General features: G+C 33.5%; 1 protein-coding gene across 1 annotated transcript; it reads left to right on the plus strand.

The window, feature by feature from the left end:
- The first annotated feature begins 1,696 nt into the window (after positions 1–1,696).
- On the plus strand, positions 1,697–58,256 carry ROBO3_2 (Roundabout, axon guidance receptor). Its single transcript, XM_012939452.2, has 2 exons — positions 1,697–2,029; positions 50,897–58,256. The coding sequence occupies exon 2, from the start codon at positions 50,984–50,986 to the stop codon at positions 56,408–56,410; it is 5,427 nt and encodes a 1,808-aa protein (XP_012794906.1). The 5' UTR covers positions 1,697–2,029; positions 50,897–50,983; the 3' UTR covers positions 56,411–58,256.
- Positions 58,257–72,089: the final 13,833 nt, after the last annotated feature.

The raw sequence follows: 72,089 nt of genomic DNA on the forward strand, positions 1-72,089 counted from the left end.
ATTACATTTTACATTTCAATATTAAAAAGTTAACATCTAAGTTTTCTTCAATAAATCTAATAAAAACATTGTAACCATCATGGACTAGCTCATCGTGAAATGAAAATGTTTTCATTTCTAGAAAAGAGATCAAAATTAATAGTTGAATTCATGACATCGATGTAAGTTAAACCATCATTGAAAACCTGGAAACACTGGATAGCTGAATAATTGTACAAGATCATGAATCGATTGAAGCTCAACATTAACACCATTGAATAATGGATGAATGGTCTAGAAGTTAAGCGTACGCACGTGAGACCTAAGGTCCTGGTTTCAAGTCTCAAATGCGGTATCGTGAATGAGCACTGATGAAGAGTCCCATATTAAAACGAAATGACTATTCACTGTTTCTAGGTTTTCCCTGGTTATCTAGCTTTAATCAACTCATGAATTCAACTAGTAAAATTACCACAATTTCCACAAACCTCCATTCCAAAAATAACAATTACTTGACCTTCGCAAAATCAAAATAATTAGGTCTGTATTTGCATTTCATCCATGTTACAAAGTGAATTAATTAATTTCGTTTTGATTTCAATGATTATAAATTTTCTGTGAACAAAAAAATGTTCAATCCCAAAAAGAACTTTAAGAGAAATTCACTTGGTGTTGTTTGCTTGAATCTTCCCATTGTTATTTAGGACTGTAATTAATGTCTCTTATTGGGATATGTGCATCCTGTGTGTTTTGCATCGATATTGCCTGAATTCATAAGCATTATAAGCAAAGATGGATAATGGCTAATAGTAGAATCCAGGACGTGCATGTTCGTCCTATTCGGGACTAGTCAGCTGGATGTACTTGTATCTCAAATTGGATGTTCATTCTTGGACTCAAATTCAGCACCGGTTATTTCAAACGTCATCACGTCTCAGAGTAAACACGAACTCTGAGATGTGGACACATCCAACTGACCAGTTTCAAATAGGATGAAAAGCGCGTCCTTGATTCCACTACTACTCATTATCCATCTTTTATTATTATTATTATTATTATTATTACTATTATTAGCTTTATTCAATATTATATTTTTGGTACAATATAGAATTCTCAGCGCAAAGTATTTCAACAAGTTTCCGTCTCTTTCTTCTTGGTCGGTCCTGGCGATAAATATTGAGTGATTGCCAGTTAGATGCTAACAGTCCAGTAAATGAACATCTGAATAATGTACATTCTTTTCGCTGTATATTGCCAGCAACCACATTCTCTCTTATTGAGTTTTTTGTAACTTTGACAACGAAAGTTTGTACACTTTTCAGAAACGCAGCAGAATAGGTTATGCGATTAATAAACATAGTGATATATTAAAACAAACAAAAATAGATAACTTGTTGAAATATCTAGATGGCAGGAGCAGGTAGCCCAGATGATCAAGCAGGCCGCCGTCTTTCAAAAGAAATACTTTAATTATGTTTGATAAAACTGTTCACTTTAAAATATAATGTGTTTTATTCATGCTTCATTTAACATTCAGACACTTTTTTGGGGGGGACATAACAAACTTGTTTGTAATGTTATACTTCATAAATATAAAAAAACCTGATTGGTTAATGAACATCTAAAAGCTCACATCTGATTGGTCAATGTTCTGAAACCAAGTTATCCGCCTAATTTAAATCTATCATATGATTGGTCAATTAAAATTGCCTATAATCAAATATTACAATCGTTTAATTGGTATTCTATGAATCAGATAAATACTTGCCAACATTTAAGATGATGTTACTCAAAAAGAAGAAAAACAAAACAAAACCAAGAAAAAAACTTGAATAAAATCTCCTGAAGAAAAGGTTTTAACATACAAACAAACATTTTCATTATCAATTAAATCAATGAATTGGATAGTTTATTTGAACCAAACTTTTTTACTAACCAAAGATAATCTCGTTTAATGGAACTTTGTCATTACATATATAGTGAATAAGAATGTCTTTAGTTTATTTATTATTTCAAAGGACAGTACCAAAAATAATATTTGATTGAATAAGTAAGTTAATGTTTGTATTATATGTTTGCTTTTATTCAGTTTTATATAAAAAATATTATATAATATTACTTACTTACAAATTTTACGCCTCATGAAGGAGCATAGACCGCTCACTAGCATTCTCCATTCATAATATAAATTGATCAAAATCATATATATTGAGGTTGGATTATGTACGATCCCGCGAGGCGGGGTTGTGGATGCGCACTGCTGCGGAGTCCCACAATAGGACGAAACGGCCGTTCAATGCTTCCAGGTTTTCCATGGTGGTCTAGTTTTAATTAACTCATGATCTCAACTGTTTAAATTACTACAATCTCCACAAAGCCCCTTCAGATAATAATTGAATTGCTACATAGTTTTGTTATGTAACAAGATTAATTGTTTTAGTTATATATTGAGTAATACTCGAACTAAACGAAGTGATATATTGACAGTTCCTTATTTTAATATGTCGATTGATCATGGAGAATATTGGTTACTTACTTACTTACTCCTGTTATTCACAACCGACCAGTATTCTCCAATCCACTCTGTCCCAGGCCTTCCTTATTATTTCTATCCAATTGTTATTCATTCTTCACATGTCTTTCACCATTTGACTAGCGTCTAAATAAATATTTGTAAATAGTTGTCATTTCTTTTATAGCACACAAATATTCTACGGTGTTGGAAAGAGGGTTACATTTTTTACACATAACACATTGAATTAACACAAAACTATGAATCAGATAAATAAATGTATTGAATCGTATAAATAAATTGTTTTTTTATTTTTAGCTTATAATGTTACAAACATAGTTCACCTTTCATCACATAAAGTAACATATAAAATGAGGTAGATAGTGATAGGAACAACATTCAAGTACACTAAGCTGGATGATTTGGTTTTGAAGCTTTCATCATTCTTCGGGATAACATTATCAGCACAAACGATGAAAGTTTCATGATCAAACTATCCAGCTTAGAGGACAAAACTTCATCAAAATCATCCACTTGAGTTACAAATCTTCTCAACCTTCTCACATCCATGTACATTTTATTTGAACGTTCACATTCATAAGTATACTAACGACATATTTTTGTGATTTTCCTTCGAATGAACCAATTTCATAATCGTCATGAGCATTGTTCAACAAAATTATGTATGACTTGAATAATAGACGATTTTAAAAATATTAGACAGGCAAGTTTTTTTCCAGTCAGAGCCTACATACATAATTAATGATACAGTAATTAATAATATCAAATGTGATAGCTGACACCTTATGTCATGCGAAACATGATTTAAATATTCAACCATTTAGTAACCTTTAGACATTCGTACCGAAAACAACGAAATCTTTATCCTTTTTAATTACTTAATCATTTATTCAAGAAAGATTTTTATAGAACCTTTTATTTGTTCCATCCTATCAATTACTTATGACTGTTACTCCCAATGGAGCATAGGACGTCGACTACCATTCCCCAAGTCACACTGTCCTAAGCCTTCCTTTCTAGTTCTATCCAATTGTTGTTTATTCTTCTCATGTTTGTTTCCATTTGTCGGTGTAGTGTTTTCTTTCGTCTTTTATTTCTTCTTTGGCGTTGAGGAATCCATGTGAGCGTTTGCCTTGTGACACAGTCGAGTGCTTTCCTCAATGTGTGTCTTATCCATTTCTAGCGCTTATTCCTGATTTCTTACCCCACTGGGATCTGGTTTGCTAGATCAAATTAATCATGCTATGATAGCCTGGTTATTGTTCTAACCATTTGGATTCATGTTCTGAGTAGATGTGTAGTGTCAGTTATTATGCCAAGCCCATATACCTTATTCTAGCTTTCGGATATCCCATTTTATTCATTCTACTTGAGTCATATGTTGACCTTGTTATTTATTCGCTTATCAATCTTGGCTGTTTTTATATGAGCGTATTTATGTGTGCCCTTCTTATCCCATTAATCACATGTCTGTAGCTTTACTTTGTCTGGCTATAAATATTGAGTAACGCTTGAATAAAAGGGGAGTTGGCATGAGTACAATGTATCGAGAAGATAATACGACTTTTCATATAATTTTTTAGCTGTGACGGGGTTCTATCTCCAATTTGTACTTGGCTAAGGAGTTGTTCGACGGCTTGTTGGTCACTGAGAGAGAGAGTTTTAATTACTGCCTCTTTTAGCACGTCGCATGGTTTTTCTGTGTCTGGTTTTGCTAGTGCCTCTTGAACGCTGTCAGCTACTTCGTCTGGGAGTAGTGTGCTTGTCAGGCCGAACTTATCCTTTTGCAAAAGAATGCGGTTAGCGAGAAAATAATTTTCAAGTCTTATAAACCAAAGTTTTGGGTCTGTGATTTTAAAAGAAGGGGCAGGGAGGTTAAGAGACCTCACGGACGAGGCTTGCTGTACGCTTGAAACTGAGTTTTCATAAGACATGCTTATAAGAATTAAGTAGCACACGAAAATAACTTAACAGTCACAAGGAAGAACAGACGGGCAAAAACAATGATAATAAAAAAAATGGCACAATTTATAAAATGGAACAGACTTACTAAATTGCACCAATATATCAATTGTTTATGGATGATTGTTGCTTATTATGATTATAATTGTCACGTTTAATAATGTTTGCGAAATAATGTAAGTGTAATTAAAATAATAATATAAATCCACAGTTGTAATTATAGTTCATTTGATAATCCAAATTGAGAACCAATTTTTTTTCCAAGAAACGTCCTGTATATTATACATAATATTCACAATAATTATAAGCTATTGGTTTAAAAGAACCTTTATAGATAACAAACAAACATTCAATGTACTTAGCATATTACACTTCTGCTACCATACAGTCAAATAATAAGTAAACAGTTAACACTGAGATAACTGAAACGTTTTGTTTATTTGTGTGGTTGTCTTCAGTGATTTTTCTCAATAGTAAACTAACTCAATAAGACATGTGTTTTGACATTGAAAATAGCATAAAATCCAATACAAGTGAATTGTAAGTACTTTCAAACTGTTTAGTGTTATTCATATTGCTCACATGGTTACAATCAGTAACTCATTACCTATCGAATCACCAAAAGAAATGAAAAAAAACTTGTTGCTTAATATATGCATGATCTCATATAAGAATTGTATTTATCAAAGACATCAACTTTACAAGCAATGATGACCAAAGAGCAGTAAAAAGTTTGTTTTCTATTTGTAGCATTGTATATCCTGATAGTGTAAAGGTAACGTACTCACTACGAAACTTCTGATCTTGTACTTAGTCGTTCTGTGTAAGTTAAACTATCTTTTTAAAAAAGTAACGGGTCAGTGGTCTAGTGGTTAAGTGCTCACGCGCGAGACTGATAGGTCCTGGGTTCGAATCTAGCGAGGTGGGATGATGGATGCGCACTGTTGAGAAGTTCGACAATAGGACGAGTTAGCCATTCAGGGCTTCTAGGTTTTTTATGTTGGTCTAAATTCAATTGACTCATGATCTCAACTATTGAAATGACTACAATCTCCTTAAAACCCTTTCTGATACTAGAATCTGATAAGTCTTGAAAAAGGTACCAATTAATTTTAATTACTTTACTCAAAGTGAAATATCCCCAAAACGATATCAATAATCTGTAAATAATCGAAAAAAATAGTTAATGTGTCCATCTAAATGATCTAAAAAACAATTTTATTTCACTAAAAGCATTTCTATTTACTCACTTATCAGATACAACTTTCCGTGTACTTAATTATGAATCATACTTGAAGTCCAAAGAAACTAGTGACATTAACCAAAATTATATAAATGGACATTAGATCGAAACTGGTTATCGTTTTGTTTTAGTGAGTTAGTTTTCTACAGGATGGGGTCGCTAACCTCGTATCCGACTCTCCTCAATTATCAGAGCATGGAACTGGCAATAGCCTAAGAAGTGCTCCAGGAGGAGAATGTTGGTTGGTAGCCTATGCTACATTGGGAGTAACAGGCGTAATTAAGTAAGATTGAAACTGTAACTTGATAACTGAAACTTAAATAACTTATTCATTAAACCATCACTCCTCATCTAAGAAATGCATCAAATCCATATTCTTTATTTGTATGCTGTGACAGTAAATAAAACACAAACAAACATGTAGCGAATACATTTTGATATGTCACTACTCAAACAATGATTGATGTTAACTAGTCATTAAATTTACCTGTTAAACTACACTATTACATTCATTCATCTTTTAGTATTAAACTTTTCTATCCAGAAAATAAACATTTGCTTCGAATATTTGAATGAAATACATAAGATGATGGTTGAAAGTATTCAACAGGAAACCATGGATCCGGGTTTCGTGCTATTTCGGCACTCGTGATCAAGGTATACCTGTAATCTTGAAGGAACTGATACTCCCTGAAGGATTCAATCCTGTGTCACTCAAATCCACAGTCAGAAATGTTAACTCTGAGCTATCCGTCTCACGAATGATTTCCTGTAGAACTGACATATATTTACAATTAATTGATTATTAGGTGGTAATCAATCTCTGATCCTTCATAGTGCAGATCAAATCCTATTGTTCAAGTTGTAATATGAGCACTAGTTTGAGTGATTTGACTGACCTTCCATAGGAATACCTCCAAACACCATCTTAACTCAATATAATGCACTCAATATTGAGTCACTTAGACTAGTGGCTACAAGTGCAAACTTGATCGATAACATTCAATCTTCACTAAGAAGTACCTGAAATATATCACCACTCATTGAAATGAAATACATACACAAACTTATCATTATTATTTGTAAACATTCTGAACAAAGTTCAATAATTAAAAATTCTATTATTAATGTAGCCTACATCAATGTATTGTACTTAATATATATTACTTATAATATATATATATACAAATTCATTAGACAACAAGTGTTTCTAATGGTATGTATCAATTAAGGATACATGATAGAATAGAAGAAGCATGGATTCTTTCTCTTTTTTTTTATATTTTCAACACGACGACTAACAATGGTTAAATATATCTCATACACGTTACACACATATACATTTCACTAATTTAATACATTTCAATTAAGCTTATGATATATATATACATACATAGATTTAAGTGAAGTCAGTTGTTTCGCCTGTGTTTACTCCATGACTCATATGTTAACAGTGCACAATTCTTTTATAGTTTTTTTTGTTTCTAAAAAGAAAATATGGGAACTAATGATGAAAGATTGGAGTCAAATATATGAAATCATGTTTGGTTGTGTTTGTTTTTGGTAGTAAATTTGACGCCTTTTTCGACAAATTTGCATAGTCACATATAACATAGTTGAATAGTCTCAACAACAACAACAAAAACAAAAAAAAAAGTTGTTTTTTTCTCTGAAAAAATTGTTAAATTAGTTTTTATTCAGAAAATTGAATAATTGTAGTGAATTGAAACTTCACTCGATTTCACAAGCAGATGGCTATTAGGACTCAGTAACTAAGTGGATAACACGATGGCGTTTCCAGCGAACGGTACTCTGGGTTTGAGTCTCATAGTGAACATCAACTATGAGACACAGGTACATCCAAATGACGAATCACAAATAGGACGTGCGTCCTGGATTCTGTTGTTAGCCACTATCTATCTTTGCTTATAAAGGTTGTGAATTAAGGTAATATCTACACAATACGCACAGGATGCATATATCCCAATAAGAGGCTGATGATCATTTGCAGTCTTTAACATCAATGGGAAGATTCAAGCAAAACAAGGCCGAGTAATTGTAGTTTCTTTTTTCATAAAAATTCTATACTTGATCATAGTTATTTAGATAAGTTTTTGAAAGAAATAAAGCAATTACTTAACATTAAGAAATAAATTTGATTGTTAAAAGAATGAGGTTTTTGTGAAGATTGCAGTAATTTTGAATAGTTGAATTTATGAGACAATCTAAGATAGACCATCATTGGAAATCTGACTGTTTCGTTTTAATATGGGATTCTTCAGAAGTGCTCATGTAGAACTCGAGTTGGTGACTTTCGGTTTTTGGCATGAACTCTTATCCTCTAAACCATTGAGCTGTCGTCTAATGGTGTTCACGTCTAAGTTTAACAAATACACGATATTGGGCAACCATCCACCATTGTCTTTACTGAGTGACTGCCTCTCTCGTGTTCGAGTGTCGTGTGCGTGAGAGATCGTGATGCTTACTACTGAGGAGTTCCATACTAAGACGAAACAGCCATTTAGTGCTTCTAGGTTTTCAATGTTAGTCTAGCTTAGATTGAATCATAAATTCAACTATTAAAAATTTGATTATATTTTATATTCTAACTATAATTTGAAAGAGTCCATTTATGGTTCAATACCTTATAATTATGAAATCGTTTTTTGTTTGTTTTATTTAATATAGCAGTAAAAATTATGATACAAAATGCACACTTTTGATGCAATTTCATTCACTGAGCTGGACGATTTGATCTTGGAGCTTTCACTTCTACCTGAACTTTGTGTTGATAATGTCATTCAGAAGAACAATGAAAGCTCTATGACTACACCATCCAGCTCAGAGAAAAAAACTCCATCGAAATCATCCATCTGAGCTACAAATCATTTCCATCATCCTTAAAGTATACACTTTTAGTTTTCCATTTAAATTCGGTAGTTAAGTTTATTTTGATGATTTTGTAGTATCTATGATTGTTCAACACATTATTCAAATCAGTTTAGTGATTATTAAGATATCTCATTTACATTTATATGATTTTTTAGTTGTATAATTTATTCCGTTGTCTAATCATAATGATTTCACATTATGTAATATGTGAATAATACTTTATAAAAAATAACTTAGATGAAGTAATTGAAATATATTGGATTCGAATCCCGCGAGGCGGGTTTGTGGATGCGCACTGTTGAGGAGTCCTACAATAGGACGAAACGACCATCCAATGCTCTCAGGTTTTCTATGGTAGTCTAACTTCAAATGACTCATGATCTCAACTATCAAAATTACTAAAAATGGTACTTCTCTCACAGATTTACTTCCTTTGTTAGAGATGGAAATTTTATTTTTCGTAAGTAGACAGCAACCAGGTAGGTATATTAGTACATAGGTAGATATATAAGTGAATAGATTTCAAAGGGGAAAATAAATGTTTTTCTTTTTGTTGTTTTACTTTCATTTCTCTTTTCTGATAAATTGATGCTTAGTCAAGAATGATCATCGAAATCATTTGGAGGTGAACATAAAAGTAAAATAAATCAAACTGTTTAAAATGAATTTTAATGTTGAATTGGCGACAAATTTGTTGTTTTGTGGTGGTCGATCTTCAGCATAATCCTTAAGCTTCGGCATACTGTTTGTCCTGATGACTGTCACTAGATAACGCCACAATGTTATATTAATCAGAAGGTGAATATGAAGTGTTGATTAAGTTTATTATTGCACCACACACAAACTGACTTATGTAACTAGTTTAGGAATTACTAAACTTAAATGCTGTGGTTGTCGGGTGCTCAAATTGCTCAAATTTCAACTACCAAGTCGGGGATCTGAAAATTGTTAAATATACTTCTGTTTAGGCAATTGGATAGTATCACTAGTACTTACATATAAATCATGGTTTGAAATCAAATCCATCAATCTGTACTTTGTCAATGATTTCATAAACAAAAACATCAAATCAAGTTAACGTTAGAGAGTGATTCAAACCCCCAGGGTCTATTGACTGAAATCTTCAATTAACAATGGTAAAAAAAATTCGTTTTACACATACAAATGCAAATTAAAATTTCATAGAAAAATATTCAAGTTAGATATTTACCTATGAATTAGATATTTACTCACTATTCTATCACTCCACTTGGAGCCCCTCTCGGGCTACTGTCGGTCTCAAGCCGGAATAAAGGTGTGAGCATGAGGTTAGCGACACCATCCAGTAGAAAACTAATTCGCTAAAAAATGCTAGCAAGAAAACACAATTCAAATCATTTAAACTCTGGCCTGAAAGTTAGAAGCTCTTCATTTCGAAGAGTTATAACGCCTCATAGTGAATGCCAAGTTCCTTCGGAAGTCATGAATCTGATCTCTCTTTTGACAACCATAGCAACCATTCATTCAGGTACATGGAATGCTCGTACAATGTAGGAGACTGGGAGAGTATTCCAAATTACTACAGAATACAATATGTAATAACTCCTTCCCAGTTGAATTATACCATTAATAAATCATGTTTACAGAATCAATATCACCGACTTCATGGTAGCTATTCGATGAGTAATAAGTGTATACGATGAGTATCATTAGGAAATAATCAATCAACGGACAAGCATAGGTGATGTAATAACAAACATTATTATTATATTCACTTTATATATATATATATCAGGAAAAATGATGCCCTTTCTGACAACCAGAGTAACCATTCATTTAGATATATGGAATGTTCGTATAATATGGGAAACGGGGAGAGTAATCCAATTTGCTGTGGAAATGAAAAGATACAATCTGAAGTTGCTTGGAATTAATGAAACACATTAAACTCAGATTGAACAACAAAGTCTAACATCAAGATAGCTACTGATTTACTTTGACCATGATCAAGAAACTACTTTACATATACAAAGAGTTACACTATTGATTTTAATCACCTCAAAGAATTTCATTGATAATATTCATAACTTCATATAGTTACATTACTTAGGTCTTTTCTTTTTGTTTACATTTTTTTGGGGGGGGGAAGGGAATTCTCATTTTCAGTTAATCTTAAAGATTTATTATCTAAACTAAATGATGCATTAGGGTTGTGTTTTCTTTTTTTTTTCGGATGGGGTAAAATGAGTGAAGTAAGCAAACAATTTAGATTTCACTTTATACTACTCTTATTACTTTACTATAAAAGTTAATCTTTATAAAAATGATTATCAAGCTACTTTTATCACCTAAATAATAGAAGGAAGATAATCTGTGTGTATTCACACGTATTAAGATTTAATTATCATTAATATTATTGAATAATTTATTATTATTATTATTATTATTATTATTATTATTATGAATAGTAAGGATGTAAACTATGATTAACGGGAGGGGGGGTAAAAAGGAAAGAATCTTGAATAGATAAATAGAACAACGCAGTTTAACACCATATTAAGCCATAGAAACGGATTAGGATTGATTGTTCATTTATTATTATTATTTTTTTTTTTAATAGAATGCCAATTATGCTTGGTTTAACATTTCTATGAATAGTAAACTGTAAAGAAAAATAAATTTAATGATGGATGTTAGAGAAGAAAAAAGACAACTATCTTGATTTTTAAGTAAAGATAAATAGTGGCTAGCATTGGAATTCAGGACGAGCGTTTCGTTCTATTTGTGACTCGTGAGCTAGATGTATTTGCATCTCAGAGTTGATGTTCACACTCGAACTCGAACTCAGAGTACCGTTCGCTTGAAATGCCATCGTGTTATCCACTTAGTTACTGATTCCTGATAAACATTTGATTGTTCAATGGGGGGAAGTTTAAATTTTCTTGATACTGTTTACTTGTATCTTCCCATTGATGTTTAGGACTGCAATTGATTCGTGTCTTATAGGACGAAACGCGCGTCCTGAATTCCACTGCTAGCCACTATCCACCTTTGCTTATCAAGCTTGTGAATTATGATAGTATCGAGGCAGTATGTACAGTGTGTACATATGTCGATAAGAGACTGATCAATTGCAATCGTAAACAATAATGGGAAGATTCAAGCGAAACCACACCAATTGAAATTATCTTGATTTTTGATATTTTAAGACAAATTATTATTATCTATGAATAGTTTTCATAATGGATTGTTATAAGTCGTAGGTTTATTAGAAATTTGAAAGCATTGGATAAACTGGACAACTGTTACAACTTAAAAAAGTACATACTCCATGTACTGAGTAACGGATGCTCCTCTTAGAAGATTGCACTCTGATCTAATAGTTCGATTAGGGTCATTTTAAGAGATCAGTTAATGTTGTATAATTTCCTCAGAAATCTCCACTTTGAGTAACTTTCAATAAAATTCATCATACTGGTAATGGACTTCCGGAAACATTTTTTGAATAGTTAACTAGAAGTCTTTATATATCAACCTCTGTTTCAAAATTACGAAAACCCGAAACAAATGTGTTCTAAGACATTAGTAACTTTATGAAACTGGAAATATTCGAACCATTATCATCAGCTGAAAAAGCAACTAAACCTTGTTTAGGACTTCTCACCAGTAATCCATGCTAGGACCAAACCATAAACTTAAAATATCACGGAAAGTGAAATTGAAGCCATATTCATATTGAATCAGTCTAACCCATCTAAACACAAATTCGCATTGGCTTACGGGTAGTTTTGAAATAAGTTTAGGTAAAATTTATAATGTTGCCTACGTGAACATCTAATGAATAACACACTGATAGCGTTAGGTGAATATCGCACTCTAATGGAATTTAATCCAGGAAAAAAACAATGGACAATTACATTGCAGTTAGGTCATCGGGCTCATTATAAAACTAGATTATTCTCAATGTAATATCAAACAACTATTTAATGTCCCGTGGTTATGTTTTCTTACTTTATGTCAGTGAAACATGGCCGGTAAGAGTAGAGGATATTCGTAGGTTAATAGTTTTCAATCATAGGTGTCTTTGAAACATATATCATGAGACCACTGAGTAAGTAATGCAGTTGTTAGAAAACAGGTACTAAGTAAGGATGGCAAATCAATAGACGAAGTAGTGGAACTTCATCAGCTGAGATGGCTTGAACGTGTGTTACTTATGCCCGACCACCAACTGCCCCGATGAGCAATGTTTTATGGTGTGGGAGTAGGTTGGAAGAAAGCTAGGGGTGGCCAGACCAAAGCATGGCACAAGTTCATGAAATCACTGAAAAGTGGAGTGAGTCATGTTGGTAGGTGTAGACTGCCTGGTTTCCGGGATCCGCAAGACGATAGCAACCGATGTTTAGAGACCTTGAATGACATGGCTCAAAATCGTTTGCAATGGCGCAGGTGCATACACTCTTTGTGTTCTCCCAAATTCTAATCTCCTGAATTCATCATGTCCCCAGTTTTTTCTCTATCCAAATTTATTTCACTGAATTATACTCATTGATTAACATCTCTAGACCCTAATCTTTCCAAGTACTGCTTATGAATTTACTACTTCTACCACTACGGGATTTGAATCGACAACTGCATCTCCGTGTTAATGTGGTGTGGCAACTTGAACTGATGTACGTAAGTACGAAATTCTACGTTGTTACTGACTGAACTGACTGACTGATTCTCTTAAAAATTACAAACTTTAATTATTTTCATTCTTATTAGTTATCAAGAATTTCAAGAATTTGTTATCACAACATACGTTTTACAATAGAATTACAGGCGTTCGCACACCACACCGATAGGTCCTAGGTTCGAATTTCGCGAACGGGATCATGAATGCTCATTGCTGAAGAGCCCCACAACAGGACGAAACCAGCGTCCAGTACTTCCAGGTTTTCCATGATGGTTTAGCTTGAATTGACTCATGAATTCAACTATTATAATTTCTGTTATTTCTATCACTTTGTTGACTTGTATAGACTTCATTCATAAAGGACCTAGTTTGTTTACAAATGAAAAACAAACTTTTTCATATTGATAAATATGGAAGAAAGAATCAAATAACGATGACGGTTAAATAAACATTACCTTTGACTCTTTTTTTATCTTAAGTATTTACAAATCGAATAGACACAATTTTATAACATTAACAAATGAATTTCATTGTTGAAACTGAACAGGACATTAAAGGTATAAAGTAACAATAGTTCTTTCAAGTGGTCAGTCGGCAAATCTAAATCTATGTTGTTAGTATATCGTTTCGGGTAAAGGTACACTAGTGAATAACACTAGTAACGATAATATTAAAGAAATTCCAATTTGGTTACTACGTATTTTTAGTCTTTATGTTATAGCAACTATCATCCTACAACCAATTACGATTATAGTTAAATATTGGTTAAGCCCTTTTGATTCACTTACTTAACAAACGATTCGCATATTTCTTTGTATCATTATCATCACTAGAACACATGACAGACTCGAGCTAAAATGTTGATTGTTTATATATCACTCGATGATTCATCCTCCTCCCCATCTATGTATGTTGTAGTGACTCACATTTATCACGAGAACACGACTGGTTTAATAGAAACAATTATTATTATAACCAACTGTACCAGTGTTTGTTTTAACGTGCTTTTGTTTGACTGTGATAATGACAGCTATATTTTGCTTCCTTTCTGTTACACACACTTCGATTGTAACTTCGCGCGAATTCGGTTACCTTTTGTAACCAAGGTTGTATCCTGGCACGATCTCGGTATCCTTTCAATGCCACGAGATCGCCAGCAAATATACACCTCGACTTGGTCCATTAATTGCCTTCTGATATTTGGCTTCTCGGGGATTTTATGGATTTATTTGGTTACGTCCAACCCTCGCCTTCTGATTTATCTGGCACGTGTTTCTTTGTAGCGGTGTTCATAGTCAATTTCGACTCGACGCCACGCTACAATGTACTCAAATCATATTATTAGCTTTAGCTTTGCCTTGATGTGCCTTCATATTATTTAACTATAAATTTGCCTATGTAGCTGCTCAAATATACTTATTCAGCTCCCTGCTACAAATTCGATCGATGTGCTTATAGCTTTGTTATCCGGGCTATCCCCTAATAAACTGTACTTACCACTTCTCATTGCCTGCCTTCTCATTTCAAACACCGTTCAGATTTATATCATAACGGTATTTGAAGACAAGTTACTACAATGTAAACGAAGATCTTTGATAAAAATTCTCTAGTCCATGGTAAGTATCTGATAAATCTTAATGTAAATCATTTAAGCTGTGAATTCCTAACTGTATTAACCATTACATAATGAATAAACTATACTATAATTACTTTTAGTAGATATAATCAATGTTCGTATTTGACTATTCTACTTAACTCCACTATCACTTATAGATGAAGTAATCAGATTTAAGACAGAGCGTGTTGGATTGTGGAGCGAAATTCATTCATCTGTATGATTAAATAACATTTTATTCTTATAGCTGATATCAGTTTATGATGAAAAATTTCAATGGTTAAGATTATGAGTCAGTTGAAGCTAGACCATCATGAAAAACCTGTAAGCACTGAACGGCCGTTTCGTCCTATTCTGGGACTCATGATCTTAACCATTGAAATTACTATAATATCCACAAAACCCATCTGATATTATGAAAAATCCTAACCTTCTTTAGACCCTAATAAGTTGACGGATTTTATCAATGTCACATTAGTGCATCATTCAGAGATGATCCATAAATTATATTCTCATTAATTTATCTTTGTTACCAATTAATGAGTTATCATTATGACATATTATTAGTTATATTTTATCCAAAAGATAATAAACTGAGTATTTTTATTTCAATAAGCAAGTAATAGAATTAGCATCCATATGTAAATTATACATTACACACTTGATCTAGTTTATTGTGTTAGATCAATTAGACATCATAACCAAACATATATACTATTATATGTTAAAACTGGTTAGTGATTAGAAGTGGAATCCAGAATGCATGTTTTGTTCTACTTGGGACTCGTTACTTTGATGTACTGGTATTTCATAGTTGATGTTAACCTTGGGAATCAAACCCAAAGTAAAGTTCGCTTGAAATGACATCGTGTTATCCACTTAGCTACTGATTCCTGATAGCCATCTGCTTGTGTAATGGGGCGAAGTTTAAATTCACTTGGTATTGTTTTTATTTGTATCTTCCCTTTTTTATTTAGGACTGCAATTAATCAGTCTCATGTTGGCATATGTGCATCCTGTGTGGATTGTCTCGATATAGCCTTAAGTCACAAGATTTCTAAGCAAATATAGGATATTGACTAGCAGTGGAATCCACGATGCGCGTTTCTCCCTACTTGGAACTCGTCACCTGGATGTACTTGTATCCCATAGTTGATGTTCATTTCAGGACTCGAACCCAGAGTACCATTCGCTTCAAATGCCATCACGTTATCAATCTTTACTTTAAAAAAACTTGTGACTTAAAGCTACATCGAAGCATTTCACACAAGATGTACATCTACCAAAAAAGACTGATCAATTGTAGTTCTAAATAACAATGAGAAGATACAAGTAATATAACACCAAGTGAATGTTTCTAACTTAGTGTTATATATATTCTATGAAATGAACTTTATTACTATTTCCTTCATGAGTCACACTACTGATATATTGTATAAAAGAGTTAATATGACAAAAGAAATTTAACTAAAATCATAAATTATATTGAATTACATAGTGACTAATGAATTTATTTTATGTATCAGTATAAATGACAATTACTAACATAATTTGCATTTTTTTTTTTGAAGGGGAATTTTACAATGGTATAGTGGTATTTGTAGTAATTTATGTTCATTATTCTTTTTATGCTTTTGTTTTTGTATAGTCTAATATTGAATAATTTTCCTGGTTAGCGTTATTTTTAGCGAGTTAGTTTTCTACGGGATAGTGTGACTAACCCCATACCCAATCTCCTCATTTTTCCGGGCGTTGAACCGGCAGTAGCCCCCGGAGGGACTCCAGGTGGGTTGGAGAATGCTGGTTGGCGGCCTATACTTTATTAAGAGTAACAGGCGTAAGTAAGTAATAGTCTAATAGTACACGATACTGAAGTTCTGTTTGATAAGTCATTGGAAACTAATTTGAAGTTATTCAAATTGCCTTCAATAATACGAAATGTTTATGTACTCTAATGGAGGTTTTAAAACCCGTTTTCCTTTTTGTTGTTTCATAATCCAAGTAACATTTAATCAATCCGAAATAAGGTAATATGGATATTAGTTGGTTAAGCGCCTTGCGCGAGACTGATAGGTCCTGGGTTCGAATCTCGCGAGGTGCGGGACCGTGGATGCGCACTGTTGAGGAGTCCCATACTAGGACGAGACGGCCATCCATTGCTTCCAGGTTTTTCATGGTGGTCTAACTTCAATTGACTAATGATTTCAACTATTAAGTTACGTGCTGTCAACTATCAAGAAAATAGTTTCATCAAAATCATGAATTGATCTAAGATAGATCATTAGTAAAAACCAGGAAAAATTGGATGGTCATCCCATCCTAGTACATAACTGCTTATCCACGATTCCGTACATAAGAATCAAACCCGAAACTTCCGGTCTCAACATTTAAGAGGATACAGTTATCTAAGATCACTTATCTTCTATTTAGTTTCAAGGCATGGAATTTTAAATAATGGTTAGAAACACAAATAAACTGTTGAAACTAAAGTGAATTAAACTATAAAGCTTTAACCTTAACACCTAAATATTCAATTATTAATAATAAGTACTAAACAATTACTTTCAAAATGATTATTAAGTTACTAACCTAAAATTTTTGAACTTTCAATCAATGATTTTATTTATTTAAACACATAAGTATTGGTACAAGGAGGCACTAAATAGATATGCACCAAATAAATCATTCAACGTATGTTAGGGATGGATGCTCAAACCGAAGCAACTGGTTTTCTTAGGGAGCCACAACCGGAGCCATCGACCTAAGTGTCTAATCCACAAGGAGGTAGAACAACGTCATGAGATGCAGTCCCATGATAGCTGGTGACTAACGATTGGTTCCTTCAGGATACTGGAACCCATGTAAACCATTGGTTTGGAATCAAAGTTTTCCAACTCTTCTAGGTTGACTCTGTATGTCTATCAACCTGGGTAAAGTGCCAGACATTTGCTTTTCCTCCTCTCAATTTCGTAAACAACACCCGTGTTGTGAGAATACAATGAGTAGGAATTTCCTGACAGTGGCTGTATACGCGTGACCATGTCACAGCTTTTCAAGAAGGAGAGCTGACTTTCTTCACTCTCGACTGTACAAAGGCATTTGGGAGAATTCGATCAATGAAAACTCGTTAGTTGATATTTCACATTTCAAACTTCTTTAAATAACCTATAAATTGACAAATTTGATCAGATAAAATAATCAATCCATTTTTCTCTCCCTTTTTTTCTTGTTGTTGTTCTTCTTCTCCCTAAAACTAATATTCAATTCTTTCTATTATTTCGTTTCAATTAATGTTACCACACGTTATGTTGACATATTATTTAAACTTTGTTTATTTAAATAATAATAATAATAATACTTAAATTTCATTTTTATTTTGTGGGAAGGAATTGTTAGGTCATTTGTTTCTATTGAGGTGATATGAATAAATTCCGGAATAATAGTTTGTTACTGAGATATAGTAGCTTGGATACATATTGGTGTGTATTGATTGATCAGGGGTTTAGTTTTTTTTTAGTTTTTTTAAAATTATATAACCTAATTAATTCAGATTTGATGCATTGATTATGATGGGTAAATGTTCTAACAGATACATAGTGAGATATGTTTATTTATTTAAATACATAAGTATTGGTACAAGGAGGTATCGAGTAGATATGCACCACATCAATCATTCGATTTATATGAGGGATGGGATACTGCCCGAAGTTCCCATATTGAAACAGGTGGTTTTTTTTAGGAGGCCACACCCGGAGCCTTTAACCTAAAGGTCTGATCTATAAGGTAATGAAGCAACGTAAGGAGATGCAGTCACATGTTAGCCAGTGACCAACGATTGGTTCATACACCATTTGTTCCCTTAGGATTCTGGAATTCATTTAAACCATTGGTTTGGAATCATTGTGTTTCCAACTCCCCTCTGTAGATCCTCAATATCCACAAACCTGGTCAAAGCGCCAGATATTCGATTTTTCGTCCTCTCAATTTCGTAAACTATATACCCGTGTTGCGAGAAGGCACTGAGTCGGGCTTCCCTCTCAGTGGTTGTATACACGTGGCCACTTGAACGTATTTGAAGAGGGAAAGCTGACTCTTCCCACCCTTGACTGTATCAGGGCATTTGAGGGGGAGATATACCATTTTACTTATTTTTAAATTGATATTCATCATCAGTTTTATTCATAATGATATGTATTGTTTAGTAAGTGGGAACAAATAATGAACTGATCAATAAGACATTCTACAAACTATATTCTTGAGGGCAATTTTCATTTGAGACTTCCATAGAATTTCTTTTGTCTAACTAAAATTAATTATTCCTTTCATGGTGTTATATAATGTATTCCCGGAAAAAAGATCACTAGGTTATATATTTCAGTACTTTCCATTCATACAATCGGTATAAAGATCTTTATGGTACTTTGTATTCTACTATCATAGATTATTCGCAATTCTACAATCATGTAACCAGTATAAATATATTCAAAGATTGTGACAAAGGTTTTTATTCAACAGAATATCCAATGTCTTAACAATTGATTGATTACTAAGTGGTTATCAATATCGACCAAGTTGAAATGTGGAAACTAGTCTACGTGACTTGACACTGCATGCACTATATTGAGATAAGATGGTGGTTGGAGGTAGTCAACAAGAAACCCTGGACTAGACTAGTGGCTATATTACAACTTAGTCGATAACAGTCATTCTGCACTAAGAAGGACTTGACACACATGACATTGATCATCATTCAGTGATCAGTCAATCGTGAATACATCACAGTCCTACAGAAGGTCAGTCGCGGCCCAGATAGCCCAGTGTTAACGTCACTGACTGTAAAACTGGGTGACACGGGGTTGAATCCGTCAGGGAGTATCATTTCCCTTAAGATTAGAGGTACACCTTGGTGATGAGTACCAAGCAGCATGAAATTTATGTCCAGGGTTTCCTGTTGACTACCTCCAGTCAAGTTATTAAAAGTTTTGGATTATTGAACCGCTTAAAATCAATCCCATTTCAAACTACTGCTTACTTTACAGTGGTAACTGACTAGTAAATATATCATATATTTCAGTCCGTTTTTTTAATATTTCCCCTTTTATGTTTTTGAAAGAGGATTATCAATATAAAGTTACTGTAAGGTTACTGATAAAGGTCATAAAATAAAATTGAATTATTATAGGTGTGGTTCGTTAGTAATCAATATTGTATTATCAAGCCCCATTAAAATAAGATTATATATATATATGAATAAGAACAATCTTATATTCACCAGACATTAAATTGATCAGAAATCAGTAAAGTCAAGTGATTTCTCCTTTGTTTTATGCTAAACTGTCAATGAATACACTTTACTGATTCGACAGAAAAAACATGTCAATGCTTGAGATCATGAGTCAATTGAAACTAGAACACCATATAAAAACCTGAAAGCACTGGACGGCCAAATTTTCTTGTTGTGAAACTCCTCAGTAGTGTACAACCACGACCCCACCTCGCCAGATTCCAACCCAGCCAACTTATAAACCACTGAGCCGGCCGGCATCCAACGGTGTTAATGTCTAACTTTAACTAATTCACAAAATTGAGCGACAGTTACACCATTGTCATCAGTGAGTTACTATGTCACAACAGCCACTATGTTTGACAAAGTTTTTGGCATTCATAAATGCAGGGAACTATTTTATAGACGTTTGATAATATCAATTCCGGATGCAAGTAAACATTACCAGATATTGTATCATAATATCCAAACGTGTTTAAGTCATAGAATTAATTTTATATGTAGTAGTGAATCTCCTCATGGTTCTATTATGAATATTTAGTCATGCGATATAACAGATAAAATGAGAGTCTTATTCAAGTTGCACCTTGATTGCATAGTTATACACCCAAGGATTTGGTTCACTTGTTTCATGTCAGCTACAAAACCTTCCTATACAAACAGAACGATAATTCAAAGGATTTTCCCAGAACAAGAAATTTTAATCAATCATTGAATTTGTTCTGTGAAATTTTGATAAATGTATTTCATTCATAGGTCCTGGATTCGAAACTCGTAAGGTGAGATCAAGGATGCACACTACTGAGAAGTCTCATACTATGCTTCCAGGTTTTCCATAGTGGTCTAGCTTCAATAGACTTATGAATTACTATAAAATCCACTAAACTCTTCTCTGATTATTCATATTTCTCATTTTTCCCAACATCTAACCTCAGTGGAACCGTTTAAGTGGGTTGATATTGGTGGATATACAAATATACATAGTTTCGCATTAGATGTAAAAACTATCCTAATTTACTTAATTTTTTTGTGGCTTGAAATCATTTTGGGTCATATGATGATGATGATGATGATAATGACGTTGACCAGAAGTGAATCAATAATCGGAGAGTAATAAAATAAATTTGTATACATATTCTGTGATTGGAAACTAGTTCAAAATGGTATAAAACGTTTATGAATGACATAGTTAATCATATGTACATTGTAATTTAAGTGAAATATCGGTACTAATAAAGAACCTTAACTAGGTGATCTAATTCAGTACCAAAGTAACAAATAAATCATATCATATACTTTATAGTATTCATTTAATTTTATCCCACGATAGGACGAGATAGCCGTTCAGTACTTCCAGGTTTTCCAGCGTGATCTAGCTTCAATTGACTCATGATCTTAACCATTTGAAATTACTATCATATCCACACACACAAAAACCCTATCTGATATTTATCAACTATGTTTGAAACCTGATACACACTATAGATTATATAAAACAACAATAGTAACATCATAGTAGAACATCATAGTCTTATAGAGTAACATTAGTGATAACTTCATTGAATATAACTCAAACTGTTATAGATTCGAATCAAGTGAGAAGTAAGTAAGCTCTTCGAAAACTGTTGATATTAAACTTAAATGAATGTATTCAGTATTGTCATCCATGATCATATGTTATTTACTTATTTAATTAGTTACGACTGTTACTCACAGTGAAGCATATGCCGATGACAAGCATTCTCCAACACACTATCCTGGCCCATCTTTTCTAGTTCTATCTAATCGTAGTTCATTCTTCTCATGTCTGTTTCCATTTCTCGGCGTAATGTGTTCTTTAGTTTTCCACTCCTCCTTTCACCTTGAGGATTCCAAATAAGGGCTTGTCTTGTGACACGGTTGTATCCTATCCACTTCCAGTACTTCTTCCTTATTTGTTCCTCCACAGGAATCTAGTTTGTTCTATCCCACGATAGGTTGTTGTTGATAATGTCTGTTCAACAAAATAACTGTTAATAAACGCTTATATCTTCTAGATAATACCTTTCATAATTCTCTAAGTTATAATGATATATGAAGTTATTAAAAGCTGTATATTCGAACTTGGAGAATGCAGGTGACCGGCCTATGCTCCTTCACGAGGAGTAACAGGCGTAAGTAAGTAAGTAATCCGAACTTACCATTTTTTTTCTCTCTTCATATATCTAGTCATTATTCATTTTTTCCATATAAACATTATTTTTCACTAATATAGACTAAAACAATTGACATTGTCGAATAGTGAATTAGATCTATTTCCTTATTGAAGTGATTTACACTTTCCTTTATATGAACCTCTTATTGAAATTCAATGTGATATATTATAATCAGTAAGTGATTTAATTGGCGCCAAAAAAACAACATCAATTAAGTATGCAAATGATATTCATGTTCATGTCTAAATCAGTTCGTCTGTCTTATTTCTTTCATCATTTTGATAAATATTACCGGAAAACATTTAAAAAATCTTTCATTTCTTCATAATTTATTCAGTTTTATTTAAGGCTGACATTGTAGTATTGGCTACTATACTGTATTGATACAATACTTTGATTCGTTTAGATTGATATGATAAATGAATTAATGTTAAACCATCATTGAAAACTTCGAAGGATAAAGTGGCTGTTTCGTTCTAGTATGAAACTTATCCATAGTATTATGTTCGTTAGGCTTGAATGCTACTACTGATTCGTCTTACTCGGAACGGAACGAAGAATCAACGATTCAGAGATTCGATAGACTATACTGGTCTGATGTCCCCGACTCAGCGAACTCGATTCAAAAGTCTTGATAAGATGTAGAAAATGTATTCTACAGACAACCAGAAGATACCCTGTCCCTCAAGCACACAAATCAAGCGTATTTATACAAAATATAAATAATCGATATTGCCATGGGAGTTTTTAAACATTTAATCGATAAGTTCGTCAATTGACTATGTGCGTGGGTGGTTAAAAATGCCCACGCATACATCTGCATGCAAGCTCCACAAAGATAAAATTACAAAATATGAGTTTTGGAGATCTAACGTCCCGAACACATAGTGAATATCCAAGATCTATCACGTGAGACACGAACCTTGGTCTAACCTCTAGATCACTGAGCCGGCCGGCATCCAATGGTGTTAATTTCTAACTTTAATAAATCTACGATATTTTACGACCGTTTACCATTGTCTTCAGTGAGTAGCTATCTCATAACAGACATAGATTAAACTCCAATGGTTACGGTTTCTCGCGTACGGGATCGTGAGTCTGCACTCTTGAGGAGTCCCATACTATCTATATAATGATTATAATTAGTTTCACTATGAAGTTTATTTAATTCATATAAAAATTTAGTTGTGTGAAATCAAAATCAATATGATTCATTATGATTCTTAATGGCTTCTAAGCATTTATGTTTGCGCTCCCAAATGCCCTAATACGATCGAGGGTGGGGAGAGTCAGCTCTCCCTCTCCAAATGCTCTCACATAGCCACGTGTATATAGCCACCGACATGAAATTCCTACTCACTGCATTCTCGCAACACGAGTGTTGTTTACGAAACTGAGAGGACGAAAAATAACTGTCCTGCGAATTAACAGGGTTGGTGAACACAGGAAGTCCACCTAGGGGAATTGGAAAACTTTGATTCCAAGCCAACGGTGTACATGAGTTCCAGTATCTTGAAAGAAAAAATGGCATATGAACCAAATGTTGGTCACCGACTACAATGCGACTGCATCTTGTGACGTTGCTCCACCTCCTTGTGAATCAGACCTTTAGGTTGATGACTCTGATTGTGGCCCTCTAATAAAACGTCACACTTCGGTTTGGGTACCCGGGCATTATCCCAGCCCTCACATATGTTTCTGGTGTCTTCGCGTAACAATGTTTATATGTTTAAATAAATAAATAAAATGATGTGTATCTATGAAGAACATAAAACTATTCCTTGTGTGTATCTTAGAATACTTGGAATACGTAGGAATCGGCATGCATTTTTAAAATGTCATAACTGAACAAAAATTTGACTTTTTAGAAGCTAATACAAACATATATTTTGGCTAACATTCAATGTGCTAAAGTTACTGAGAAATATTTAATATGTTGTATAGGTTCATTATTAGACAACAAGACGAACCATTTCTAAGCTAATAAATTATTCATTTGAGATAATTCACATTGATCTGTAAGCTATTCTGGTCAAACTTTGAAAGTATTTGGTGAATTCATATTTTGTTATTGTTCACTTGGTATTGTTTGCTTGAATCTTCCCATTGAGGTTAAGATGGCTATTGATCAGACTGTTATTGACATATGTGCTTTACTGTGTGTACTGTCTCGACAACGCCTTAATTCATAAGCTTTATAAGCAAAGATGGATAGTGGATAGTAGTGGACTCGTAAACTGGATGTACCTACAGAGTTGACGTTCACTCTGGGACTCGGACACAGTACCATTGACTTCAAACGCCATCGCTATATCCTGATAGCCATTTGCTTGTGAAATGGGGTGAATTTAAATTCACTTGATATTGTTTGCTTGAATCTTCCTATTGCGGTTTAAGACTGTTATTGATCAGTATCATTATTGGCATATGTGCATACTGTGTGTACTGTTTCAATGTAGAAAATTGAAGAATTTCATGATTGAGTAATGATATAGCCCTCTTTTTTTCTGCTTCTTCCTCCTCCTCTTCTTCTTCGGGATAACTTACTTATTTCAATTTATGTTCATAACTTATTTCAGATTCTTTGTCATTGGAAATAACAAGTTTGTCTCACAGAAAAAAAAAGAAACAATACAGTGATATTTCCATAAAATTTTGCTTTAAGTTGCCAAGGTTTCAATTTCACATTTTAATGACATATTGAATAGTAGAAAACATATACATAAATAGAAAATTCAATGGTTTTTAACAAAGATTTATGCATAATTAATGAGTATGTAGATTATTTTGCTTATTGTATAGAGATTATTGTTTATTCTATGTACTTCTCAGTAATACAAAACAAAACAGAAAAAAAGAACAAAAATATGGGTAGATAGTTTGTATGAATTACGTTCACAGATGTATATACAATGTATATCTAACTAAACATATGGATATATGTAAAAAGTAAACATCAATATCTTTTTGAATATCATAATAGACTAGTGAAATGAGTTTAATATAAAAGTCTAGAAGAACAATGTTGTCTAGAGGTTAAGGGTTCGAGCACGAAACTGATAGGTCCTTGGTTGAAATCTTACGGGGTGGGGTCGTGAATGCGCAATGCTGAGGAGTCTTACAACAAAACGAAACGGTCATCCAGTGATTCCAGGTTTTCCATAATGGTCTAGCTTCAATTGACTCATGAATTCAACTATAAAATTACATAAATGAGTGTTTATATCTTTTAAAGAATATGTATTAGAAAGATAGTTTACAATCTCAATGAATATATATTCATTAATATTCAGTTTTTTATATGTATGTCATTGACCTTAACATGATTAAGATTATGTTGTGTAACCGAACCTGTATTTCTACGTTCATTAAAAGCATAATACTCAAATGATATTCACTTGGTGTTGTTTACTTGTATTTTCCCATTGTTATTTAGGACTGTAATTGGGCAGTCTCTTATTAGCATATGTACATCCTCTGCGGACTGCCTCGATATTACCTGGTCACAAACTGTATAAACAATAATGGGATAGTGACTAGCAGTGGAATCCAGGATTCGGGTTTCGTCCTATTTGAGACTCGTCACCCGGATGTACCTGCATCTCAGAGTTGACATTCACTCTGAGATTCAAACCCATGGTACATTTCGCTTCAAATGCTATCACATTATCCACTTAGCTAGTGATTGCTGATAGCCACCTGCTTCTGCAATGATTTCGAAATAATTTATCCTTAATCAACAAAACTCGGTATTTAATGTCTCAACAGACTTTCAGTTTTATAAGTATAATCATCAATAGAAAAAACTATATATTCAGAATGACTTTTAAGGCTAGGGAATTGTGAAAAGTATTTTTAGAAACATATCAAAGTTTTAGTAGATGAATTCATTAGTCGAACATCCGACCGTTGTTTCTACCTTGACGTGGTGGTCGGGCTTGCATATCGTGATGAACCAGTCGAGCTATACTGTCTGGAACAATCGTCCCTAAAAGTCCCACCATGCCAGACAGGTCGGTTGAAAGAGCAGTAAGACTAAAAGCAACAAACCCAAGGTCCGAAGGCGAAGCCGTACTGATGGCTGTACAGAGGTGTGACAGCAGTAAGGTGTTTCCTTCAGACAACCACCATAACAGCGATGCTGCCTTCCCACAAAGAGGGGTGTGGTTAGAAAAGGTCGACCCTAAAAATGCTACCCCGCCTTATCCTACGGATATCCGTCTCCGGTAGTAAGGTCTCATTAAATACGGAGCTAACATGAAACTTACTAACGAAAAGGTCGTGTGTGGCCGACCTCAAACATTTGTTCCTAGGGCACTGCGGTCACGCTCTCAGGCCACTAATACCACCTCTCATCCAATTTCCTTCTCAGGTACCTCCAGAAGAACCCTTCCACGGTGAGGTCAATCGGGAAATGGTAACCACCCTCATACCTCTAACAGCACTTAAGATCACTGACTGGTGATTCAAACGGCTGTTTTGTCCCATGCGTGCGATCGTCGATATGCACTACTGAGAAGTCCCATACTAGGACAAAACGGCTGCCCAGTGCTTCTAGTTTTTCAATGCTAGTCTAGCATAGATCGACTCATGAATTAAACTATTAAAATTACCACAATCTCCACAAATCCCCCCTCCATTATGATAATATCAAAATTTGTTAGTTTTCTTTTGCTCAGTTTGACAATCACATAATAGTGTGCATCAACATTTCTACATATGGTATTGATCTTAAGAAATTTACGCTTCATACAACGTATGAATCAATGATATTTACAACATTATTCAATTGAAGATACTAAACAAAGAATAGGGGAAATTCTCAAAATTCATGATATAGTAATGTAACTATGTAAAACAAATCGGATGCGTTACTATAAAACATTTATGTTCCTTTTCGATCTTCATATAAATGATAACTATATAGTATTGATTTTTATAATACTATCCATAATGCCATGGTTACTTGATATTGATCTCACTTGAAAAATAATAAATAAAACATTTCACACTTTTAATGAAATTCATTTCTTATATCCTATGAAATATTAATTGAATAGTTGAATTCATGAATTCATTGAAGCTAGACAACCATGGAAATTCCTAGAAGCATTGGATAGCTGTTTCGTCCTATTGTAGAACTCTTCAGTAGTGTTCATCCACGATCCCACCTTGTGAGATTCGAACTCAGCACTTATGGAATAACTGAAAATATATGAAATTTGTTGATAAAAGACTTTATTGTTAAATATAAACAAAAAAAAGTAAATAATTAGGTTCATTATATTTAGATAAAATGATTTTTGGCTTTTAAAAAAAGGTGTGGGGGGAAGGGCATGGGATTAGTCATCACCTAATACAGTATCAAATATAACTCAACAACAACTGAATAGATCGAATCACTTATTATTTATTTATTTATTATTATTAATATTAACTAAGCAATGAAGATCTTATCATTCATTACAGTATTCAAAGCTTGTTAAATACACGAAGCTTTAATGTTATCTTTTAATGATCGAAAGTGGATACCTTTGAAATGCTTTTGTAAAATCATCAGTATAGGGTTATAGAGATTACTATATATATTTTTTATCGAGATTATGGATCGGTTGATGTTAGATTACCATTGAAAACCTGGAAGCACTAAATAGCCGTTCCATCCTATTATAGGACTCCTTAGAAGTTCACATTGATGATACTAATCCGAGAGATTCGAACCCAGGGGCCTTCAGTTTCGTACGCGAACGCCTAACTTTTAAACCATTTAGTCGGTGTCCAATGGTGTTAATGTGTAACTTCAGTCAATCCACAAAATTGCACGATAATCTTCTGTCTATAACAAGTATTATTTAAAGAAAGAAACCTCTTATAAGAATTAAAAGCTTGGTGAGACTCAGAGGTTCTAAAATCGTAATGCATGCAGTAGAGGAAATCATCTATACGGCTACAATATAGTCGGCCTCTGGAGCCATGATAAAGTCTCAAAAACTCTTTCAGCCTCGACCACATAGCTTCTATATTGTTTATGTGCACTGCAGTTGTTGAGTGCACAAAATGCTACTTTTGGATAACTACACGATGCACATGACCAAGCCTATGTAGGAGTCTGTACGCTGCAGCCAATGTTACTCGTGCCTTTATTATCCAGTTCGCAATAATTGTCGTAATTTGCCTTAGTTAGGAATTATATATGGGGTTTTCATCACTAACTGACATCAGTTATAATGCCAGAAACCTATTTAGCCAAATGGATGAAAGGCTTTCGCGATAAGATCCGAGATCTATTATCTTATACCTGATTTATTCGTCCACAAATTATAGTCTCACCGTTTTATTTGTTATGGCCGCTTAATTATCACGTTTTGTACAAAATTCCGCATGAACCGATCGTACATTAGCATTAACCACTGAAGTTGGCGCCGTAACCTTGAAATCTCTAAAACGTTTCCATAAATTAGAGTCTCGCCAAAAGTTTTAATTATAAGATTTAGCTCTTATAATGATTATAGTAATATTGTAAAGAAATAGAGATTTCAAGTAAATCCATTCTATTCCAACTAATTGTTTCATGTTAAATCTAACACAATACTGGAAGACTTCAAATAGCATGGGAATGACAATTATCTAAAACAAAACTCTACATGAGATCTTTATCATAATGAAAAGTAAATTCACGTTTTACATATTTGTCAAACTGCATAGATAATCTATGAAGAATATACAACAATCTATTTATCTTGGGGTTATATAGGTCTCTAAATAAAAACACACCATCTATTTGCTTTAATTATATGTATATCAACATATCTATAACTGACATGTTAGAACATGATAATGTAGACAGTGAATAACGTCTCTATTCGTTTGTTTCGCTTATTCTGAGGTTGGAAAAAAAATGTATTTCTCATGTATCTTTCTATCAACAATCAACAATCACAATCTATCATCTTTGCATGTAAGTCAAACTGAATGATGTGAACTGTAATAGATTTAAACTATAAGAATGGCGCCAACTAAAATATGTTTTGATATAATGTCAGTCAATTAATATGAGCATAATAGCGTTTTAGTGTAATTTTTTCTGGTTTATGTTTTTATTTTCTAGCGAGTTAGTTTTCTACAATATGGGGCCGCCAAATTCCATGTCTAATCCCCCTTCTTTATCCGGGCTTGGGACCGGCAGTAACTTCAGAGGGGGCTCCATATGGAGTTAATATAAACATCATGTATAAGTTAAATAACTTAATCAATTCAAATTAGTCAAACAGAATGAATTGTTTCAAAAAGAGATTGTATACGAGTTAATTTCCTCCTTTCAACTTTCTAGTGACCATATAGGATTTATTATTATAGTTTAATGTAAAAACATTTGACAGTTTTAATGACAGTTGAATAAATAAAAAAATTTGGGGGGAGTAGTCAAAATTTAGTGTATTTATTGTTAACCTGTCAGAATATTATTTTCTTAGTTTATATTCCTGATTTACGCTTGTTATTGTTCATGGTGGAGTATGGGTCAACCACTAACTAGTATTCTCTATTCAACCTTAACCTGTGCATTCATTTCCAGTTCTTTCCAGTTGTTATTCATTCTTTTCATATATGTGTTTACAATTCCCGATGTAGTGTGTTCTTTGATGTTTCTATTTTTAAGTTTCTTTCCAAGTTTGTGCTTGCTTAGTGATGCAATTTGATGATGATGAGGTTGTGAATCTTCATCGATTGAGATGGTTGGGCCACGTGTTGCTTATGCTTGAACACTGATTGGAGATGGTTGGAAGAAAGTTAGACGCGGCCAAACCAAAAAGTGGCATCAGTCCATAAAGTCACAAACTTCTGGTCTGAGTCATGTTGGTAGATGCAGACTACTTGGTTGGGGTCCGCATGACTATCGGAACCAATGATTGGAGACTCTGGGTGACATGGCTCAGAATCAATCACAATGGCGAAGATGTATGCACTCTTTGTCTTCCCTTAAACTATGAGAATAAAATCGCTTCATATCTTTCTTTCTACGTACTAATTCTTTCTTCCTGTACTATATCCTTATTGCAATCTTCTGATTTGTGAACTCTTCTCCTCTAAATAGTTCTTGTTTTATTCTTTTCAACGTTACTCAATTCGCCTGAGAATATTTTATGATGTAATCACATTTCATGAGTCGACCTAAACTGAACCATCATTAAAAACCTGGAAGCATTGAACGGCCGTTTCGTCCTAGGCCGGGACTCCTCAGTAGTGCACATCCATGATCTTGCACTTGGGATTCGAACCCAGGATCTTTGGTTTTGTGTGAGTTGTGGATGTGCAATAATACATAACAAAAAAATCTCATATCACATTGAATGTATTTATCACTCAATTTTAACGAGTAGAAGTGAAAAAAGTAACAACATTGTTTTATAAGCGTAAATTAAGTAAAAATTATGCTTGTCATAGTCATTCCAAATAAATGAAACATCATAAGTCAATTAAAGCTAGACTACCATGGGAAACCTGGAAACACTGAACGACCGTTTTATCCTATTATGACACTCATCAGCAATGTACATCCACAATTTCATACACCAAAATCAAGGATCCTGGGTTCGAGTCCCAGGTGCAGGATCATGAATGTGTACTACTGAGGAATCCCACAATGGGACCAAACAGTCATCTAGTGTTTTCAGGTTTTCCTTAATGTTCTAGCTTCAATTGACTCATGATTTCAACCATTAAAAAGTTACTATAATCTCTACAAATACCCCTTTTTGATTTCAATATTAATTAAACAGTTTCACTTACTCTTCAATTATCATACATAAGTCTAATTGAAACAAACTACTAGTGATGTTGTTAATTAGTTTCCATTTTTGGAAGGTAGACAGTCACTAAGTGTTGTGATAAATAAGCGTGTTTTTTTAAAAAAAAATATTTTGTATCTGAAATGTTCATGATAATCCCATGACGCTTTAACGCAACCATAATCCTATTTTAATCCTTTACACGGTGTTTAATGTTTTTCTTCCTTTGTGAAATGCCTTTTCGTTGGTTAATTTCATAAGAAAATCAATTTCTGAAATAGGCATTCAGTACTGTAATTTTTGTTGTTGTTGTTTTTGTTTACAAAAACAACGAAGATTAAGGTGGTCAACAACGAAAAAACTCACTATTCACAGCATGTAAATCAAGTAGATTTAACTTAAGGTTAGTTTTATGTCGGAAGACAGAATTCTAAGATAGTAACAAGAACATTCTTTCAAATCCAGTTCAGATAGATTTACGTCTTTGATTTGTTCATATTAAGCTGTAAAATAAATTTAAAAAAATGATATCAACATAAGCTGATAGATCAATCACTATGCCAATTTTAGTTTTAATGCGTTAACACTAGTAATAAATTAATCAGAAGTGATTTTATGAAGATTTTAGTAATTCTATAGTTGAATTCCTGAGTTAATTGAAGCTAGACCACCATGGAAAATCTTAAAGCACTGGATAGCCTTTTTGTCCCTAGTATGTGACTTTTCAGCAAAGCGTATCCACGATCCTGCCCCGCGAGATTCGAACCTAAGACCTATCAGTCCCCATCTGATAATAATCATCGTATGCTCACTGGTGACTGGCTTCAAGAGGTATTTCCTGGAGTTTTAGTAAGAAGCCGTAACCAATGGAGTTCAACCGTGTCAGTTATGAGATAGTAACTCACTGATGACAATGGTGGATGTGTCGCTTCATTTCGTGGATTAGTTGAAGTTACACATTAACACCGTTGAATGCCAACTAGCTCAGTGGCCTAGTGATTAAGCGTTTGCGCGCAAGATTGTTAAGTCCTGGATTCGAGTCTCAACAAGGTGGAGTCGTAGATTCGCACTGTTAGAGGAGTTCCACAATAGAATGAGTTGGCCATCTGGTTCTTCCAGGTTTTCTATGTTAGTCTAACTTTCACTGACTCATAAATTCAACAATTAAATGAATAGTTTTGTTTAAAACATTCTAATTAGAATTTCTTTTTAAAAGAATAAGACAATGAAATAGTAAATACATTTTTACATTACAGTTTAGAATTACAACAACAACAACAACAAAAACAACAAAGGTATGCATTCATTTCAAGGTAGATATGAGGGTTTACATAAAATATAAGGTAGCTAGCAATTTCCTGTCAGCATATTATAGATATGTATATTCATTTGATAGACTGTGAATAGTATTCATTACTATCTTCTATATACCTTTATATTGATTCAGTCTATAGTAAAGGAACCTAATCAACACTTTCTTTATTACTAACTAATATATTTTAATGTGTCTGGAGACTATTTCAATAATTAATTTAATTATTAACTTATCATGTATGAAATAGTAGTGTAATTTATTCATTTAAATAATTTAATTTCCTTTCTTTATTTATCTATTTCTACTTCAATGAAATGTATCCCTTTATATCTATACAGAGAGAGGGAGAGAGCAATAGATAGATAGCGAGAGAGAGAGAGATGGATACATACTTATTAGAACCATCATTGTTCTACTCACTGTATTGAGCCTTTTAAGGTATAGAACGTTCTATATTACTTGTGTAATTCAGCAATGAATATCTATATCTATACATATACATATATATCAATGATGGGAATGAATACATCGTCTCATAGTGTACATATATACTCTTTGTCTGATTCCTTTCAATCGATAAAATCCAAAATAAGCTAATTGTTTATTCCCCCTCTTTTTTCATTATTCTTCCTTATTTGATTGGAATATTTTCATTAACTAGCCTTTTTCCTTCTTTTATTTTTTGAAGAAAAAAGAAGTTATTGTCGTTGTTGTCGTCGTCGTCGTTGTTGTTGTTTTACTTCTCTACTTTGTCATGTTTCTTTTTTGTGTTTTTTTTCTCTCTCTCAAAAAAACATAGTGGTCTATAATTATTCGATATTGTTGTCGTTGTTGTTGTTTTTCTCTCTCGTTATTTTCTTTTTTTTTCATTATTGTTTTAACTAATGAATATTTTTCACATTTTCATTCTTCTATATTCTTTTCCTGTTTTACTTATTCTCCTTCTTATCACAAATATAAAAAGAGAACAGTTTTGTTTATTTAAAGAGTTTTAAATATGACAGAGTTATTATTATCGTTTATTGTAGAAAGAGAATAAAAGACAACAGTCACCACTATTATTACTATCACTACTCCTACTACTAGTGATAATAATAATAATAACTCTATTGTTATTATTACCATTATCATTAACATCATCATTATTTGTGAACATCGTCACCAACACTGTTCCTACCTCCCTCCCTCCCTCCCTCTCTCTTTCTCTGTGGCTCTCTCATCACTTTTATATCTTCTCATTCAAAAACTCGTTGATTTAGATTTTTTCAAGATTTACAATTGTGTACATGTTAAAAGGAGTCAGTTCAACTTAACAACTGTGTGATTATGTCGTTTAACATACAAACAGTTATATCTATATATATATATATAATGTAAATGTACATACATGTATTTCTCTTTGCACATGTATATTAAATGACTCATAATGATGATAATTATAAGAAGGAAAAAAGAAAAGAAAAATAAGATGTAGCATAGAAGTGGAACATATGACGATAATATTTGTTCATTACATAGATTTACATTCATGTATTGGTTAAATTATCACATATACATATATATACATGATCATTTAATGTTAGTTAATTTAACTAGAATAGAATATTGAAGTATCACTGTATTCAGTTTCGAAATGGGCAAGAAGCTTGATGATATGTATTAGTCCTGGCAATGATTGTCACTCAGTTGATTTAACTTTCTTTTGAAAGAGTCGATGAATGGAGCCTTGAATATATGCTGAGCTAATGAATTCCACTCGTTAATGATTCGATAGGAAAATCGATAGTTGTTAGCTAACAAGTAATTTATTCTTAGCTTATGAACTTTTTTGGAGTATCCTCGTAAATTCTCTATTTTGGAAGAGAAGAAAAATGAGGGTAGATCAGGTGAAAATTTGTCACTGAATAATTTGAAAACTGTATTCATGTCAGCTTTAGTTCTTCGATATGACAATGGGAATATGTTTAGCTTAGCTAGTCGAGCATCATACGTGAGCTTCATTATTCCAGGAATCAGCTTAGTGGTTATTCTTTGAAACTTTTCCAAGAGTTCACTGTTTGTTTTTTGCATTAGTTAGACTTAGTTTACAAATATATGGTAATGTCATTATTAATCTGCTCATTAGTATTCTGTTTGAAATAGGTGTAATACATAAACTAGCAAAATTACTTCAATCAATCTTATGAAGACCATCGTATATGATCACAAAAAAGAAAGACAGGACATCGTCCATGAAGTAAACTGTTCCAACTGCGAAAAACACTACACCCAACAAATTAGACGTTCTTATCATCTTCATCTACACAAATACCAATTAGCGGTCGAACGCCATTATTTGTCAATAATTGGACGACCCATGTGAACAACTGTGTAAACAAATCCGACTGGAGCATTGTCGAAATCCTGAACAGTAGAATTTTTAAAAGCTTGGCACACAGGTCAGTCAACGGTCAGAAAACACATCAAAATGAATCTAATCTATCAACAAATCAGGAAAATCATGAACAAACCTAGGATCAAAATCAGGTCAAAGCGAGAGACAATCAAAGTAATAATTCAGACAATGGCAGGTTAAGTGTCTAGATTGGCCGATCAAAACAATGGTCAATAGGACAAGGTGTTAGTTATACAAGAAGAAATTTGTATGCCTCACTTCTTTCTCATGATTATTCTGATGTTGTTCAATAAAACAATAAAATCATTATTATTATTAAACCATCCAACACACAGAACGAAACTCCGTCAAAACTATCCATTTGAGATACGAATCTTCTCCAGAATTTAGTTGTCGAGATTGTTGAATTTCATTGAAATCATGAATTGATCTAAGTTAGACCACCACTGAAAACCTATAAGCACTTGATAACTGTTTCGTCTTCGTTTAAGGATGCCATACTAGGACGAAACGGCAATCCAGTACTTCTAGGTTTTCAGTCGTCATCTAACTTAGATCATATCATGATCCTAAAAAAGATAACTACTAATGAAATGGCTCATTATACAAAACATTAATATGTAATTAGTATAATCCATGCAGGTTTTTTGAAGTTTCCTAATTATCAAAAATACAAATGATTTGTGAATGGATGTTAATATGAAAATTTCATATTGTAAATTTACACGGAATTTATACAAAAGTAATAAACGTTTAACTCATTAAGTAACATGATATATCCTGGGTTTGAATCTCGTGGGTGGCGGGATTGTGGATGCGCGTCGCTGACGCGTCCTACAATAGGACGAAACGACCATCCAATGCTCTCAGGTTTTCTATGGTGGTCTAACTTCAAATGACTCATGATCTCAACTATTAAAATTACTAAAATGTTATTTCTCTCACAGATTTACTTCCTTTGTTAGAGATGGAAATTTTATTTTTCATAAGTAGACAGCAACCAGGTAGGTATATTAGTACATAGGTAGATATATAAGTGAATAGATTTCAAAGGGGAAAATAAATGTTCTTCTTTTTGTTGTTTTACTTTCATTTCTTTTTTCTGATAAATTGATGTTTAGTCAAGAATGATCATCGAAATCATTTGGAAGTGAACATAAAAGTAAAATAAATCAAACTGTTTAAAATGAATTTTAATGTTGAATTGGCGACAAATCTGTTGTTTTGTGGTGGTCGATCTTCAGCATAATCCTTAAGCTTCGGCATACTGTTCGTCCTGATGACTGTCACTAGATAATGCCACAATGGTATATTAATCAGAAGGTGAATATGAAGTGTTGATTAAGTTTATTATTACACCACACACAGATCACCAAAATCACAGGTACGCTAAGCAAGCATGAAAGAGTAGTGCCGAAAAGCAAGTGGGCCAGTGAGTAAGCGGGAGAACAGGATTAAAATGTTTATATATATCGTGAAATGAATGAATCGTTGAATCAATTAAGCGACAAACAGTGAGGCTAGCAGCGTGAATAAATGCGTAGGCAGTAACCAATGCTCAAACATACATATTCATACAAGTGCAAAAATACTAAAGATACAATGATATAAGATAAGTTGTTATAGTACGAATGACTATGTTCGTTAAATAAGTTAACAAATGAGCTTAGCCAAATTAAATGTGAACAAACTTAATTGCACTGTGAGCTACTATAGTTTATTTTATTATCAATTCAATGTATAGTGCTCAGTTTTCAATAGGATTTCAGCTATAGAATGATAAACTAGCACACATCTAGTGCAAATAATTGTCAACTAACTTGTGTTACGCAATATTCCATAGAATTTTTGTATTGTTAGATTATAGAGTTGAATATTGATATTTCTTACTATTGTTGTTAATAACTATTGTGTTAAATTTACTTACGTACATACGCCTGTTAACCCCAATCGAGTATAGACCAACGACCAGCATTCTCCAATACACTCTGTCCTGGGCCTTCCTTTCCAGTCCTGTCCAATTTTTGTTCATTTTTTTTCATGTCTGTCTCCATTTCTCAGCGTAATGTGTTCTTTGGTCTTCCTTTTTTCCTTTGGCCTTGAGGATTTCATTTGAGGACTTGCCTTGTGACATAGTTAGGTGATTTCCTCAATGTATCTCCTATCCACTTACGACGTTTCTTCCTGATTTCTTCCTCCGCTGGGATTTGGTTTGTTATATTTTATGAAAGTGAATAATAAACTTTAATAGAATATTGTATATTTCCTAATACAATGGACGAAATAATAAGGTATAAGGTAACAGATCTCACATTTCGGCACGAAATTCACTTATCCATTTAGGCAAGTAAAGTTTTGGCATTATAGCTAATGTCAGTTCATGATGAAAACCCTAAATCTAATTCCTAACCTTAACCATCAACTGTAAATCATAATCCTCATTTGGTTGTGGTTATTAGGTGAACACTCTCAAGGTCACTTGAGTGTTGCTCAAAGGTCGTCCATAAATTATAATCTCATCGACAATTTTTCATGACTTAATGAGTAGGTAAATCAAGTACACTGAACAAAACATTGACATTGACGAACTCAATATGAAGCTTTTGATAAGTCTATCTATCTAAAGAAATAGTCGATTGTAGGACTCCTCAGCACTGCGTATCCACGACCCCGCCTCGTGGGATTCGAGCCCATTTATTTTGATTAAGACTGATTCTATTTATTTATTTGTTTTTTACAACGGAAATAAATATGAAATTAGCCTAGGATATTGATGAGAAACTTGTAGTGTCAGTTACTACGTTAATCCCATATAACTTATTTTAGCTTATGCATAGGTCAATTCACTCATTCTTCTTGAGTCACTTTTGACCTTGTTAATTACCCGCTTATCAAACTTGAATGTCTTTATATGAGTGTATATGTGTGCACTTCGTATCTCATTTACCACATATCTGTAGCCTACTTTTGTGTCACTAAAAATATCGATTAACGCTTGATTAAATGGAGTTGATTCACACACCTCTACCGCAAGTCATTTCGCTCTGCTCTCTTCTCTTCATCGCTCTGATTGTCTGCCCAGATCAGTGACTGTAGATGAAGGATTAACATTTATTTAATTCATATACACTTCTTAAGCATGAATTGATATCACCTAGTAAATTATAAAAAACCAAGATGTAATTGAAACAGTTTTCTTGTCCTAGTATGTTATTCATAAAGAGTGAAAATAGGTAATTGAATAAGGAATAGAATCTAACATTCTGTTCCATAATGTGTATAATATATTCGAAACCATTTAGTCCCACTTTAAAATAGATCTTTGGTAAACTATTACAGTCATGTAATGCCATCAATGATTATTGTATTACTCTCAACAGATGCATTCTGTCAGTAATAACTTATCACTGGAAGTTTGAATCATTCATCTTGGGGTGTAAGACAATTGACCAATTAGTTAGTTTGTTTATATGAATACATTTTAAAAAGTCTATTTCAATTGCCCCCCACCCCAAAGAAAACTTCGTTATAAACAATTTCGCATTATCATTCAACTAGTTAAATAGTAAAAAGAAACATTAAAACACCCCAATAGATTTTAAAAAAGATAATTGATTTTATTATCAGAAGGGGGGTTTTGTGGAGATTTTAGTAATTTTAATAATTGAATTCATGAGTCCATTGAAACTAGACCATCATGAAAAACCTGGAAGCACTGGACTGATGTTTCGTCTTATTGTGGGACTCCTCAGTAGTGCGCATCTACAACCCTGCATGTGGGACTCTATAGAATTCATCAACTTATTAGGGTCTAATGAAGGTTAGGGTTTTTCATAATAAACTGATATCAGCTATAAGAATAAAATGTTATTTCATCATACAGATGAATGAATTTCGCTCCACAATCCAACACGCTCTGTCTTAAATCTGATTACTTCATCTAAAAGTGATAGTCTTATTGACAAATCGTGAAGTTAAGTCGAATAATCAAATACTAACATGGATTATATCTACTAAAAGTAATTATAGTATAGTTTATTCATTATGTAATGGTTAATACAGTTAGGAATTCACAGCTTAAATGATTTACATTAAGATTTCTCAGATACTTACCATGGACTAGAGAATTTTTATCAAAGGTCTTCGTTAACATTGTAGTAAGTTCTCTTCGTTAATCAATCGGTTCGAATACCGTTATGATATAAATCTGAACGGTGTTTGAAATCAGTAGGCGATAAGAAGCGGAAACTACAGTCTGTCAGCAGATAACACAGATCACAAAGCTATAAGCACATCAAGCAAATTTGAAGCAGAGAGGCGTATATGTGTATGCGAGCTATTACATAGGTAAATTTATAAGTAAATAATATAAAGGCACAGCAAAGCAAAGTAAAAGTGCAGTAATATGATTTGAGTACATACATAGATGGGGAGGAGGATGAATCATCGAGTGATATCTAAACAATCAACATTTTAACTTGAATCTGTCATGTGTTCTAGTGATGATAATGGTACAAAGAAATATGCGAATTGTTTGTTAAGTAAGTGAATCAAAAGGGTTTAACCAACATTTAACCATAATCGTAATTGGTTTTAGGATGATAGTTGCTATAATATTCATTTACTTTACTAGTAAAACAATGTTAACAAATAACTGAACAAAATTATTCATAGAATCAAACTAAATTCGGTAACTCCTTAACTAAATTTAGTGATTTCTTATTATTGTATACAGTATTGTGTACAGTACACTTTTCTTCTTTTTTGCGGGGATGGATGGGGACGGAGAAGGGGTGGGTTACTCATTTTATTTACAAAATACTTCTATTGTCTACAAAACTAAACTACAATGTACATCAATCAATTTTCTTTTTTTTTAACGTACACAATTTGTCATTTCATGTTAATAGCTATTTTAAGAGTTAAGTATTGCTTATTTTTTTGTTGTTGTTTAGCTTATTTGTATCTACATTCTATTAGTGACAATGATATGCATAGAAACAGTTCCAATGTTAAACAACATCTCGAATATTCTAATGACTACCATTTAAAATGTTAATTTACTAGAATTACATGTTTTAAATGGGTGTGTAATGGTTTGATTGGTATATTATATAGAGGAACGATTGAAGTGGTGTAATAAATACTTGTAAATGAATGTTTACAGGGGTTTGACATATCTCATAGATGTTTTGTATTGAATAGTTTTATTTCATTTAGGGTTGATTAGAAAGGACAGTTTCCAAAACAAAAACAAATAGAGGGTCAATTCTTTGAAGAATAACATTCTGAGTCAAACATCCTAAACTAATGAAACTACATAAATGTAATCGTATAATTCAACTGTATTATATGATTTTGAGATAGTGAAGAAGATTAGTAACACAATTGAATGATTTTGATAGAATTTTGTTCTTTGGGATAGATAGTTTGATTGTGGAGCTTTCATCATTCTTTCCGAACAACATCATCAGCACAAACTTCAAGTAGAATTGAAAACTTCACGATAGCTGAAGGACAATTACATTTCAGGGATTATTGAATGATTGTCTTATCCAATTTCAGAACTTTACATCAGTTTCTAAACAGTAATTTCAGGTTGTGTAATCAGCTTGATACATTTAAATTACTAAATTATCATTGGTATTTATTTAAATTTATTCATATCAGAAGGGTTTTTGCGGATATTATAGTAATTTCAATAGTTGAGATCCAGAATCAATTGAAGCTAGACAATTATGGAAAACCTAGAAGCACTGGACGGCCATTTCGTCTTATTGTGGGACCCCACAGCAGTGCCGATTATTTTTAATCATATTATACTAATAGTTGAGATCAATTTCATAGATTAGTTGAAGTTAAACATTAACACCATTGGATGCCGGTCGGCTCAGTAGTTTTGAGGTTAAACGCTCGCATGCGAGACTGATAGGTTCTGGATTCAAATCTCGTGAGGCGGGATCATAGATGCTCATTGCTGAGTAGTCCCACAGTAGGACGAAATGGCCATCGAGTGCTTCTAGGTTTTCCATGGTGGCCTAGTTTCAAATGATTCATGATCTTAACTATTAAAATTTGTTTTATAATAAAGATATTTCCGACGAATTAATACTCATTGATTTCTCACTCACCTAATAAATTTTTAATTTACTTTAAGTGGAAGAAAGAAGATTTCATTGAATTCAACTTTTACTTACTTACTTACGTTTGTTACCCCTCGGGAAGAAGCATAGGCTGCGCAGCACCACTCTCTATCCAACTCTGTTCTAAACAATTCTTTTCACTTCTTTCCAGTTGTTATTCATCCTTTTCATATCGACTTCTATTTCCCAACATAATTTGTTCTTTGGCCTTCTTCTTTTCCGCATCCCTCCAGGATTCCGAGTTATGGTTTATCTTATAATGTAGTTTAATGATTTCCATCATTCAATTTTTACATCAATACTATTCATTGTATGTATGTTTTATTTTTGTAAAGAGTCAAAGAAAGAAATAGAAGATACATGTCAAAAACTGAAGTATCTATGTTGATTTTCACGTTTTCTTTCTTGTTTGTTCCCTTTTTGATGGTAATATTTAATGATGAGTTTTCATTTATACCTTCATATATACAAAAGACAAAAGAACATTGTATGATATATTGAATGATGTGACATAAAATACATAACCTAAACTCGTTCAGATTAAAACCCCCCTCCCACACACAAACACACAGAAGAAAATTGGAAACGTATTTCTGCTTCCCTACTGTTTTGTCATGATCACCAACACTATAAAGATCATAGTTGTGTGGAAACGATTATGTAATATATATCACAATACAAGAATGTTAAGATACGTTTAGTTCGTTTTTTGTCATTATACCACATTTGTGACAGATTACATAATCTAATATATTCTTGTCTAGATTATTATCTCTTATAATTTTACAATACAATAATTAAGATAGATTTTTTCATTAGCCAGAAGTTAAAATATACTTATTCCTTGTTTTCATAGAAGAATATCTATGTGTATTTTACGTTCAGATTCAAAGTTAATTAGTTCTATTTAGGCAAAGATGGAAAGTGGGTAGGAATGGAATCCATGACTCGCGTTCAGTCTAATTTAGGACTCGTCAACTGGATGTACTTAGATTTCAGAGTTGATGTTCAATCTGCGACTAAAACTTAGTAACTTTTGCTTCGAACACCATCGCGTTATCTACTTAACTAATAAGTCTTGATAGTCACTTGCTTGTTCAATGAGGTGAAGTTTAAATTCACTTGGTATTGTTTAATTGAATCTTCCCATTGCAAAAGCAAGTGGCTATCAGGACTCAGTAGCTTAGTGGATAATGCGATGGTACTTGAAGCAAACGGTACTAACTCTCAGATGCAGGTACATCCAGGTGGCGAGTCCTAAATAACGACACTTCTTTTTTCACTTATGTTAGCGAAACTTTAACCGTAGTTGTATATTCGATGTTGCCTCAATGAATAACACTAATCGACCATAAATCTGTAAATAAGGCTTCATGATACTTACTTACTTACTTGCTTACTTACTTACTTACTTACTTACTTACTTACTTACTTACTTACTTACTTACTTACTTACTTACTTACTTACTTACTTACTTACTTACTTACTTACTTACTTACTTACTTACTTACTTACTTACTTACTTACCTAGATGCTTACTAACGCCTGTTACTTCCAAAGGAACATAAGCCGCCGACTAGCATTCTCCACACTAGTTTCATGATGATCTGTGTTAAACCAACTTATTAACTTTGATTTTTATTTCAATGATATACTTGTTTGGCATACATTGAGAAATATTAACAACCTGTTTAGAATACATGACACATTCTAATCATTTTTACTTGTCACTAATAGTACCGTATAGTTAACCATGGATATTCTGTAATCCTTATCAGATGTAAATGAGACATTATAATGATATGTGATATATACATATATGTACACTAAATGTACTCCATCAATAGTTTAGCAAAGTGTATTTATTGTTGTTGAGTAGTTAAGAATTATTCATAATAACTTCATAGTATTCCGACATAGAATAAACGAATATTAGTCCTATGAATTAAACATTTACTTGTCATCCAAAATCCAAAAGAAGAGAAAAGAAAAGAAAAGTAAGTGATAGATAACTAGAAAAGGAAAACGACAACAACATCACACTTAAAAACTTAAAATGGATAAATGAAAGTGTAGAGAATATAAATATCAACCATAAGTGATAATATATAAGGATATAGTTTATAATATACACAGCATACACTCAAATTATTATTATTATTATTATGCGTTTTTTTTTGTAAGAAAGAGACGTTTGTGGAGATTATAGTAATTTGAATAGTTGAATTCATGAGTTGATTAAAGTTAAACCAACATGTACTCACTAGTGATTGAGTTTAAGAGGTATTTCCTAGAGTTCTAGTGAGAAACTATGATCAAAGGAGTTCAACCGTGTCTGTTGTGAGATAGTAACCCATCGAAGACAATAATGGTTGGTGGCTTAATTTCGTCGATTGGTTAAAGTTAGACATTAACACCGTTGGATAGCGGTTGGATCAATGATCTAAAGGTTAAATACACATCCTGGATTCTGCTATCTCATCTTTACTTATATAATATTGCATTAGCTGACATCATGAGTCATTTGAAGCTGGACCACCGTGAGAAACCTGGAAACACTGGATGACCGGCTCATCCTAGTATGGGACTCCTCACTGGCAGTACGCATCCACGATCCAGCCCTTCCTCCGCGAGATTCGAACCTAGCACCTATCAATCTCGCGCGCGAGACGACTGGCCAGCATCCAACGGTGTTAATGTCTAACTTCAATCAATTCACGAAATGCAACGACACATCCACAATTATCTTCAGTCAGTTACCTTCTCGCAACAGCCATGATTGAACTCCAATCATCACTACTTCTCACTAGAACTCCAGGATATACCTCTTGAAACCAGTCACTAGTGTGCATATGTTGAATAATATCAGATATTATAATAATTTCAATCGTTGAGATCATTAGTTAATTAAAGCTAGATCATCATGAAATACTTGAAATCATTGGATAGTCCTTTTTGTCCTATTGATAAAATTCCTCAGTAGTAATATTCATTCATTTTCAATTCTAATTCATCTATCAATTCATTAGTTTCTAAACTAAACTGAATATAAATTCTTTATAGATAGACAGATGTTTATTCAAACTATGTGATTAACCATTATCCATTGAAGTAACATACAAAAAATCTATGATAAAATGATTTTCATTTATCCTTTCTTTATATTCTTCCTTATTTCCCCACCTCCCTTCAATTTATTCTCACTCTCTCCTCTCTCTCCCTCTCTCTCTCTCTCTCCTCCTTAGACTAATGAGTCCACTTATTTAACATCTAATTAATAATTAAAGAATTAAAAACGAGAAGAACAAAACACCAAAAAAAATAGAGAAAAGAAACACACTAAATAAAACAAAGAATAAAATATAGACTGAATAAATAAAGAAAAAAATGGGAAAAAAAAGAGAAAAACAAAAAGAAATCTTATTTAAATAATAAATAAACAAAATAATAATTATCTATATCCACACCCAATTTTAATTGTATTAGTCTGTAATTTAATCTAAACAATGTTTAATATAGACATATATTCATTTCTTAGAAGAATATACTTACCTATACTCACTACTTGTATATAGGCACATATATATATATATATATATATATATATATATATATATATATATATATATGAGCCGATGTGAGAAGTGCGTTTAATATTTACTCATTGTTAATTAGATAAAGGCTTAATAAAGATTATATAATCAATGAAATATAAATAGACATAGGATCAGATAGGGTTTTGTAGAGATTGTAGTAATTTCAATGGTTGAGTTTATGAGTCAATTGTAGCTAGACCATCATGGAAAATCTGGAAGGACCTAGTGTGGAACTCCTCAGCAGCGAATTGTTTGAAGTTAGGCATTAAAACCATTGGTTACTGGCCGGCTCAGTGGTCTAGATAAAAAGTGTTTGCGTACGAGACTGATTGGTCCTGGGTTGGAATCTCGCTAGGCGGGATTGTGAATGTACACTGCTGAAGAGTCCCAGAGTAAGACGAAACGGCTATCCAGTGCTTCCAGGTTTTCCATGTTGGTCTACATTGAATTGACTCGTGAATTCAACAGTTAAATTACTATAATATCCTCTCTGATTATAAACAGAGTTGTTTGAATATCATGATGCTTATATTGAAATGATGTTGTATTTTAACAGACTTACGTAATTACTTACGCCCATTATCCCTTGTGATGGAGCATAGATCAAACACTAACCAGTATTCTCTATCTAACTCTGTCGTGGGCAATAGTTTACAGCTTGCTGTTCATCCTTCTTTCATGTTTGCTTCCAATGCTCGACGTAGTTCATTCTTCGGCCTTAATCTTTCAAGTTTCCATTCAGGAATCTAAGTTTGGTGTTTGCCTCGTGACCCATTTTGATGATTTCTTTAAAGTATGTCGTATTCACTTCCATTGTCTTTTCCTAATTTGCACATTAGCTGTAAGCTGGTTTGTTCTCTCTTACAGAAGTTGTTGTTGATGTTATCCGCCCAACGAATATTATCTTACGTAAACAACTATTTATAAGTACCTGTACATTTTTGATGATGGTTGTAGTAGTCTTTGAGATTTCAGTTCCGTATAGTAGAACCATATTGATTTTTTTATTGAAGATTGTGACTTTGATATTGATTGAAAGTTGTTTTAAGTTTCATATTTTCTTCAATTGTCGTAATGCTGTCCTTGCTTTGATAACCCTCATTTTATTTTAACAATTAGTCAAATAGTTTATCTAATATGAAGATTATGAAGTAGAAGGTACATGAAAAATATTCAACTGATAATTGTATCATGTATAAATTTACATTAAAGGCTGACTATAGACCCAAATATACATTACCAATGGTAAGGACTATTAACATTCAAATAAATAATCTTCAGTTTATCATCAATGATCCAACAAACTATCTGTAAAACACAACAAATACCTTGTGCTCATGAATCACATAAACAACAGTATTACCTATCAGACTATCATATAAATTATCAATATACTTATATTCAGCCTTAATACAGGAATCCCATTTCTTTGCATACAATGATGTAGTCAATTACCGTTTTAATTTGATCTGTAACTACGACTAACTTAAATTCCAATAGTTGAAATCATCAGTGAATTGAAGCTAGACCACTATAGAAAACCTGGAAGCACTGCACAGCCGTTTCGTTCTATCGTGGGACTCTTCAGCAGTGCGCATCCACGATCCAACCCCCCGAGAGATTAGAACCCAGGACTAAGCAGTCTCGTGCGCGAGCACTGAACCATTAGACCACTGGGCAGGCTGGCATCCTGTGCTGTTAATGTCTAAGTTCAACCAATCCACGAAATTGCACCACCGTACACCATTGTTTTCAGTGAGCTGATATCTCACAACAGACCTGGTTGAACTCCACCAGTCACGGCTTCTCACTATAACTTCAGGAAATGCCTCTTGAAGTCAGTCACTAGTGATAACTTAAATTCATCAAGAATTCATTACTGTTTAAGGGAAGAAAAAAACTAGACAAAACAGTTCAGGTTCAAAATAAAAAAGAACAAACTAAAAAGTATTGATAAGAACATCAATCAAAATGTATATTCCTTTTATATAAAATATGATTAGTATCTCTTATTCGCTTACTGTTTACAGTCAGTAACATAATAATATCGACTAGTTTTGTATTAACAACTGTTTCATAAATATCACATTTTATTATGAAAACAAGTTTTAGAAGTACATAGATAACTTTTTAACATAAATATATGGTTGATTATAAGAATAGTAATCACCATTAAAGTAGCTAATGACTCTTGTGGGTGAACTCTCCTTGTCCACCAACCTGGTTGAAGCACCGGATATTTACCTTTTGTCTTCTCAATTTCGTAAACAACACCCGTGTTGCGAGAAGGCAGTGAGTAGGATTTCCCTGTCAGTGGTTGTATACATGTGGCTATGTGAGAGTATTTGGAGAGAGCTGACTCTCACCACTCTCGACCGTACCAGGGTATTACGACCTAATAAATCTGTAAACTATGATATTATGATAGTAAGTGGGGGGACCAATACTTATTATACTAGTTCTCAAAAATAATGCACAGAAATTATAACGTGTGTTGTTTAGTCGAGTAAGAACCATGAAAAATGACTGATGGGCCATATTGATTGAGGATTTGACTAATAATATTAATATCAAAAGGGAATTTTATGGAGATTTTAGTAATTTTATAGTTGCATTCATCGGTTAATTGAAGCTAGACAACCATGGAAAACCTGGAAGCACTCGATGGCCGTTTCGTCCTACTGTGGGACTACTCAACAATGAGTATCCACAATCCTGCCTCACGAGATTTGAACCCAAGACCTATCAGTCTCGCGCGTGAACACTTAACCTCTACACCACTGAGCCGACCGGCACCCAACAATATCATTATCTATCTTTAAACAATTCATGAAATTGAACGACACATCAACTATTATCTTCAGTGAGTTACTATCTCACAACAGATCCGGTTGAACTGCGCACTTCTGAGGAATCCTATGCTAGAACGAAACAGCCATCCAGTGCTTCCAAGTTTTCCATAGTGATCCTACTTCAGTTGACTCATGATCTCAACTATTGAAATATAAACGTTTATATTGTAATATTTATTTCTATTGATGCAAATCAATGTGAACTTCTCTTCTCTTTCTCTCTCTCTCTTTTGTCTTTGAATTCTTTTAAATCTTTCTTTAATTGTATTAAATGATCTGTTAAGGAATATTCATAAAATAATCTTAATCATTTAAATGAACAACTGTTCATCATTTTTAGTTCAATTGTAGATCTTTTTTGTTGTTGGTTTGTCTCAACTTAAATGATAAATTAGTTACTATGATATATAAAATAAGAAAAGAAAATGACGCGGAAAGAAGTACTTTTTTCTCTTCTTTTCTCTTTTTTTCTTTTCTTTTTACTTTCGCTTTTCTTTTCTTTCTTCTTTTTTCTTTTTACTTGTATATTAGGTAATATGAAAGTTTGTTGAAATTTGAATGGGATGAATTGAATAGAAATATTTAACAACAATTAGTGTTATCTGATCATTATCATTGAAGTTATGTAAAAAGAAGAAAATAATATAAAGTAGTTATAAATGTTATTTATCAGTCAGTTAGTCAGTCAGCTATAACGAAGGACCAGGCATATATATGCATCGGTCCAGGTTGCCATACCGCATTAGCACAACAGGATGAACACCGGATTCATAAATGTACTTAATTCAGAGGTGGTAATATATAGAAGAAAGATAGCATATAAGGATATAGTACAGGAAGAAAGAATTAGTTCGTAGAAATAAAGGTATGAAGCGGTTTTAATCTCCTAGTTTGAGGGAAGACAAAGAGTGTATGCACCTACACCATTGTGATCTATTCTGAGCCACGTCACCTAGAGTCTCCAACCAATGGTTAGGATAGTCAAGCGGACCCCAACCAAGTAGTTTGCATCTGTCAACATGGCTCAGACCAGATGTTAGATAAATGTTATTTGATTAGAATTGAATGGTTGAAAATGTTAGAAATGGAATTTTCGAAAAGTTACATGGCAATTTTTGAAAAAATAAAGTATGAGTTAGTTAGTTAGTTAGTTACTTACGTGTGTTATCCCTCATGGAGAAGTATAGACCGCCCACCAGTACTTATCATCCAACCTTGTCTTGGGCAATCTTTTGCAGTTCTTTCTAGTTGACGTTCATCCTTTTCATGATTACTTTCAATTCTCGACACATAGTGTTCTTTGACCTTCCTTCTTTTGTTTCCCTTCAGGATTCCAAGTTAGGGTTTGTCTCGTGAAGTACTTTGATTATTTCTGTAATGTATGTCCTATCCAATTCCACGTCTTGTCCTAAATTCCTCTTCAGCTGGAAGCTGGTTTGTTTTCTCCCAGAGAAGGCTGTTGCCTATGGTACCCGACCAATGGATGTTGAGCATCTTGTGTAGACAACTATTTATAAATACTTGTACATTCTCGATTACGGTTGTAGTAGTTCTCGAGGTTTCAGCTCCGTATAGTAGAACTGTCTCGACATTCGTATTGAAGATTTTGACTTTGATAGTGTTTGACACTTGTTATTGAGTAAGATTTTATTCAGGAAATTTAACTGTTTAGTTACTGAGTAGGTAATTAGTGACTACTGGAGTGTGCGTAAAGGTTAGTAACTATCATCTTAAAAGAGACAACGATTTGTTGTTAATTGCACTCTCAATGTTACTTTCAGCTTTTCTTAAAAATGATATTTCACATAATATTTTAGTGGATTTTGGTAACTACAACCAAATATGGTTGATTTACAAATTGAGTTGAACACGTGATTTTTTTGCTAAACTTTACTGTTTAATTTACTTTAGAAATCAAATCATTGAGTCTGTTTATCATATCAAAACCATGAAGAAACATTGAATAGTTCATCTGACCATTATTACATATAAATATTGGTACAAGGAGGCACCAAATAGATATGTACCACATAAATTATTCGGTTTATGTGAGGGCTAGGAGACTGCTCTGGTGCCCAAACCGAAGCAGGTGGTTTTATTAGGGGCCATACCCCGAGCCTTTGACCTAAATGTCCAATACCCAAGGTAATGAAGCAACGTAAAGAAATTCAGTCCCATAGTAGACCATGACCAATAATTGGTCCATAAATCACTTGTTTCCTTAGGATCCTGGAGCTCATGTGACCATTGGTTTGAATCAGGGTTTCCCAACTCCCCTCTGTGGATTCTCCATATCCATCAAATCGGTTAAAGTGCCGAACATTCGCTTTTCGTCTTCTTAATTTTTGTAAACAACACCCCTGCCATCAGAAGGCAGTGATTAGGATTTCCCTGTCAAAGGTTGCATGCACGTGGCCACTTGAGAGCATTTCGAGAGGAAGGGGTGACTCTCCACACTCTCGACCGTACCAGGGTATTACGACCTAATAAATCTGTAAACTGTGATATTATGACAGTAAGTGAATTAAATATAGTCTAACTTTACATGAACATACGTGGAAATCGAAACGAATAGTTTGACAGAAATTGGAAGTCAAATAATTAGAAGGTATTATATGCGAAATTATGTTTTTAAATAAATAAAGTGTTTAAAATTCAAAAGGTAACTTTCACCTTTCACTAGATAAACTTTAAACCAATCAAAATCAACATTTTCAAAGAATGGATAGTGGCTAGCAGTGGAATCTAAGATGCACGTTTCGTCTTAATTGGGACTCATCAGCTGGATGTAACTGCATCTGAGGGTTGATGTTTACTCTGAGACTTGAACCCAAAGTACTGTTCGCTTCAAACCCCATCACGTTATCCTATCTGAGCTAGAAATATTCTTTATCCTTTTATCAAAATACTCTTTAGCGGCCCTATATCTGACTCCAGTTTAGTCATTTCTGATTGCTATTGAAATGTACATGTCACCTAACCTCGTGTATAATCATTGACTTAAATGGCGTTAGTGAATAATACGAGAATGAATTTTCGAATACATATATTTTATACAATCATTGGTCCAGGCAGATGATCAAAAGAACGAAGCGAAACGAAATGATACGCGATGGAGAAAGCATTTGAGCCAATTTCATGTAATCAAGGTTTAATCAATTTGTATAGTCACACAAAAATAAGCTACAGCCATTTAATGAGTAGAATAAGCGATATATATACACACACATACGCTCATATAAAAACAGTCAAGGTTGATAAGTGTATAATTAACAAGGTCAATATATGACTCAAGAAGAATGGATAAATCGGTTTGTTCAGCAGTTAGAATAAGTTATATAGGCTTAACATAGTAACCGACACTACAACACCATGTTGAAAGTATTTTATTTGTTTTCATCATAGAATATAGATATGTATATATTCTTCTTTTGTTCTTCTCTTTTAGTAATTCAGACACTGGAATTTTCAAGGAACCATTAATCCATCCATTATAATTGATCGTAAACAATAACAATAGCAGTTTATTCAGATAATGATGACTTTAATATATCAATATCTAATTCTAATTATTCAGTTTAGAATAGGAATAACTGTGTATAGAAATGAAATAGATCCTAAAAAGAATATGATCAAACCTATCATAACTCATTCACCATCAGATGTATTTTCAACAGATAGTATACTTGAATTCACATGTCAAGCTACTGGTTATCCAAAACCTAATATTGTATGGTATGATGCAATTAATGGTAAACAAGTTATTGATGAAGTACCAAGTAGTGGAACAACATCTGGTATACATGTTAATCAACATTATGGTAAACTTTTAATTTCTAATCCTGAAAAAGGTAAATTATATTCATTTTATTGTAATGCTTCAAATTCAGCTGGATGGACAATAAGTCAACCTCCAGTACGTGGTGGTACAGTTTATATAAGTTCTCAATTTAAACAAATACCAGTGGATAAAACTGTTCATGAAGGTGATAAGGTTGTGATGGAATGTATACCTCCAATAGGTTTACCTGAAGTTAAGGTTTATTGGTTAAAAAATAATAATTTGATTTCTGCACAAAATGGAGTAAAACCTAGAAATAATATCTCTGTGATAAATGAATTTAAGTCTAATATTGAAATATCAATTGACGGAAGTTTGCATATAAATCCTGTTACTATTAAAGACAGTGGAACATATAATTGTGTGGCATCTAATATCGCCGGTGAACAAGTTTCTCCTTCAGCCTATCTTATGGTTAAATCACGTACTCGATTTCTGGAAACACCTGTAGATATTAGGGTCAAGAAAGGACGTGATATAAAGCTGAAATGTAAAGTCCAGGGCAATCATGTTGTTAAATGGAAACGAGGCCCTGGGGAAGAACCGATAGATCCGAATCGGGCTGAATTGACTGAAAGTTATCTCCTTATTAGAAACGCTCAGATTTCCGACTCTGGTACATATATTTGCACTGCTGCTGGAGGTATTGAAGCTGATGCCACGGTCATAGTTGATACACCACCAGCATTTTCTGTCACACCAGATGATCTGACAGTTAACGAAGGAGAAACTGCAGTGTTTCATTGTGTAGCTGCGGGGCATCCATTGCCAGCAATTTATTGGGAGCTTCCGGATAAAACACCCATTTTTCCCGGTGACCAAACAATAAATGAATTTCATAATGGCAAACATTATTTAACTCCTGAAGGAAGTTTAGAAGTTAGAGATGTCAGACAAAAAGATTCTGGTAAATACCAATGCACAGCGCATTCATCTATCGATACAATTCATACGAGTGCAACATTGCACGTCATTAACCTGTCTAAGAAAAAGCTGGTTTCATCGAAAGATGTATATTCACTTTCTGAAAACGAACCAAGACAATTTTCTCCATCTAATTTTCATTGGCTGTCCCCTATAATAGGACTTCCACCTGCAAACCAAACACGAACCGTTGGTGAGATAGTCACATTGGATTGCGAACTGGGATTAACTAGGGGCCTGCCTGGATCTTTGGCATCAACACTGCCTTACTCAGACTTATCTGACTGGTCTATTGGATGGTATAGGTCTACGAAGGATGGTGTAAAGGAAAATATAGACATCTCAAACCCGCCTTATGATCAGCGTTACACTTTGCTTCCACGAGGTAGCCTTCAGATATCAAATTTACGAACAGAAGATTCTGGAAATTATACATGCACTGCAAGTTCAGTTATCAAACCTTACTTAGATGGTAGTTCGGTGTCATTTACTTTACAATCTAACTGGACCTCTTACTTAAATGTTGTACCTGAAGGAACACCGGCAACGGCATCTATTAGCAACGAAAGTCCTCTTCCTCCGCCAGAAAACCTAAAAGCTACTAATGTGACGTCATCGACTGTCATACTAGTTTGGGATCTACCATTCCCTCCACTCCTCTCACAAGAATTCACACAAGGTAACCCAATGAAATCTCATCAGATTACCTATTGGGTTGAGCTCTATAGACCTGATAGACCAACAGATGGATGGATAGTGGTTGAAAAAAATTGGCACGCTCATACTGTACAGTTAGGAGGATTACAACCAGAAACTATATATTATTTTTTAATTAGACCTCGTTGGAACGAGGGAAGAGTAGGTTGGGCTAGCGCTCCTCTGGGTCCAGTTTTAACTCTAAAAGAACATGTTGTAAGTCATCAGGAGAGTCAATTATCGGACAGAGAAGCTTTGAAGTCCTTTGAAGATGTTAACTTAATACTACGAGAATTGTATCCACTTTCACCTAAAAGGGTACGAGTTAGCTGGTCCATTACAGAAGTTCTCCCTGTACTATCAATGGTAAAAGGTTATTCTGTTTATCACAGAGAAGTCCCCTTGATGCAATGCATTTCAAACAAACTGGAGGGCATGTACTCAGATGCAACTGAACTAACAACGAAGAGTGGGGAAAGAATGTACTGTAGCATAAAATCTACCACTTCTATAGATTCACATTCTCTGTTTCGTCTTGAAACAATGCAAAATCTACAACAAAATTTTAAGAATAAGCAAGAACAAGAATTCAATAACGCGACATCGGACCCATGGACGGCCATTGATATCAAAGCTCAATATCAAAAAGATAGGAAATATAGTGACATTCGTAACTCACTAACAATCCAGGAAACTAGCCTTTTACGTGATCTTGAAGCCTTTCGATGTTATGAAATCAAAGTTAAAGCATATTCATCTAACTCCTTGATGGAAAATATTGAAAGCCGAGAAAGTAATACTCTTAGAGTTTTAACTTTTGAAAGCTTCCCAAGTTCACCACCGGATAGAATATTTGCTGTGTGGATATCTAACACAACCATAGAACTCTCGTGGGATCCACCGCCTGTAATCAGTTGGAACGGACTATTAATGGGTTATATAATATATGTATATGACGAAGATGCAAGTAACCATCAAAGTTTCAATTTATCTTATACTGAACAAAAGACATTGATTAAAGGATTAACTGGAAAAACTATATATTTTGTTCAGATGGCTGCAGTTACATGTAAAGGAATCGGAGTACGAAGTGCACCTATCCAATTAAAGCCTGATTTACGCAAAAAAGGATTAGGCGTTGGTTGGGGTTTTGATGTACAAACTGGTAAACTTTTACAATTTATGAGTATTGAAAGAAAAGAAAGTAATGATAAAGGGGCAGATTTTCTAAATCAACCATGGCTTATTGTGACAATTATATGCAGTTTACTAGTATGGTGTGCTACTGTCACTCTAATAACATTTTGTTGTAGACATCAACGTTATCGATTCAGAAAATCTGCTGGTACTGTACTCATAGCTAATAATTCACAATGTGGCTCAATAGCTGATGGATCTAATAATACTTGTACAAGTATAAATAATTCCATAACTGAAAATAAAATTTCTAAGAGTTCACATCATTTACAAAAAGATCATGTTCAATTGGAACCATTATTAAGATCAGAAACACCTAATATAGAAAATGATAATTGTTTAGAAACTGTAGATAAAGTGAAATATATAGGATGGTGTCAATATCCTTCAACTACTCAAAATCAAAGTTTACATAATATAACTAATAATTCCTATAATGAATATAATAATAAAGAGTCTAATGATACTCAAATCAATTCATTTAATCCAACACTTTTAGCATTAACTCGTTCACCACATATATCAAATGAAACAAATAATGTTGGACTATATGCTACAGCAGAAAATATCACGAATCCAAATAGTCAATCTAATCATCTTGTACTTCAACGACCAAATACATTAATTCATTTCACAAATGATTGTACTTCACGTACATCCTATTTAAGTTATCAATCTCATATAATTCCAAAATCACAAATAAATACTAATATTCCTTCTAATGGATATAATAATATAGATCAAACATTTTGTGCAGTTACACGAATTGGTTTAACTAGTTTACCTTTAATAGCACCAATAGCACCAATTAATAGTTTACAACATATCAATGATACAATACCATCTTCTCATTCAATATATGATTGTAATGAAAATATACCACAATTGACTGTAGCACCTTATGCAACTGTATCTCTTATTCATAATACAATGAATACTACTAATAATACATCAACAAACAATTGTAATATATCCACTTTTTATACTATAAACAATGGAGTTTATGATGATGATGATGATAATATTGATACACCTAGTGAATTAACTTATGAATTTGATGAAAGTTTAACACCTTCTATAACTACAAATAATAAAATCAATTTAAATATTGATTATACAAAGTGTAATTTACATCAAGCACAGTTACAAACTAATCAATCATCATATACAAATTATACAAATCCTTGTTGTCAAGCCAATAATAATAATAATATGAATATGAATAATGAAGAAAATGGTAATAGATCACAATTTTCTTCATTAGGACAACATGATCTAGTTGATTTATCACAAAGACAAGATCTAAGAAATAAATCGAATTCTGCAACATCTAGTAGTTTAACAAATGATGATGAAAAATCTTATAGATGGAAGAAAATAACAAGTGATATAGTAACAAATGAATTTGATAATAATTTAATTACAACTAGTTCAAATCATTTACCTATGAGTAATTATTTAAAACAAAATCATTCAAAGATGATCATGACAACAACAACAACAACAACAATGGCATCGACGACAACAACAACAACCGTGGCAGGAACAACACAATATCAAAATTCATTTACATCAAAATGTGAAAAGAGTGAAGGATACTTGTATTGTTATAATGATAAACAAATAATACCACCTCCACCAAAATCACCACCACCTCCAGCACCAAAATATAATCATGATATTTATGATCATAATAATAATAATAATAGTATGATGAATTATCAATGTTCGCCAAGGAAAACTGATAAACCTCATGAATTAACAATAGAATATTCATCTTCATCATCTTTATCATCAATAACACATACAACACATTCAACTATACCAAACATGAATGAAAAGAAACAAATTCCACAATCTAATCCAATAATAATAACACCTAGTAAACATAATGAAACAGAATATCTATTTAATACAAATCATCATAATAATGTACAATTAAACAATCCTAAATCATCTATAAATGAACAAAATATATACTACTCAAATTATTGTAGTAGTGATAATGATAGAGAAAATCATTATAATATTTCTAATAATTGTTCTAATCATCCACATCATCATCATCCTCCTCCTCATCATCATCATCAACAACAACAACAACCACCACCATCACAACAACAACAACAACAATATCAAAATCAATCATTGAATACATCATTATCATTAGATAAACAATCATTTATACAAAGACCAATAATGTTATTAAATGAACATGAATTAACTAATACTCCATCATCAACATTTTGTATATCATTAAGTCCAGAAGAGCATTCTAGTTCAACTTATGCTCAAGTGTATTAAACTTATATATACAGTAATCATGTTATTTGGTAATTACATGGTATTTACATTTTCCCAGTCTTTTCATACACACACACACATACACATAAACACATTGGCACAGAATGACAATTTCATAAATTAGTGATGTAATCATCATTCCAATTTCATTATTATTGTAATACCTATTAGTTATTATTATTATTATTATTTGCTTGGCTATTTTATTTGATTCTTCTATTAGTTGAAAATCTATTATATAATTTCTCAGTTAGTTGTCAGGTGTGTGTATGTGTGTGTGTGTGTTTGTTTATTTGACAAGTTTACCATTTCATTCACAATGTATAAACTTATCTTTGTATAAATATGAGCAATTTTTCAATCTTTTCATTTATTTGTTTACTTATTAACTCATTTTATTGATTGATTGTTGTGTGTTTATTGATTTATTGATTTTTTGGCATAGGATATTTTTCCCTCCCTCCTTCTCTAAAATTGAGCTCATAGTTACACAGTATTCTTTAAATATTACGTAATCGTGAGTCGATTTTTTTTTTAAAAAAATTAGGGATATAAATAATGATAGGAATATTCTATGACTATCATAATATTATATTTATTTATCATTTCATAATAAATATTTCTCTTTAGTAGGTTACTAAGAGATTGAATTCGTTTTAAGTAGATGTAATACACTGAAATGATTATGCAATCATCATCATCTTCATCATCATCATTACTGTTCTATGTATGAAAATGTTTTGACTTTGTTTCCAACATATAATAAGAATAGCTACTTTATAAACCATAGTTTACTTTCATCTTTCTTTTTGTCAATTCCTATGTACAGATTTGGCTTTATGAACAAATAAAATATTAATGAATTAGGGATAATGATAGATTTCAACAAAACAATAACACACACACTCTCTCTCACACACACACACACACTCATTGTTTGTGCATTCACTTCACAATGTTTGTATTTATTTCTTGTTTGTCCTTTTATATTCCAATTCAGCCTGATTTGTATATTATATACAAATGATTATGTTTTCAATAGAACAGTTGTTTGTATCATTACAGTGTTCTATTCTAAATAAGAAAACTAACACAATCCAATTACTCTTTTAATAAAGAAAGAAAGAAAGAAAAGAAATAGAATAATCTTATTTCCTCTGTTTAACGTTCTTAGATTTATCTTTTGTGTTTATTCTAATGTTTTCTATTTCATTTGCTTCTTTCAATGATGATGACGACGACGACGATGAGGAGGAGGATGATATTTGTTCTTGTTATACTTACCCAGTGAATGACCATCATTAATTAAAACTGTTTACTTCGGTTATTTGATAACAACTTCACACACACAAAACCATACCTTCTTACACACACACACACTACACACAAATACACACATATATATATATATATACATGCAATTATTCAATATGTAAAAATTATTTATTTTTCCCAACTTATCTATTCGTTGTCTTCGCTACTATTTTATTTATCTATTTATTTATTTACTTATTGTGTTATTTGTATAGAAACAAAAAAGGATTAATGAGAACCAAATGCTAAATGATTATACAAACAAATGATGATTAATTTAGAAGTTTTTCTTGTCCCTTTGTACAGAAGATTTTATTGAAATATGGTGAATAAAAGTTAAAGTGTTTTATTGTTCTGTGTTTTTTTTTGTTTTGTTTGCTTTTGATTGAGATCATGAACTGATTGATGTTAGATTAACCATTGAAGTATTGGAAGGTCGTTTCGTCCTATTTTGGGACTCCTCAGTAATGTGTATCCACGATGCCGCTCACGGAATTCGAACACAGGGCCTTCAGTCTTGCAAGTGAACACTTAACCATTAAACCATTGAGACAGCCGGTATTCAACGGTGTTAATGTTTAAACTCAAAAAAAATTTTTTTCTAAAATAGCATTCTTTAAGTAAAAGTATTTCAATCGTTTAAATATCCCCATCATATTACAAGACTAATTTATGAATGAAGAATATTATTTTCGATAGATTCTATTCACGTTCTACAATTCATATATCCAAATTATAAAGCTAAAAAATGGTCAGATTAACGGTAAAGTACATCGTTTGAAATTAAAGAATGTGAACTTTAGGATTAGCAAACACAATAGAATAAAACTGCTATTATTGATATTTTAACTTGAATCAACTCATATGTTAGGTGAAAGTTTTACGATCCATGATCCGAATAAATATGGGTCAGAGAGTGAGAGAGATAAGTAATAGTGCAATTACAATTCGATATTGTGTGATAAATTAGTAAGAGGTAATAAGGAGGGATGAATGCAAAGTGAATGAATCATGTATTGGAGAGATTAATAATGATATTTAACAAGTAATGATATTTCACAGGTTGAAATCATGAGTCAATTGAAGCTAGACCACCATGGAAAACCTGGAAGCACTGGACGGCCGTTCCGTCCTAGTATAGGACTCCTCAGCAGTGCGCATCCACGAACCCGCCCTCTGCGGGATTCGAACCCAGGACCTACTGGCTTCGCGCGCGATCACTTAACCATTAGACCACTGAACGGGCACCCAACCGTGTTAATGTCTAACTTCAACCAATCCACGAAGTTGCGCCATTGAACACCAATGTCTTCAGTGAGCTGATATCTCACAACAGACCTGGTTCAACTCCACTGGTGACGGCTTCTCACTAGAACTCCAGGAGGTTCTCCTGAAGTCAGTCACTAGTGAGCAGTTGCTTCAACTGACTCATGATTTCAACCTGTGAAATTTACTAAAATCTCCCCAAAACTCATTCTGAAAATAATGATATCTTCATCTTTAGATAACAAAGATAATTACATTTGATTACGAAAGATCGTAAGTATAATAGTTAAATTAGGTCATTCAATAACTAAGATTACTATTGATTAATTGGCCTTGAGTTTGGTTAAGGAGGGAGAAGCGATTGAAGATATTTCTTCTGTAAATATAGCTCCGGTTTCTTCATCTTGATGGCTACTGCTTCAGCCATCTTTCGGATTATTAATTTGGATATATGAATTGTAGAACCGGAAGAGAATATATCGAAGAGAATATTCTTCATTCAAATATTAGTCTTTCAAAAGTATTTCAAATGTTTGAAGTTCTTAGTTGAAAGCCATAAATTATAAAAGATTATTTATGATAATAATGTTATTTAATAGTTATTAAACTTAGTCATATATAGGATATCTTCAAAGCTAAATAATAAATAACGACTATTTTCGGTGAGAGTGTAGCGTGGAGTCGAGTCGCGATTGACTATGAACACCACTACAAGAAAGCGCGTACCAGAGAAACCAGAAGGCGAAGATGGAACGTAACCAGATTTATTCCGTTGGCGACCTCGTGGTATCGAACGAATACCAAGATCGTGCCAAAAGGAGTACAAGCGGAATTAGTGGGCGAGAGTACAAGCGTACAAGGTCACAGTCCACAGGAAAGTAATGGAGAGTAATGGAGTAGTAGTATGGCTGTCTTTAGCACAATTAACCAAACGAGCACAGTAAAACAATCACTGGTACAATTTGTTATAATAATGATTTTTTCCATTAAACCCATTGCGTTCTCTTGGCAAAAGTAGGTCACTACAAGAGTATCATTTATAGATGAACCAATCAGGTATAAGATAACGGGTCTCGGATTTTGGCGCAGAATTCACTCATTCATATGACTAAATAGAGTTTTGGCATTATAGCTAATGTAAATTCGTGATGAAATTCATAAATCTAAATCCTAACTCTCTACATTCTGGCTGATAGAGCTTTTCGTTATCCATCAATAAACTGGAAATGTGTATTAATTCCAAATTAAATTGAATAGTATGTTCTTAGAAATTATTTAGTACCGTCGTAGCATCAGTGCTTGAAGTCACGAACTTCTAGTCTGAGCCATGTTGGTAGATGCAGACTACTTGGTTGGCGTCCGCGTGACTGTCATGACCAATGGTTGGAGACTTGGCGACATGGCTCAGAATCGATCACAATGGCGTAGGTGTATAAACTCTTTGTCTTCCCTTAAACTATGAGATTAAAATCGCTTCATATCTTTCTTTCTACAAACTAATTCCCTCTTCCTGTACTATATCCTTATATGCAATCTTTCTTTTATATATTACCACCGTTGAATTAACTACTTTTATGAATCCGGTGTCCATCTTGTTGTGTTAATGAGGTATGGCAACTTGGACCGATACATATATGTGCCTGGTCCCAAGTTGTAGCTGACTGACTGACTGACTGATCTAGTACCGTCAACTTTAATTAAATTAATGTTGATGATATTGTGCAGAATGATAAACTGAGCTTCGTTATCTAACTATTCAATCTAGTATACATACTATCAAGTAAAAACATTCATCTGAAAGACAAACATTATGGATCATTTCAAAATACTTTATATCTCCGATACCATTTCAGAATGATATTATAAATAGGTAAGAATCTTATATATCCAGATATCTAGCTGAAACGCTTGGATACGTTTTCAAAAACTTCAGATCACTTGAAATTGATGACATCTATGATTAATTTGTAATATTTAAATACCATTACTCTTGAATATGTACAGTTCATACTTACTTCAGAGATGAACTGCCATAATGAAAGTCGAATAGAATCTTAAATTTAATGTGTTTATTTAGGTTGTTACATATAATTATAGTAGAACATAAAACCAGTAACAAAATGATATAACCATTAAGATGAACATCAAAATTATTTAGATATAAAGGAAAGTAAATAAAGATTATAAATGAACTTCGGGATGGAGATATGACAGTTGTATAACAGTCCCTTTTATTTTAGGCTTCTTACAGATCAGATAATGCACGTTATTACAAAATAATATTCATTTCATTTTACAAATATTCCATATAAATATTTGTGATGGACGAAAATTTAATTTTAATAGTTGAGAGCATGAGTCAATTGAAGCTAGACAACCATACAAAACCTGGAAGCACTGAACACCCAAATCGTCCTATTGTGAGACTTCTCAGAAGTACGTATTCACGATGCCACCTCACGAAATTCCAACCTAGGACCTACCAGTCTAGCGCGAGAGCGCCTAACCACTAGATCACTGAGCCGGCTGGCATTCAACGGTGTTAATGTCTAATTTAAACCAATCCACGCAATTGTATGGCCATTCATTATTGTCCTTAGTGAGTTACTATCTCACAACAGATTCGCTTGAACTCCACTGGTCACTGCTTCTCATTAGAACTTCAGAAAATTCCTCTCGAAGCCAGTCACTAGGGAGTATATATTAATTAGTATCAGAAGGAGTTTTCTGGATATTATAATAATTTTAATCGTTGAGATTATAGGTCAACTGAAGCTAGACCACTATAAAAAAGGTGGAAGCACTGGATGGCCAACTCGTCTTTTTGATATATTCCAAGATCCTTCCTCACAGGATTTGAACCCAGGACCTATCAGTCTCACACTCCAACGCTTAACCTCTAAGCCATTGAACCGGAATCCATTGTATTATTTCTCAAAATAGATAACTTCTCTTCTCTAAAATGTTTGTTTTATTATATAAAAAAGAAAAATGCTTCAGTTGTCAACAACTTATAGAAATCTATTCTATTGCCTAAATGAAACTCAAGTAATGCCAAAGGCAATCCTATGGTCTCCCCCTACCCCCCCTTCTTTCTCTCTCTTTCTGTGAATAATTTAAAACATAGAAAACTATTTCCTAATGAATAACATTATTTATTTGCCCTTCCATCTACTCATTCAGTTTGATGATTCTTTCCACTATCTTTTAAGTCTATTTCTATTCCTTTGAATAAGAGACTTCTTTGCATGTTCATGTATATATTAGTCATTTAATACTTTATTTTCATTTCAATTATTATTCACATGTGAATTAAATAAACATTAAAATAACATAGAAATTCACATAATCATATTAGTGAAAAATGAGACAAAAAAATTGTTCAGTTAAAGTAAAAAGAAAAAAAAAGATAAAGAAAAAAAGAAAGAAAAATAATCATTTATCATGTGAAAATGGATAAACTTGTTGAGTTGATAGAAAATATTGGGAATAGAATAGTGAGTTAATGAAATATATATATTTCAATGATTAAGATCATGAGTCAGTTGAAACTAGAACACCATGGAGAACCTGGAAGAAGTGGACGACCGTTTCGTCGTATTGTGGGACTCCTCAACAGTGCGCATCCATGACCTTGCCCCCCTGCGAAATTCCAACCCAGGACCTACTGGTTGCTCGCGAGAGCACTTAACCTTTAGATCACTGAGCTGACTGGCATCCAACGGTGTTAATGTCTAACTTCAACTAATCCATGAAATTGAGCGACACATCCACCATTGTCTTCAGTGAGTTACTATCTCACAACAGGCGTGGTCAAACTCCACTGTAATATCCACAAAACCCACCAAATATATATATATATTATCAGAATGGGTTTTGTGGAGAATTTTAGAAATTTCACAGGTTGAAATCATGGTGTACGGTGGCGCAACTTCGTGGATTGGTTGAAGTTAGACATTAACACCGTTGGATGCCGGCTCAGTGGTCTAGTGGTTAAGTGCTCGCGCGCGAAGCCAGCAGGTCCTGGGTTCGAGCCCCGCGTGGTGCGGGATCGTGGGTGCGCACTGCTGAGGAGTCCCATACCAGGACGAAACGGCCGTCCAGTGCTTCCAGGTTTTCAATGGTGGTCTAGCTTCAAGTGACTCATGATTTAGTGTAAAACGGTTCTGGTGTATGGGATGGAAACTTGGACAATTACGAAAACCTTCATCCAAAAGATACAATAGTCTACGCAAAATAATTCGGATCTGTTGATTAGACATTATCAGTAAACAATCCACTGTGTGAGAGAACAAACTAGATTCCAGTAGAGAAAGGAATCAGGAAGGATTGCTGGAATTGGATAGGACACATATTGAGGAAATCACCCAACTACGTCGCTAAGCAAGACCTCACATGGAATCCTCAAGTCAAAGGAGAAGAAGAAAACCAAAGAACACATTGCACTGAGAAATGGAGACAGACACGAGATGAATGAAAAAAACTGGATAGAAGTAGAAAAGAAGTCTCATGACAGAGTGGGTTGTAGAATGCTGGTCGTCGGCCTATGATCAATTGGGGGTAACATGCGTAAGTAAGTAAGTAATGTACAACATTTACACCAGTTTGAAGTAACGTGATTTGATTACAATATTCGGCTAGGTCTCAGTCAGTCGTTCGGTCAGCAACAACGTAGAACTTCGTATGTACGTATATCATTTCGAGTTGCCATATCACATTAGCACACAGCTAAAATTGTTGATTCAAATCCCTTATTAGTAGAGGTAATAAAAGTATAAATAGTAATCGAAAAGATTTGGGTTTCAAAATGTTATTTAAGGAGTATAATCCAGTAAAAAAAAGTTGGAAAGAGACAAAATGGAGACATGAAGAATTCAGAAGATTAGAATTTGGGAGAACACAAAGAGTGGATGCACCTGAGCACACCATTGCAAAACAGTTTTAGGCCACGTCATTCAAGGTCTCTAACCACCGGTTTCTATCATCTCGCAGATCCCCGGAACCAAGTATTCTACAACTACTAGCATGGCTCGCTCTACTTGTCAGTAATTTCATGGATTTGTACCATGTTTTGGTCTGGCCGCCTCTAGCTTCCTTACAACCTACCCCATCACCATAAAACATTGCTCGTTGGGGCAGTCGGTGGTTGGGCATAAATAACACATGTCTCAGCCATCTCAACTGATGAAGTTTCCACACTCCATTAATTGATTTTACACCCTTTCCTAATACCCGTTTCCTAACAACTGCATTACTTACTCGGTGGTCCTATGATATACGAGCAATGCTTTGAAGACATCTATGATCGAATACTAATAACCTACGAATATTCTCCACTCTTACTGGCCATTTTTCACAGCCATAGAGTAGGACGGAAAGAACTGCTGAGCGTTAAACCGTCCTCTATTTGGTAGATGGATATCTCGCCTACGCCATAAATGAGGCAATCTAGTAAAAGCTACTGGAGCCTTCTGTATCCATGCTGAGATTTCGTCACACAGCAGACTAAAAAGGCTGGTGTGTCTCCCAACACTAGGTTTACAGGCAGATATTATATCATCATAGAATAAAGTTCAATGAAGAATAATTGTAGTCCCAATAGCATAAGATAAATATTTCATTTTAAAAAATATATAAGGTAATAAAAAACTGCCCATCATTAAATGGCTAATAAATAACAAATCAAAATGTAGTTACAGCTTAAAACAACTCTCGGCTAGCATATCTCTTTCAAATTTTCTATCAAGCATACATGATTATCACTAATTTATGTTTCTAATAGTGAAATATCAAAACAATCATGGTCAGAGTCTTTCAAACAGTACAATCAACATTGGTTATAATCAGAAACTGAATTCATAGATCCTAAAGTATCCTACTCAAACTGTTCTCTTACATTGACCAGCCTCAAATTTAAAAAGTTGAGATTCGTCCCATTTATTAACCGATTTAATTCATTAAATAGATTAATGTTATTCATAACACTTGGATACAGTTTCATCCATTTGAAAAGTTACAACTAAAACGTTACATATCTCCTGAATTCCTGATCCATTTATAGTATTTTGTTTACAAAAACGAAACCGCTGTTTTTACTTCCTAATGTTTGTCTGAAATCAGTCCTTGTGATAAACTGTGTCCATTATTTGCGATTCTCTTAAAATCCACTTAGTTTCTAACATTGAAATCTGGTTCACTGAACTATTTTTACAACACATAACTAAAGATTTGATTTAAACATTAAAATATGTTAATACATATATGTTCTAATAGTTGAAATCATGAGTCAGTTGAAGCTAGACAACCATGAAAAACCTGGAACAACTGGATGGCCGTTTCATCCTAGTATAAGACTCCTCAGCGTTGTGCATCCAGGATCCCGCCTCAGGAGAATCGAACTCAAGACCTATTTATTAACTTATTATATTACATGTTTATTAAAATGTATTTATATCTAATTGTTAAATTATGCTTAAAAACTAATTATCTTAAATCATTAGCTAAAGTTATGATAAAGAAAAGAGTGAAGAATAGTTGCATATAATAATAATATTTTTTTTGATTGAGATCATGGACCTGATCCGTGTTGGGTAGAGACATGTACCCACCTCAGTACAATGGAAGATGGTCGCACAATTTCATGGATTGGTTGAGGTTAGACAATAACACCAACTTACTCAGTGATCCAGTAGGTTAGGCGTTTGCGCGCCAGACTGAAGGCCCTGGGTTCGAATCCTGCTAGCGGGATCGTAGATATGTACTGCTGAGGAGTCCTATAATAGGACGAATTGGCCTTCCAGTGCTTCCAGGTTTTCAATGATTGATCTAACATCAATCGATTCATGATCTCAACCAAAAACTTGATAATCTCCACAACCCTCATACTGGTAATATTAATAATATTGATTTACATTCATGTAAAACATTTGAGAACATTTCGTATTTCAAGTAAAAAATCGATATTTTAATTTAGTTACTATTTATTGATTGTTTAATTAATTGTAAAGTGTTATCTTGTTACTATAATAATAAGCAGTTGTTTCACTTATATTTATTTCTCACCTTTATATTTTATCATTCATTAAAATGTATCATTGAAAATCTGGAAACATTGGGCAACCGTCTCGTTCTAGCATGATATTCCTCTAAAATGTACATTCATGATCCCATACGTGAGATTTGAATCCAGAACCTTGGATCTCGCACGCAAACGTTTAAACTTTAGATCATAAAACCAGTATCCAACGGTATTAATGTCTAAATTCAATCGATTCATGATCATGCTCAACCTTTCATTCATTTTCTGAAGTGAATGATTGTCTACATTTGACACGGTTTCTTACTTGAACCCCAAGAAATCAATGTTGAATTTAGTCATTTGTGAGCACATGATTTTTTTATTATCTTATTTTTTTCTATTATCATCAGCTTTATTCAATATTATATTTTTGGTACAATATAGAATTCTCAGTGTAAAGTATTTCAACAAGTTTCCGTTTCTTACTTCTTGGTCGGTCCTGGCGATAAATATTAAGTGATCGCCAGTTAGATGTTAGCAGTTCACTAAATGAACATTTGAATAATGTGTATATTGTCAGCAACCACATTGTCTCTTATTGAGTTTTTTGTAACTTTGACAACGAAAGGTTGTACACTTTTCAGAAACGCGGCAGAATGGGCTATGCGATTAATAAACATAATGATGTATTAAAACAAACAAAAATAGATAACTTGTTGAAATATCTAGATGGCAGGTACAGGTAGCCCAGATGCTTAAGCAGGCCGCCCATACATCAGAATATCATCAGAATAGAGATTTATGGAGATTGTAGTAAGTTTAATAGTTGAATTCAGTAGTCGATCCAACCTAGATCACGATTAAAAACCTGGAAGCACAAAATACCCGTTTCATTCTACCATGGAACACATCAGCAGTCTACTTGAACCCTAAACAACTGTCCAATGCTTCCAAGTTTTCAATAGTGATTTAGTTTAGATCTTCACAAATTATCATTCTGATCATAATTGAATTCTTATTTCAATAAAGTTATATCCTTAAATTGCATACTTCATGGCTTAATGTTCTTTAACCATTTAAATAACTGAATTGATTATTGAATTGATATGAAAAGACAATATACTGGAAATATTTTTTATATTTTATGCATTATCTGATATGTTCTCTCTTTTTTTTCTCCAATCCATTAAATTATTACTGAGAAACATTTCAAGTGTTTAATCGGTGACAAAATTATCTCACATTGAATTTACAAAATGGTCACGTATTACATTTAAAAAAAAGAACATGAAACCAGTATCTGAGTTGTTTTTGGAGTGAGACATAAATCAAATCACCACGGAGTAATTTATATATAATTCGATTTATTTTAAAGTCTATAATGAATCAATAGTTGCTCTGGTTGTTAAAAAGGGTATTAGTCTCATGGCTTCCGAAGGAGCTTGACTTTCACCATAAGGCGTCATAACTCCTCGAAATGAAGACCTTTTAATTCCCAGGGCAGAGTACAAATGGTTTGAATTAATTTTTCCGTGGTTAATGTTTTTTTTAACGAGTTAGTTTTCTACGAGACGGGGTCGCTAACCCCATTTCCATGCTTCCTTCTTTATCTGGGTTTACGACCGGCAGTAGCCCAAGAGGAGCTGAAGGGGGAACTAGAAAAAAATATCGACCAAAACCAAAGTCATAATTTTCAATACAAATGTCAACACAGTTCTACTGTATGGGGCTGAAAATTGGAAAACTGCAAAAGTCATCATCTACAGGATAAAAGTGCTTATTAACATCTGTCTACGTAAAATACTTCGGATCCGTTGACCAGACACTATCAGCAACAGCGTATTGTGGTAGAGAATAAATCAGGTTCGAGCAGTGAAAGAAATCAGGAAGAAGTGCTGGAAGTGGATAGAACACACATTGAGGAAATCACTCAACTGTGACACAAGGCAAATCCTCACATGGAATCCTCAAGACCAAAAGAGAAAAAGAGGATGAAAGAACACATTACACTGAGAAGTCGGGACAGACATGAGAAAAATGAACAGGAATCGGATATAAGTAGAAAGGAATGTTCAGGACAGAGTGTGTTGTAGAATGCTGGTCGTCGGCCTATGCTCTTTTGGAACTAACAGGCCAGAGTAAGTAAATAAGCACTATAATGAATTATTTTGAATATGAGAATTATTACTATCATTAATTAATGGCTTTATTCAATATTATATTTCGGGTACAATATAGGATTCTCAACACAACCTATTTCAACAAGTTTCCTTTCCCTATTCCTTGATCGATATTGAAGATAAATATTGAGTGAAAACCAATTGGATGTTAACAGTTCAGAAAATCGGCACTTGAATAATGTTTATTCTTTTCAATTCATATTGTCAACAGCCACCACGATATTACTGATTGTTATTTTTTTATAATTTGAATAGCAAAAGATTGTAAACCTTTCAGCAACGCACTTGAATAGGTTATACAATTAATTGGCTTTTAATCAAGAAAGATTAGTTTAGCGAAGAGTTCTATTCACAACTGATTGATCACTGGGTGGTGATCAATGTCATGCTTATCTAGTTCTTATTAGTGCAGATCGAATGCTATCGATCATGTTGCAATGTGGCCACCAGTCTAGGTGACTCGACACTGCGGCCACTATGTATTGAGATTTAGATGGTAGTTGGAGGTAGTCAACAGGAAACCCTGTACCCGAGTTTCGTGCTACTTGGCACTCGTCAGCGAGGTGTACCTGTAATCTTGAGGGAACTGGTGCTCCCTGGCGGATTCGATCTCGTGTCACCAAGCTTCACAGTCAGAGACGTTACCACTGAGCTATCCGAGCCGTGACTAACCTCCTGTAGGACTGAGGTGTAATCACAATTGATTGATCACTGGGTGGTGATCAATGTCATGCTTGTCTAGTCCTTATTAGTGCAGATCGAATGCTATCGATCATGTTCTATTTTCGGCGAATTCATTTTCAAAGCTGTACAATCGCAAATATACATACTTATATTAACAGAATGGTAATAATACTGATAATAAACCTCTGTTAGGCATGTTGACAGTGAGGTTAAATAAAAAAAGGTATTAAAAAATAAAAAAATTTTAAAACAAGGAATGTTTAATAATCGTTTGGTTGTTAATGGTTTAAGTATTCATCAAAAGATAGATAGGGAAATTATCATTGGGAATGGATGGCTCAGCATGATCAGATAAACTGTTGAAATAGAGATGAGATGTAATCGGAACGATCGTGGAAATAAAAACAAACCGGTTGGGGGTAGAAGATTTAGAGAGAAGATGGAAGGTGAAGCAGATGACTGTAGAGGAACAAGAGTATGAAAAAGAGAGAAAAATTTTAATACATTAAGACCATGGTAGAAGAAGAAGTTGTAACAGTCTCTTTTGCACACACAATTCTGGTTTTTCTAGATGTATGGCTATTGTTTCGGCAATGCAGAGAAGATGCAGTCTAATTGTCTTTGGAAGACTTCCACTTACCTTGTTGATGACTTTGAACGCAGAGTCTGTCTTTATCGAATGACCTGTGTTCACAAGGTGTTTGATTATAGAACTTCTTACTGAATCGTTGCCTCCTCTTTTTGACAATATCGAGGCAATCCGCACAGGATGCATATATGCCAATAAGAAGATGATCATTTGCAGTCCTAAACAACAATAGGAAGATAGAAGCAAAATAATGCCAAGTGAAAGTTACAATATTTATTTTATTAGGCTAGAAAATGTAGCTTTTATGACTTTATTCTATTTTCAAGTAAAAAAGGATAAAGCATTTTCGCTATCAATCTTTCTGTCATCCGGAACTTCATCACCACAGTCTTACACTGATTTCTACTAACCCTTTAACATGTGATTTATCTATTTTTTTCATATAGATCTATAAACCATATACATCGATATATTTATGTATGTCATTGATTTCATGAACTAATCTAAGTTATGCAAGCATTGAAAGCCTGAAAGCACTGGACAGTCACTTTACCCTAATTTGAAACTCCTCAAAAGTGCGCATCCACAATCCTGAAACTAGGAATCAAATTCATGACCATCGACATCATGCCTGAACTATTAACCTTAAGATTACTGAGACTGGATCCAATAATGTAAATATGAGTATAGTTGATTTTTCAAAGTTTAGCAATAATACCTTTTATAAAAAGGGGATTTGCTGATATCTGCCCCCCTCCAAAATAATCAGTTATCATATTTGATTGTATACATCAACTATTAAAGAGTAAACAATCTTATATACTTTGATGATGACAGAAATATTTTTGTTTCGGATATAACTAATCTGTCAAATGTATCATGATAGTTTACATTATATATGTATATATAATATTTATGTAAATGATAAGTCACTATAATTAAGAGGTCAGTTTGTTTATTCATTCAATAAAAAGAATCACAACTATAAAGTAATTGTCAAAAAAAATAAAGTTTGTATTAGCTCTTCTTCTTCACCATCGTGTTTGCACACAAATTGAACTGTAACCTATTAATTCTGAATTTCATATATATATCACAAGGGGTATTGTGGAGATTTTAGTAAATTCACTAGTTGAAATCATGAGCCAATTAAAGCTAGACCATCATGGAAAACCCGGAAGCACTGAACGGCTGTTTCGTCCTAGTATGGGACTCCTCAGCAGTGCACATCCACGATTCACGATTGCGTCTGAAACAAACGGTACTGGATACGAGTCCCGGAGCGAACATGAACTCTCAGATGTAAGTACGTTCAACTGACGAGTCCTAAATAAAACGTTACGCGCGTTCTGAGTTTCATTGCTAGCCACCACCCAGCTTTACTTCGATAAATAGTATGAACTGAGTGTATGTTTTCTTTTAGGTGCTATACACTTATATATATATATATATATATATATATATACAATTATTTTTCTGGTTAACGTTTGTTTATCGAATTATTTATCTACGGGATGGGGTCACTAACCCCATACCTAACCTTCCTCCTTTATCCGGACTTGGGACCGGCAGTATCCGCAGAGGGGCTCCGGGCTGAGTTATATACATGTATATACTTACTCCTGTTACTCCTCGTGAAGGGGCATAGGCCGCTCACTAGCAATCTCCACCCAAACCTGTCCTGGGCAATCCTTTCCACCTCCTTCCAGTTCCTATTGATCCTTTTCATATCTGATTCTAGTATCGGACGTAATGTGTTCCTTGAACTTCCACTTTTCTGCTTACCTTCAGGATTCCAGGTTAGGGCTTGTCTCGTGATGCAGTTTGATGATTTCCATAATGTACATCCTATCCATCTCCATCGTATTTTTCTAATTTCCTCCTCAACTGGAAGCTGGTTTGTTCTCTCCCACAGTAGACTGTTTCTGATGGTATCCGGCTAATGGATGTTGAGTATCTTGTGAAGACAACTATTTATAAATACTTGTACCGTCTTGATGATGGTTGTAGTAGTTCTCTAAGTTTCAGTTCCGTACAGCAGAACTAACTGTCTTGATGTTCGTATTGAAGATTGTGCATTTGATATTGACTGACAGACAGTCGTTTCGGGTTTCATATGTTCTTCAATTGTAGGAATGCGTCCACTGCTTTGTCAATCCTTGCCTTTACTTCTGCATCTGAACCTCCTTGTTCATCGATTATGCTTCCCAAGTATGTGAAAAATTCTACATCTTCCAGAGTTTCGCCATCAAGAGTGATTGGATTTCTGTTCTCTGTTTTGAATTTGAGGACCTTGGTTTTCCCCTTGTATATATATACTTATTCATAGAATTTGCCGAAAAATGTTATTCAGAAGTCTGTTCAAATTAATAACAGATCTCAATATAACTAACAACTGTAAAAACACATGCTTTAGAGTTGTTGATTTAAACTCATGGATCCAATAAATCCCCTTCTGAAATAAAAACGATAGTTAATCTTACATTCTTTTACAAATAGATTCTACCTTGATTGTGCTTAACAACAGAATGTAAGACGTTTTATATTCAAAATGATATGTACTGGTGAAGGTCAGTGTATTACAATATGAATGTTTAGTAACGAATTTTCAACTCTTTTATTGACAAC

This window comes from Schistosoma haematobium, chromosome 4 (genome assembly GCF_000699445.3).
Source record: "Schistosoma haematobium chromosome 4, whole genome shotgun sequence".
Taxonomy (NCBI): domain Eukaryota; kingdom Metazoa; phylum Platyhelminthes; class Trematoda; order Strigeidida; family Schistosomatidae; genus Schistosoma; species Schistosoma haematobium.

Coding starts and splice junctions, on each gene's coding strand:
- ROBO3_2 (XM_012939452.2), top strand. CDS start 50,984: ATGATGACTTTAATATATCAATATCTAATTCTAATTATTCAGTTTAGA.